This window comes from Polypterus senegalus, chromosome 4, assembly GCF_016835505.1.
Source record: "Polypterus senegalus isolate Bchr_013 chromosome 4, ASM1683550v1, whole genome shotgun sequence".
In the NCBI taxonomy this organism is placed as follows: domain Eukaryota; kingdom Metazoa; phylum Chordata; class Cladistia; order Polypteriformes; family Polypteridae; genus Polypterus; species Polypterus senegalus.
In genome coordinates, this window is record NC_053157.1 from 188,464,472 (window position 1) to 188,536,560 (window position 72,089).

Sequence of the window (72,089 nt, forward strand, 5' to 3'; positions counted from 1 at the left end):
ATTTAGTGCATTCCTTGCATCGCTGGGAGAGCTTGGATTGAATCTTTTGAGACATATTTAACAGCTGTTGGTCTGAGCGAGATAGAAATGCTCATAAAATGGCCATACTTTTACATCGCCTATGTACCAAAGGCCAGCGCATCTTTATAACCCTCGGAACTGCGGCTGGATATCACACTTCAGTAAACCTCCTGGCATCTCATTTCTGTATAGCTCCAAGTGTCATGATCCAATGAATCCTCATCCGTCAGTGCCATCAGCTGTCAGGTAAATCGGTTCATCATTGTATGGCTGACTTGCAGGGTATTTGTGAGTTACATGATGAGTTTATCATGGATCATGCCAGTAACCCTAAAGTTCATGAAAAACTCTTGATGGCACCAGATGATATGACTCTCACAAAAGCAATTGATATGGCATTTCAAATTGAATCAGCTGCCAAACTCAAGGCTTTATCCATCCATCTATTATCCAACCCGCCTTTAATTTCCTTTTTTCTGTTTCAGCACCACCCAGCTGCATGACAAGTGACTGAATACTTCTATTCTGATGGAGGGGATGTACTTTTCATTTCAGAACAGCGCCAATGTTCAGTATATGAGTCATTTGCAAACAGTTTCTAGACAATGCTGTATAAACTGTGGCTCCACTGGTCATTCATTAGTCTAGAGCTCTAAGCTGCCCGGCAGAAGGAAACTACAGGAAGCTTAACCGCCGCGTTAAAGTCTCTTATTCAGTCCCTGATTTATCTGTACAAATGAAACAGTCAGTCATCTTTTATCCAGACTGTATCAACAATCATTCACTCAGTGATCTCCATAGCCCCCATCTTCAAAGCCTTAGAGGTGGATGGTGTGTATCTTGCTGTGCTGTTGGACACTGGGGTAGCAGTGTCCACTGTCTGTCAAACAGTTTTTCTGTCACCTTACTTTCACTGCTCCATCTGCTGTGCTATATGGTTATCGCAGTGCTAAAACTAAAATAGTGGGCATATTCTCCCTGCCTGTACCCTATAACCAAAATTTCTGGCCTGATTTCATATTTCAGGTCACTCACTATGATGCCAACTTGTTAGGCCTGGACTTATTTATAGCTCTGAGATTTACACTCCTAGACACTGATGGGTCAGCTATCTTTATTATCAGCTCACCATGACTAACATCCAGGTCTTTTCATAGGTTCTAGTTGTCTCTCAACTTTCAGCCACCAGCCTCTGATTGATCTTTTCATATGCCCTATTATCCAGCCTCCAGGAGGGTGTAGCCGGTGAACTACGCATCCTGTTGGAGGCAGGTATCATTAAACCAGTTACTGCCTTGCAATGGTTCTCAAACCTAGTGATAGCAAAAAAAAAAAAGAAAGGGGGTTTGAGGCCTGTGCATTGACATCACAGCTGTGAGCAAAGCAGTAATGCCAGGTAAATACCAACTGCCAACTGCTGATGGAGCTCACCACCCAGTTCCATTACTCTAAGGGATTTTCCTAATTAGACCTTCGCCAGATGCACTTGCAGATTCCTCTCCACCAAAAATCAGAGAATGTCCAGTTCCATTGTCTCAAATCTCCGCTCACATCTACAGTTATTCCCAGTTTCAAATAAAAACTAACAACCTCAGATCCCTGGGGTATTATTCTTGTTTTTATACTATGAGGCTAATAACTGTTGAATTAGTTTCTGATGGGGTGTGTACCATTTTTGTTGTTGCAATATAACTAAGTAACTTACATACAGCGTGACCATCAACGAAATAAGACATGAAGATGCCTTTAAGGTATGATAAGAAATGGATGTGCCCTAGTAAATGTGACAGATGAATACATAAATAGTTTAATTTGGATTTTCTTATAAAGATAAATTAATAACTACATTACACAAACATTTCACACTGCTCTCGCTACCATATTCCTTCACTCTGTACATTCCCACCATTCAGTAGCCCATTCAAAATGATAGTTTCATTTAACCCTTACCATCTGTTTGAGCTACAGAACACTGTGGTACTAGGCTGAATTGGATTAAGTGGATTTGAAAATGATGGAAGAATTGACAATCGTAAACTATCAGTTTGAGAATCAGACAATGAAATAAACTTTGGACCTTTACAATGAACAGCATGGTGAGCAAAATTCCTGCCTGCTTCTTTATATTCCCTTAAACATTCAGTTATTGGTAGATTTGTAAGGACTTACCATTTTTTTACTGTCACTAGACAAAATCCCCAGTGATGACAGCCACCTCTGGCACATTGACAATTTACATAAGGGTGATGGAACTTCTCCAAATGATTGTTGAAAACAAGAAAGAACATCGCTGGACAAGAAGATGGCATTTGGCCAGAGATGGGGAATTTAATTGAGAATAAATAAGGAGCTCAAGGGAAGTTGGGTACTCTGTTGTTTCTTTCCTTACAGTTACTTGCTTGGCAGATGATTTTATTCAATGTAACTTAAAGAGGAGGCCAGCATACTCGAGTACCATCAGTCTAGGGACAGTTATGAACAAGTGTAGCAGTACAGGTTGCAAAAGTTGATCACCATAATTGAAGAGCTATAAAGCTAGCATAACAAAAAATGTCCAATTAACAATTTAACAGATATTCACAGAACTGTAGGATTTTCAATCACTTCTTAAACACATTCATGGAGTCAGCCGTTTGTTCCACCAACTAGGAGCTGGAGCTGAAAAGAGTCTGGATTGAGAATTGATACCACGCAGAGATGTCATCACCAGATGCTATTCACAGGCAGACCTGAGTAGCTGTGAAGGAGCATAGGACCTCACTAGTGTCTCCATATGCATTGGTGCTGGCCCATTGACTGCTTTGTAGCCAAGCATCAAGGACTTACACTTAATGCAAGCTGCTATTGGGAATGACCCAGGGCCTCATGCATAACGCCGTGCATAGAATTCACACTAAAACATGGCATAAGGACAAAAGCGGAAATGTTCGTACGCACAAAACAATCCAGATGCATAAATAGCCAACTTCCATGTTTTTCCGCTCCATAAATTCTGGTCAGCTTGAAAAGTAACGTATGTGCACGTGCCTGCTGCCACTCCCCAAATTCCTCCCAGAATTATGCCTCTTTGAATATGAAAATCAATATAAATAGCCCTTAAACTCAGCGTTCTGTGAAAAGGCAATGGCAAAAGCATGGGGGAAAATAGAAGAATTTCAGTGAATACCAAGTAGAGGCAAGGAAAAACATACAATTTTTGCTTTAAACAGTGGTATAAACAACAAAATGAAGTTGATCGAGTGACATAGCGTGTCGGAGAAACTCGAAAGCTCAAGTTCACAAAGTCGCACAGTGCCTGAAATAAAAAAGAAGTCAGATATCAAAGTCACCGTGAAAAGGCGATTCATAGCCCACCATCTGAGTGTCATATGAAAGCTTATTAGGGTACAGAGAAAAAAAATAGGCACATAGTGGGGAAAAAAGCACAAAATGTCAACTTTAATCTCGAAATTTCCACTTTAATCACGTAGTTTACTTTGTCATTAAAGTAGAACATCATAAACTTCATCTTAAAATCATTTCATTTACTAGTTTCTCAAATCCCATTGTAACTAAAAGTAGCACGTTGAGTGCTTTGTTTTGTATTTGATCTTCTAAGTGCTCTATGTGTGTGAATCACTATGTGCTTCTTAAACACGCTTTCTGTTCCTCCGACAGGACACAGAATCCATTATATTCATGATATTACAGCTCTCTGAATAATTAAAATACTGAGATATATACTTGATATCATTTTCATGATGATAGGAGTTAAATCATGTTATTAAACATGGGAACACGGTGGTGCAGTGATTGGTCATGCCTGACACAAGATGCTTGCTGCGCTGTGCGTGACCTTTGATGAAATTATTTATTGCAGCAGTACTATCTCTTTCAAACGTACTAACCTCCAATTCCTGTCCTTACTTTTCTTTCTCCAAATACCCAATCACCACACAATCAGCTCTGTAATAGACATTAAGTCGTCTGTAAGCTTAGAACGCAAATTCTTCAAAATTTTTAAGGAACATTGAAATATCTGCGTAGTACATGTTTAATTATTCTATCCATCAATCCTTCCAGTGTCGCGCCAGCCCCAGCAAGAATACAGTGCGAGGCAGGAACAATCTGTGAACGGAGCACAAGCTCCTTGCTAGCGCTGTGACATCTTATCCTCACATGTTTAATTATTAACGATATAGATTATTTAAATGAAGTTAAAGTTTTATCTGTATAGTATAATAAACATAGTTTTTGCTGCATTTCATCTTAAAAATGATATCGTCGTCATATGTAAATATGTGCTTTGTGGCTCAGGTTGTGCAATATTATAACTGTATTGCAAGTTTACAATGAGGTGATTGTACTTATAAGTACAAAATGTTCTACAAGAAGCACTTGATGGACTGATTGAGGTTGTTTATAGTTCTTGGGATTAAACTGTTTCTGGACCACGAGGTCCGTACAGGAAAGGCTCTGAAGCGTTTTTATCGCATGAGAGCTGTTCAAATAGGCAGCCTGGCTGAGGCAGCGAGTGCTCTATGCTGTATACTGATAATTCTCTTTCCAATCAGCTGCTGTAGAGCTGTGATTCCCCACTCAGATGCAGTGATATAAATACTCCAAGTGGTGCAGTGAGAGTAATATGGAAAAAGATGATCTGCTGTGGCAACCCTTAACGGGAGCAGCTGAAAGAAGAAGAAGAAACTGCAATGAGAGTAATAACCATTAAAGCAGCTATGGCATTTGGAATAGTTTGGCCATTCCGTGGACCATTATATTGTTACAGGTTAATTACAATCGGATGCATTACATTAATAAACAATATAAGGTTAATTTCAGTGTATTTATAAAGCCACGTCAGGAATGTGAATCTAAAAAAGAAAAGGAAACCACACAGGAACAAAAGCACTGCTTTGACGCTGTGTGCTGCCTGTTTGCAAAAGCGAACGGAGAAGTTGCGTACGCCAAGGTTTTAGCTAGCATGAAAATGTGCGTGTTACTTCCACCTACTACCTCAGAGTTTTCAGATTCACCATCCAGCTCTACAAGGTCCCTAAAATGGTTAGACACCTCCGACTCTGAGATTGATGTACATTGACAATGTCCACCACTTAACCCAAACGTCTTTGCCTCTCTGGAATGGAGTCTCCTCATGTGCCACTTCAGAGATGCAAACTATTTCTCTAAAAGAACACCTGGGCAAGGTCTCTAGTACAATGCAGGATGACAACCTCCTTCTCATGTTTAGAGAGACTAAGCTCAAGGTAACAGATGTTTGGCATCCTTCACAGATGTACAGTAGACTTCCTGAAAGTAACACTCTGAAAAGTCCAGAGCCATGAAGGACTGACATTTTCAGCTGAATGTTTAACCACTTTAAAAATTTCACAGAACTACTGTAATTGTTTAATACTTACTGATTCCCTAAGTCTCCATATCTACTCCTAAAGATACTTTTACAAGCCATTTTCCCATTAAAACTCATGAATTTTATCTGCCTACTTTGTGTTTCTTTATCTACAGTGAAGAAAATTACTTGCACTAATGATTTACTTCTGCCTTTGAGCTAACATTCAGGTCATTTATTTTTTTAGTTCCCAAATATTTAACTGCAAAGGACAGAACACTGAATACCGGCAATAATTATATATATTTGCATTTTTATGCCACTTGTTACTACACCTACACTCACACTGAGCCTCTCCATTGTGGTAACTCCAGAGTAGAAAAAAACACCCCAATCAGGAAGTCATATTTTTAATACGCAGTGTCAGTCTTATGCAGAGGTGGGTAGTAATGAGTTACATTTACTCCGTTACATTTACTTGAGTATCTTTTTTAAAAAATTCTACTTTTACGAGTAGTTTTACTGCACCATACATTTTACTTTTACTTACGTACATTTGTGAAGAAAAAACGCTACTCTTACTACTCTACATTGGGCAACACTCAACTCGTTACTTTTTTCCATTTACACATTATATACGTTATATTTTAGTCAGAGAGAAGTCACCAGTGGATCTACTGCATGACTGTTTCACCAATCAGACGTAGCAACAATAATCACATGACTCCTTTTCACCAAACAGACATAGCAACAATAATCACATGACTCCATTTCACTAATCAGACGTAGCCATGCAGTCACATGACCACACACAAACTTCCTGCGTCTGCAGCCTGTGAGAGACTTTTTAGTCATACAGGGCTCCTGATCACTGCTAAACGGTCACAACTTCATTAAAGGAACTTTGATAGCCAACTCCTGCTGAAGCTTAAACATCACTTCACTGAATGAAGAACAAGCATGTTTTAACCAAACATGCACAGACACAGAGAGTCATGGTCAAGTGAGACTCCTTGTACTTCTTGTAAAGTGAAGCTGCCTTGTTCTAATGTTGTTATTTCCTATCAGCTGTGCTATTTGGAGGGCAAGTGAATATGCAGTATTATACTGTCAGTGTACAGATTATCTTGTCACTGTTTGCACTGTTCAAACATGCATGTTACCTACTGTAGGTATCGGCTTCAAAAGCTTTGTTGTGAAAATCTGAGATTTGGAACTTTGTGTTATTTGTGCATCTTTATTTTGTAAAGATGTTATTTATGTTTACTCATTTTTTATTTTGTTATTTGGAAATAGCAGAATTTGCACATTATTTTGGATTTTTGTTTGTTTTATTACATTTCTAAAAAATAAACCATTTATTATGATCAGACAGTTACTCAGTACTTGAGTAGTCTTTTCACCAAATACTTTTTTACTCTTGAGTAATTTTTTGGATGACTACTTTTTACTTCTACTTGAGTAATATTATTTTGAAGCAACGCTACTTTTACTTGAGTACAATTTTTGGCTACTCTACCCACCTCTGGTCTTATGCCATGCCTTGTATGAATAAAACCTGTGTCTGTCGAAATATTAATTTACCATTTCTCAGATCTGGTTGATAAAGGGTTTTAATTATATCATTTTAACCATTGTTTATGAGAAATACAAGAAACCTCCCAGTTCATGAAAAGGTAAAGATTGTCGCTATTCTCCATGCAAGTGGGTCATTATGAACATTCAAAATAAATAATTAAATAGGTCCATCAGATTTCTTCTTTGGTACACATTGTGTTTAATAAAAAAATGTTGGAGATTTTGTCTTTGATCATTTGCTGTTATAGGACCATGACAGAATAGAAGTTTGGAGGTACCGACCATCCACACAATATCTTCGGACAATCACAGAAGACTGCAGGAGCACAATAGGAAGGAGTTCACTAAAAGACCTTGAAGTTGAGGCATGGTCCAAACAGAGTGGGGTGGCGTGCAAATCTTCACACCATGTGAATTACGGCACACTGAAAAAAAAAAAGACAGGTTATGTACATAATAGAATAACAGAATTGTATTTGGACTTTCAGAAATGGAGTGGCACAGTGGTAGCACTGCTGCCTCTCAGTAAGGAGACAAGAGTTCGCCTCTCGGGTCCTCCCTGTGTGGAGTATGCATATTCTCCCCATGCCTGTGTGGGTTTCCTTTGGGTGTTCCAGTTTCCTCCCACAGTCCAAAGACATGCAGGTTAGGTAAATTGGCTCTAGTGTGTGCTTGGTGTGTGTATGCCTTACAATAGATTGGCACCCTGTGCAGGGTATGTTTCTGCCTTGTGTCCTATGCTAGCTGGGATAGGTGCCAGCTGACCTCCGAGGCCATGTCCAGGACTAAGCAGGTTTGAAAATGATTGACTGACTTTCAAAAATACTGACAAAATGTGTACATTTTATTTCATTTCAAACAGTTTTCATTTTTCATCAGATTTCATGACAAATGATGGAAATCTTTTTTTTTGAAAGAGTGATGCAAATTCAAATATAGTTTAAAGTCATATGATGTTATTTTGAGCAGATAATGCACAAGATTATGAATCATAGTTGAGATCGGGAGCATGCACTAATACAGCATGTTGGCACACCCACCACATGACAGACCACTGCAGGATCCCAAATAAATAAAAAACCCAAGCACAGCCGTGCAACGCGTGACACCTCAGCACCACACTAGTTTGAATGGAGTGGAACAGTGTGAGGTTTTTTCATAGTAAAAACATTTGAAAGAAAAGCAGCTTTTTGGAGAAAATAGTTCAACAGCATGACAAAATCGAGACCAGGAAGTCAATTAAACCAAACAACAATGCCAAAACCCTAAGCTTGAAATGTAGTAGAGAAAACAAAGAAAAAATGATCTAAACAGGAACATCTTAAACAAAGAAACACACACAAAAAAATGTTCAGTGGAGTCTGCAATCTGAAATAACCAGCATGTGTATGGTAGTGTCCATTAAACTGTTAAACTGAGGCAACCATCCCAGCAACCGGATACAAAGAATTTAGAAAATAATGGCACCCATGAAAAAATGAAAACTGTGAATACTTTACTACAACTAAATTAAAACAACTGCAAAAAACCAAGACTATTACAAATGGATTCTTACAATACAATGCAATTTATTTTGGTATAGCCCAAAATCACACAAGAAGTGCTGCAATGGGCTATAACAGGCCCTGCCTCTTAACAGCCCCAAGCCTTGACTCTCTAAGAAACGAGGAAAAACTCCCAAGAAAACCCTTGTAGGAAAAAATGGAAGAAACCTTGGGAATGGCAGTCCAAAGAGAGACCCCTTTCCAGGTAGTTTGGGCATGCAGTGGGTGTCAAAGAGAAGGGGGTGAATACAATACGCAGAACAGAACAGAACACCCATCCATCCTCTTTTTTTCAAGTAAGACATAAAACTGAGGTCCTGACACTCTGTGGTCATAGAAGATCCCTGGGCATATTTCAAAAAGAGCAGGGTTTATCTTGATGTCCTGGTTAAATTGCCCACCACAGCCTCATTCATTTTGGCCCCCCAGTCATCCCCCGTTTCTAATTAGCTCCTGCAGCCAGTGGCTCTCTCAAATCTATATGTGATCTTTCAAGTGAGGTGCCAGAGTGGTGTAGAGGTTAAGGCCTTGGGCCTGAATTTGAATAAGAAGAATCTTATGTGTTGAATTTCTATCTAACTAATATTCATTTTGATAGGTTCTTGTAACTAAGGATCTGTCTCTTCTCTTGTGCTGATCAATTTTATATCCTGCCCTGTAACATTTGTTCCCAAACAGACCACCAGGCTGATGTTTACTTGATTATGTTGACCTCTTTTGGAAGTTACTTTTATGTAAACTATCTGCTGTGCAAATAAACATAAACTCAGAAGGCTGCTTCCAAGGGAGTTCTGCTAGAGTTCACTGGGATAAGCTGCTGCTTGCTGAGTCTCAGGCCACAGGTTTTCACCCTGCTGCTCCATGTGAGGACGCGGGGATGAGACCCAACAATTTCCTGCAGGTGATAGTTAAGTCATGACGACCCTACAGTCACCCATAACAAGGAACTATTTACCAATGGAGGACAGAAAGATATGGAAGAAGATTATCCGCTGTGGTGACCCCCAATGGGAGCAGCCGAAAGAAGAAGAAGAAAAAGACTTATCTCTTGAGGGGTACAGCCCGGACACAGACAGGTAGACATGTTGGTTCACCACACACGTTTATTGGCAATACTATTTACAGTGCACAACCCAGTGCCGCAGCACCAATCACCCCTTCAAGTCCTGGCCAACACAATGCCTTGCTCAGTCCTCAGACCACCTCCATTTCTCTCCTTCAAGCTCCGTCCACATCCACCCGACTCTTGCCGTCGACTAGAGGGAGGCGGCCCCTTTTATCCTCACCCGGATATGCTTTAGGTGCTCCCCGGCAATCACCTGTCGACATGCCCCTGTGTGGCGGAAGTGCCGGCTGTACTCCGGGAAGCATTCCAGGTGTCCCTGCTTCTCTTCCCCCCAGCATTTCCTGGTGTGGCGGAAGTGCTGAGGTCCAGGGCTCCCAAGGCACCGGGGTGCCCCCTGGTGGTGACCACGGGCCCCTACAGGGTTGGGCTTCCAAGCCCTCAACCCGTGGCCCCCAAAGCAACCAGGGTGGCAACCCCCACGTGATCTGAGATGGGCGCACGCCCTCTTCCGGTCCTTCACGGCATCCCGGCCGGGTCGTCGCCCCTGGCATCCCTGACATTCTAAACTGAGTGGAGAATGCTCCTAATCACATGCTGAATTTAATCTTAGGATACTAGTATGTCAAGGCATTGTGCCGCCATGCCTGCCTTTGGGTAACACTGGCAGAAATGTTTCTACTTCTGCCAGACCCAGAATGAAAGTGAGCCTTAATGACCCTAATCAAATACTCTAGTGCAGGTTCTCTAGGGACGCAGTGGCAGCACGTTTTCATTCCAGGCACTTTGTGTATTAGTAACCAAATATAAATGCTAATGGAACATTTTAAATTGTCTTGATCTTAATTGACTTTCATTTTAATTGTTTCTTTTTTTTCCTTTAACAATAATGAGATGCAAAGCAAGCTGTTGTGTTGTCCTGTCAAACAAAGTTCAGAAAATGGGAGTGGGCCTTAAAATCCACACCGAAAAGCCAGGCCTACCTTAAACTCAGGTCTGGGCCTCCTGGATTAGGCCTTACCCAAGGCAGCCCAACCTCACCCAAATAGTAGGCTTTGGCCTGCACAGGCCCAGTAATAGAGAGAAAGCTGTTAAACAGAAAGGGTCTCAACATCTCCCAGACTGGAGAAAAGGGTACCATGTATTTCTGGTCTAGGTCAAACCAGAATATTTATTTTTTAAAAAATACAAAAGACAAAGGAGTAAAATATATAGGTTTTGCCTAAAAAGATCAAACTAACAGTAAGAAATCCAATTTAGAAACAATAAGTAAGTCATGATCTAGGGTTTATTTTTAAGTTTTTATAGTTTCACTTTGGCGTCTAAAAATAATTGTAATATTTGTTTTTTTTAGACGTCAAGGTCATCACGTTGTTTTTTTGAATCTGACACATTTATAATGGGCGGCACTAGTGCTGGATTAACCATATAAGCAAAGTAAGCACATGCCTAGGGCATCAAGGGTAAAGGGGGCACCACAAAAATTTTTCTTGGCCGAATTTATCACATAAATGATCAAATTAATTAAATTTATAGCCATTTTCAAAATTTAATGAAAAATGAATTATGCCTCCCTGTACCTCCCTATGCCTTCACTGTTCGTAGATGGCACCTTACACAGTGCATTCTGCATACTGGTGCCATCTACGATGGGGAATTCCTGTTTCATGGTGATTCCCTTAAACGCCATGTTATGTCAAAATATTGTGAAAATAATTAGTTTCAAAACAATATGTTTTGATATTTTTAAATAATAGTTAATAGTTGATTAAAAATTATCACGTAATTGTTGTGTTTCGTCAATTATCTGTTATTTAACTTAAAATAAATTTCTAGTGCGTAGAAAACGTTATTTTCTGTTTAAAGCAAAAACAAAAAATCGACCCAGTTTGAGGAAAAAATATTCTGGTAAGTCTATTTAATTCTATTCTTGGATATTTTTATATTCATTTACATTATGTAAAAGTGAAAATCATACAGCTGATTACTATTGGATAAAACTGCTTATATCTTTTTTACTAATAAAGATTTATTAACAAAATTTTCACAAAATATTCTTCAAATCTTGTACTTAGAATATGTGTAAACAGATTTGCTAAATTGACACAAAAGCCATAAATAAATTAAATAATTAAAATGGTAAATCTATGGTTTTCATTTCAAAGTGTTTTGTTTAATTTTGAATTTTCAATAATAAAATTTTATTTTCTAGTTTGTTATTGTTTTAATATTTTGAATTACTAGTGTAAGGGGGCACCAAAATGACTTAGTGCTTAGGGCATTTAAGGGTCTTAATCCGGCCCTGGGCAGCACGGTGACGCAGTGGTAGCGCTGCTGCCTCGCAGTAAGGTGACCTGGTTTCGCTTCCTGGGTCCTCCCTGCGTGGAGTTTGCATGTTCTCCCCGTGTCTGCATGGGTTTCCTCCGGGTGCTCCTGTTTTCTCTCACAGTCCAAAGACATCCAGGTTAAGTGCATTGGCAATCCTAAGTTGTCCTTATTGTGTGCTTGTGCTCTGCAGTGGGCTGGGATTGGCTCCAGCAGACCCCCGTGACCCTGCGTTAGAATATAGCGGGTTGGATGATCACTGACTGACTGACTGACTGACACATTTATAACGGTGTTTAAAAGTAAGTACATTCTCTTGTGGCACTTTCTTGTTTTCCTTTTTGGCCACTGCTGCCTTGACCACCTGTAGTTAGGGACACATTCACAAGTTGCCAGACTCAAGTGACATCTTTATCACACCAAATCATAAGCCAGCATTCAACGTCAAAGTTTCGGGATACAACATAATACCTAGCATTTTTTTTTTTATCATTTAGAACAATCTCTGGTTTTGAACTCTTTCATGCCCCTCATCTAAGATTTATGTCTGACATTTTGGCTTTGGGGTCTATTTGGAGTCTGAATTTCTCACCATGGTTCTCTAACTCTGTCTCATGTCCTAGGCTGTGTTACTAAATCTTATTAGTTTTGACCTTTACTGGAAATCCATCTTTATTCAAAATGACTGTTGCTCTGTGCTTTCATTACAAACAGTACCTTAGAATGAAAGCATGGATTGATGCCAATAAATCCCAATATAAAAGAAGGAATCAAAAGAAACCCATCAAGGCCGAAAAACTCACTGCCAAACCTCAATACAATCTGAAGCGTCTCTTTTTATAAAGCTGGGGAAGTCCACTAGCTACGTTATCAGTGGCCCTGCCTCCCTGGGCTCCCCATACAGTAGGCAGAGCAGACTACAAGGAACATTAAGACATAGAATCTTAAAATAATACAAAATTCAAAAATAATTAACAAAGCAAAATACATACAGAACAAAAACAAAAACAGAATGAATTTTTTGAACCCTGTTCTCCGAGGCATTTTGGCACTATAACCATATCCTCCACAGCAACCAAAAAATGTGATTTATAGGTTATTATATGACGATAATACAATGATAAGCCATAATATTATTGCAACAGGTTAATACTATATGTCACACACGTGCGATTTGGAGAAAGCTAAACGGCTTGAGTAAGTGTAATACTACATCAGACCAGGGGGTGGTGGAGTGTGCTGACTGTCTCTCTCAGTTCCTTACAGGCTGTCCTGCCAGGTCCCGGCACCTCTGATGATGTCATTTATGGCTCTGGTATAGATGACATCATTTCCTCCACCAGCCCTTAAAACCGCCATCTTACCTCCAAGTTTTCAGTTCTGTTTTGGGCTCAGTATTGTAAACTACTCAATCAATTTTCAACCTTTTGCAGCCAGGATCATAATATACGGGTGGTTGCCCCAAACCTCTCTGACTGTCTGGAGTCTTTTTGTGACATATCGAGCAAGCTGAAATACTTCTCACAGTTTTTATCAATTTGTATTGTTCATTGTACAGACTTCTGGCCAAAAGTGCACTTTTAAGTGATGTGCTTCAAAACAGTGCAGTGCACAAGAACACTTCAAGTGATTTTCACTGTCTTCCAATCAGTTATGTGCTAGCAGGGCTCTCGCCTCTGTGGTCAAGCACTGCAACCCGCTGCAGAGACAGTGGCCGGTGAAGATTTTGACTGAGACTTTAGACCTGCCACACCATAACGCACATGTCCTCAGAAGAGCTCAGGGAAGAAATAAAAATTCTGTGGAGCAGAAGTCGCAAAAGATCTAATTGTCTGCTTGTACTTTTCTGTGTATACTACGCACCTATTGTTTTGAGTTTCTCCCTTGCTAAAGTACAAGTGAAATCCTTTCCATTTTTTTCTTGAAGCCTTCAAGAAAAAAAAAACTGACTGGCAGCTAAAAACAACGTAACTACACAGTGGTATATTATGTGTGTGGCCTTTTCAAAATATGTCCCAGTGGCAGTGAGAAGATTTAGAGAGTAGTGAAGTGTGACAGTAGTGTAGTGTTAAAGACATGCATAGGCCATTATTCAGGCCAGCAGAGTAATGACTGGTGGGCTGTTATACCGACCTTTTGGGTATACAAAACAAGCCTGTTAAGTCTGAAGGGTTAATAGCATAATAATATTTAACAACAAAAAAAAAAAAGATTAAATAATCAAAACACCAAACTTCAGTCAGGGCAACACAAGCTGATGGCCAGGCTAACTTGGATGGATTTGCATCTGTGTCTTTGTCAATAACACATTTGAAAATAAAAAGAGAAGACCTACTGTAGTCTGGAAAGTCTTTGTATGGTGATCTCAGACACAAAGACATCAATTTTAGAAAAGCATGTGTGCTAAAATAAGGATGCAAGCAAGATACAGAATTAAATAATGGGTTCCATCAACAGCTAATTAGTAGAGTGGAGTGAAAATGGTGGCCCTGCTTGGGCTGTTTGAGCCCCTTGTGTTAGCTGGTGATCTGTTCCTATACTTTGCATTTCTTTATTGATAAATAAATAATAAATAATAAAGCAAGTCAGTTAAAATGAAGTTCTTAAGGTAGCAGCAGTAAATGTTTCCTATTAAGTGAATGAATGGAAAGAAAACTTGCAGGCACTCTGGGTCTCCCCTGATGTAGTGCTTATGAGAAGTTGAGATTTCTTCAGAATAACATGAATGTGTTAATGGCTTCACATTTTTTACAGATTACACAAGAACAGTTTATTCAGTAATAAAAAATGTATGACCTCATCTGCTTTATTTATCCTGACCCCAACTCAACTAATCAGTTTTTCCAAACCTTTGTTCAAAGAGCAGCATGACATTGAGACCTCTGGCACTGTCTACCACATACTTCATTTAGGTTGAACACCACACCCCCCATTAAGTACCAGATACTGACTAATTATGCGGCATTGAAAGCTTTTCCACTTTTCTTTCTGGGATAGCCTGATAAAAAATTTAAGTTAAAGCAAAATCTAATAGATCAGGTCACAAAGTGAGCTTTTCTGTAGATTACCAATAAAGAAACCATAAATTATTCAGGTCTTTTTTCACCAAACAGACAAAGCTGAGTGCCCACAGGTAATCCAGTTTAATTACCACTGTAGGAGCTTTCCAAAGTGGAAATGGCATCAAATCCCAGACTTGGAAACTGCTTTTTATTTACATATTCCTGGGTGCTCTCATTACATCTATGCTTCTGTTAGAATTAATTACTAGACCCGGTCAAGTTGCCATCATAGCTTTCGCTTTAACTGTAAACTCTTCAATAGCTCATTCTGCCTGACTGGCTTGTTACTCAATCCTCATGGAGTCAGTGAATGTTTCACCATTGTTATTTTTAAACAGATGACTGATTCACTCTCTGGAACTTGAGGACTACTCTGCCTGGGTTCATTCATCCATTGTGCTCCTTGGAGATTTGGAGTCATTTCAAGAAAGGCTTTCTGGCACCAACTGTACTGTTCTCTCTTTTCAGTTTATTGCATTTTGTGGTGAATGAATTTAGGTGTGTGAGTAAAACCATGTCTAGCTTTTTCTGAATCTTTCAAAACTCTTTGATGATCTTGCTTTCTCAAGTCATATGCTGCATATACTTGAAATCTTATATTCACATAAACAGATTCTGAATGCACAGCTAGCTTACTTATACTCCTGTTACAACATAGGACAGCATGGAAACAAAGCATGTGTGCTGCACTGCAATAGGTTGTTAAAGAACAATTGGTGATGGGGTATACAGCCGTGGCCAAGAGTTTAGAGAATGACACAAATATTAATTTTCACAAAATTTGCTGCTTCTGTGTTTTTAGATCTTTTTGTCAGATGTTTCTATGGTATACTGGTATATGGTAAGTATATTTACAAGCATTTCATAAGTTTCAAAGGTTTTTATTGACAATTACATTAAGTTTATGCAAAGAGTCAATATTTGAAGTGTTGGCCCTTCTTTTTCAATACTTCTACAATTCACCTTGGCATGCTGCCAATCAACTTCTGGGCCAAGTCCTTACCGATAGCTGCCCATTCTTGCATAATCAATGCTTGGAGTTTTTCAGAATTTGTGAGTTTTTGTTTGTCCACCCACCTATTGAGGATTGGCTGCAATTTTTAAATGGCATTAAGGTCTGAGGAGTTTCCTGATCATGGACTCAAAATTTTGATGTTTTGTTCCCTGAGCCACAGTTATCACTTTTGCCTTATTGCATTATGCTTCATCATTCAGGAAAAGGCATTGTTGGTCACCAAACTGTTCTTGGATGTTTTGCTACCATTCTTTATAACCATAAGCCCTCAGCTTGTTTATAAAAGGGAAACCAAATACTATTTATAAAAGGAAATAGAAACAAAAAATACAAGCACAATGCTCGAGAGTATCAAAATAGGCAAAAAGAGCTGCCTTAAAGGCAGTTCTACAGTAAACAAGTCCAAATCCGCAAGCTAGAAGAGAAAATTAGGGGCACAAGAAAGAAAGAAAATATTAATCCTTACAAACTCCTTCACAAATTACATGTTCTCCTGCTGCTGAGCCTGCTCTGCTCTGGTTAAATAGCTGGAATGAGGGCTAAGGAGTGACATTAGTGTGGACCTGTGTACCAGGGGCTTCACCCACAAAGTATAAAAACATCTGGATATTTAAATGAATCTCAGAACATACATGAAATACTTCACAGCAAATATGAATTAATATGACAAATAATGATCAAAAAACAAAAATAAAACACATTAATACATAATAGATACCTTACGTCACTTGTTTTTGGTGTTTAAATTGGTGGCATGCAGGTCCAGGTTTTGGATATGTTAAGTTTAATTTTGCACTGCAAACAATCCTACTCCAGATGGGGATATTAATTTTTAGTCCTGAACAGAACCATTTTTTCATCTGCTATACTTTTACCTCCACAATTTAGATTTTTGGATGGCCTATATTCATTCCAGGCCACAATATTTCTGGATTTTTTGGGACAGGTTGATTTGGACAGTTGAGGCATATATTTTTGTTCAGCCCCATGTGGCGCACAGGTCTAATTCTCATTTGAGGCCTACCGCCACATTGCGTTTCATTAGCCGGCAAGATTTACAACACTCTGATGTCATGGAGTTTGCTACAAGGTGAAATGGTGTCATCTCTCTAAAAGAATCTAATCAAACTAGTCAGGATCTTCACTATCCTGCCAAGAAAAGCATCACCTTAACTCAACAGGGCTCCAAATACTACTTGTGGGCTTCAGCTGGAACAAGCCCAAAAATGAGGAGCTGACAAAATAACTCAATAACAGGCCAAATGGTTAACAAGCAGGAGGATGACCATAAGCCTTTGGCTTTTATGAACAGGCAAACAAAGAATTTTTATAAATCAGCCTCCTGGAACTCCACGCTGCAAAGAACAAGGAACAGAACGACATTAAAAGTGATAGTAGATAATTACAACATTACATATGAACTGAACAGAAAAAAGGAAGTGAAAAATAATAATTGAAAATTAACAAAAAGAATAAGACACAAAATACACATACTGTAATTTCAACCCAGTACATACTGTAACACCTAGACACTGGCTTAAACTATTCTTTGCTCTTATGCTCTTAACAAACAATTGATCTTTAATATGATCTCTTCATGGGTTTTCCCTTTTACATGTGTAGAAAAGCAGGCAGAACTGAAAAGATTAAATAAATATGGATTTTTTTCACAGCATTTCCACATTAACACAGAGCTTGCAGCTAAAAAAACTCTAATAAATTGCATTGAGGAAACTATTAGTTGCTCTGAACCATATGGCTTAGGAAAATATGGTTGTTTCATTATATTTCAGTCCTCTTAATTATACAATTGTAGTGCAAACACAGCCCTAGTCTGTCTACTAAGCTGTACCCAAAGAGTCCCCTTCAAGCAATTAAATGACTATTTAAATATACATTCTATGCTTGATTAGTTTCAGTCAGGTTTTAGAACAAATCATAGTACAAAAACTGCATTGCTTAAAGTAGTAAATGACTTGCGAGTTAATACAGACAAAGGTGACATTCCTGTTCTTGTTCTACTAGACCGGAGTGCAGCATTTGAAACCATAGACCACATTATTCTAATAAATCACCTTAGCTGATTGGTGGTCCTCTTGCACAGTGTCTGAAACTGGTTTCAGTCTTATTTAACAGGTAGGCTTTATTAGGTGTGGTGACTGCAGATCAGAGATCCACTACATTTTATATTGTGTACTACAAGGATCTACTCCTTGCCCACTGTTATTTTCTATTTCTATGGTCCTTGTAAGAGACGGCCAACAGCTCAAGCCAGCCAGGACGCCCCTGAGATGAAAGGACAGGGTAAGGTAGCTTTTGTAGGACACTGCCTCCCCCAAGACACTAGCTTCCCTGGAGTATAGTGGTGCCCTGGATTTCCACAGGGCATCCTGGGACTTGGAGTTCACTATCTCAGCCGTGTTGGGTGCTGTGGGTGCCGCCGGGGGGTGCTGTAGAAGGACTGGTGGATTTGTGCTTCCCTTATAGTACTAGGAAGTCATGAGGATGGGAGCCCCAAAGTACTTCCGGGCTGATTAAAGAACTTTAATTCTTTGTCTGACCCAGAAGAGCTGACAAGTCACGTGGACGGAAGAGCAGTAATTTTTTAACCTTTTAACCTTTTTTTTCATGTTGCACAAAACTGTCAACTACTTTATCAAAACGTACATGTTACATCTGCAGAATCCAACACTGCCATGTTTCATGCTGTCTGCATGTTCTGCATGCATTAGTGAGGCGAGATTTTTTTTTTATGAATAAGGGGGATGTGCAGGACTGTAGTAACTACAGGGGGATAAAGTTGATGAGCCACAGCATGAAGTTATGGGAAAGAGTAGTGGAAGCTAGGTTAAGAAGTGAGGTCATGATTAGTGAGCAGCAGTATGGTTTCATGCCAATAAAGAGCACCACAGATGCAATGTTTGCTCTGAGGGTGTTGATGGAGAAGTTTAGAGAAGGCCAGAAGGAGTTGCATTGCGTCTTTAGGACCTGGAGAGAGCAAATGACAGGGTGCCTCGAGAGGAGTGCTATTGTATGAAGAAGTGGGGAGTGGCGTAATTGTTGTACAGGATATGTATGAGGGAAGTGTGACTGTGGTGAGGTCTGCGGTAGGAGTGACAGGAGCATTCAAGGTGGAGGTGGGATTACATCAGGGATAGGCTCTGAGCCCTTTCTTATTTTCAATGGTGATGGACAGGTTGACAGATGAAATTAGACAGGAGTCTCTGTGGACTATGATGTTTGCTGATGACATTTTGACCTGTAGCGATAGTAGGAAGCAGGTTGAGGAGACCCTGGAGAGGTGGAGATATGCTCTAGAGAGGAGAGGAATGAAGGTCAGTAGGAACAAGACAGAATACATGTGTGTGAGTGAAAGGGAGGTCCGTGGAATGGTGAGGATGCAAGGAGTAGAGGTGGCGAAGGTGGATGAGTTGGAAGAGAGGTGAAAAAGAGAGTGCAGGCAGGGTGGAATGGGTGGAGAAGAGAGTAAAAGGGAAGGTCTACAGGACGGTAGTGAGATCAGTTATGTTATATGGGTTGGAGATGGTGGCACTGACCAGAAAGCAGGAGACCGAGCTGGAGGTGGCAGAGATAAAGATGCTAAGATTTGCATTGGGTGTGACAAGGATGGATAGGATCAGAAATTAGTACATTAGAGGGTCAGCTCGAGTTGGACGGTCGGGAGACAAAGTCAGAGAGGCGCTTGCTCTGCTTTGGACATGTGCAGAGGAGAGGTGCTGAGTATATTGGGAGAAGGATGTTAAGGATAGAGCTGCTAGGCAAGAGAAAAAGAGGAAGGCCTAAGAGGAGGTTCATGGATGTAGTGTGATAGGACATGCAGGTGATGGGTGTGACAGAACAAGATACAGAGGACAAAAAGATATGGAAGAAAATGATCAGCTGTGACGACCCCTAATGGGAGCAGCCAAAAGAAGAAGAAAAAGAAGATACTGTGCCATGTTAAAGGTTGCTGTGTGCGTGCTGTCTGTGGTGCTGTTTTCATTTTAACAATATAACATTGGCTTTCATCGTCACCACTTTCGCCATTCATTCGCTCAATTGAATCTTATTCAACAGCTGTCGGTGTGGACGAGGTGAGCGATGCTCATATAACAGCCATACTTATACTGTACACTGCCTAGGCACCTAATGGCAACGTATCTTTTAAAGTCTAAGAACTGCCACTGTATATTAGGCATTGGTAAACCTCCTGACTTCTCATTTCTCTACGCTTCAACATGTCAGCAGCATCCAATTTATCCTCTTCTGTCAGTATCATGTGTAGCCAGGTGAGCTTATTCATTAGTTTGTGGCTGACTTGTTGGGTTTAGCCAGTTTTTCTAGGTCTGGTGAGTTACATGACAAATTTATCAGAGACCCACTTGCAGAACATGCCAGTAACCCTAAACTTTGTGAAAGACTACTGATAGCACCAGATGATTTTATTCTCGTGAAAGCAATTGATATGGCATTTCAAATTGAATCAGTCACTAAACTCACTGTTAAACTTGCTGTTTCTCTGCTTCAGCAGCACATTGCTTCACAACAAGTGACTGAAGCCACATGCACTGCCAGCGAGGACATGCTTTCATTTCAGGATAGTCCCAATGTTCACTATACAAGGCAGTTGCAGTGCTAGACGGACTATGGTTTCGCTGGTCATAAGTCTAGAGCTCCAAGTTGCCCTGCAAAGGGGTGCAGGAAGCTTAAACACTTTACTTAAGTTGGTTGTTTGGCCCCCACTTCATTGATATCAGGGGAAAACCATTGAAACTGTATCAATAACCATTCTACAGCCCTTTTACCCTCAAAACATGGAGTTAGATGGTTATTTGTCTTCCTCTGCCATTGGACACTGGGACAGTGGTGTCCACTGTCAAACAGTTTTTCTCTTACCTAAATCTCATAGCTCCTACTGCTGTTCTATGTGGAAATGGCAGTGCTAAAACTGAAATAGTGGGTGCACACTCTCTGTACACTGTGGTCAAAAGTACTCACCTGATTTCATATTTCACTTTTCTTCCTATGGTGCAGCTTGTTAGACCTCGTCTTATTTACAGCTTTGGGATTTGCACTCCTAGACACTGATGGGTCAGCTGTCTTCACTGTCACCAAACATGGTCTTCAGGAATGGCCAGCTCTTTTCACAGGTTTAGGTTGTCTTAAAGCTTTTGACCACCAGCCACTGCTTGATCTTTCCATACGCCTTATCATCCAACCTCTCCATTGAGTTCCCCTGTCCCTCCAGGAGGGTGTGAACAACACAACCTGTTTAAGGAGGGCATCATTGAACCAGTTAACAACTCATCATGGGTCTCAAACCTAGTGACAGCCAAACAAATAGAAGGGGTTTGGGTCTATGCATTGACCTCGGGACTGTAAATAAAACAATAATATCAGGTAAATATCCACTGCCAACCACTGAGGAGCTCATCACCCTCACTCACCCTTGACTGCCTTTGTAACCCACGATGGGGGGATGTTGTTATTATACTAGGGTACTGTTTGGCCTCAGCTCTGCCTCAAGCTGTTTTCAGAAGATGATATCAACTATCTTTGCTAGGATTTCTGGGGTGGTCATGGTGTCTGCATGACATTGTCGTGCATAACCCAACCCCAGTTGTCCATGATGTATGTCGCTACAGAGATTTCAAAGTATTAGCTGCTCATCACCTCAAACTGAATGGCAATAAATGTTTTTTTTGTGCCTTCTTTTAAATTTATGGAATTTTTAACCACCAATGGTCTCTCTTCACTCTAGTCTCATGTGGAAACAATCCAGCACATCCACAGGTCTGTAAATGCAGCCCAGGTGGCCTCACTTCTCAGAATGACTGTCTACTATCCTCAGTTTCTGCCACAGTACTAAAAAAATTAAAATAATTCTTCCTGGACACATAGTTCCTTGGAAAGTGTCAAGCAGCAAAACAGCAGCAGATAGAAAGATCAATAAAAGTGTCCAACTTTTTTCCCCAAACAGCAGCTGGGCTGAACTCTTTACAAAAGTGTCAAGAAAGCAGGAACTCAACCAAGATAACTCTTTTTGTAAAATGTCTGCTCTCGCCTCCTTCTTATACACACAAAACACCCGACTTACTTGTTTTCGGCTCTGTTAGCAGAGTCCACCATGTCATTTTACAGCTTCTCAAAATACAGAGAACATATAACTAAATCATTATCACATGCTCAAGGCTATTTTCCCATAGAAGTCAGAAGCTGCACTTCCTAGCTAAGCAAAACACTGACGCCTGAAATCTGTCAGCCAGAAACAATAAAGTATCCCCCGTACAATTAGCAACTAGAATTGGATTACAGTTTTAAAAAATGGTTGGAGCTAAAACGGGTGCCTCTGTAGGAACTGAATCTGAGATTCCTGAGTTGGCTGGTTGTTTGTTGACATGCCCAATCCCACAGGCTAACAACTTGAATTTTGCCCCTTTTACTGCTTACTATACAATGTATACATAGCAATAAACAGGGCTGAGTATTGAAGCAAGCAGAGCAGAGCATTTTTAGAGAAGAAATACAGAAGTGAGGTTCAGTTCAATCATTTACTATCCTTTTCCCCAGCAACTTGCTGAATAAACACCAAATGTACAACTGACCGAACAAGGCATATTTCTCAAAATGTAAATACAGCATTTTGTAACTGAACAATTAAAATATTTCACCTCTTTTGACTCTGTTTCTGTCTAATTGCATGGTTCTGCTTACCATACAGTATGCATTTCAACACATCTAGACCACAAAAAATAAAACAAAGCTAGAGCTCAGAAAGGCTGCTCTGCTGCAGATTTTAAACCTGAATTTGCCAAGTCTTTACTTTTGGACATATTTGTATTATCAGGGTCCTAGCAGTTTTTTTTTTTTTGTTCTATATAAAGGAAAGATAGATAAATTAAAAGAAGAGCTGGGTCCCTAGCTGGGAGACCTATTTCATTTGCAAGTTTGTCCATGTTTTCTCTTGGTAGAGTAATATATTACTCTACTTTCCTCTTTTGTATTATTAATGTGTAGCCTTTGTCAGAATGCCTCAAATCTCCCAGACTCACCACTGTTTATAAGGTATTGTACCATTTAACTTCTCCTTACTTTCCCTTCTACATTTATAACCTCGGGCAATTAGGTGTAGTAAAAGACAAGCAGCAGTTAAATAATGTATTACTGATAATATTCATAAATAATAACAATATGTAAAGTACAAGTGAACACTAGCAAGCATACAACCTGATAAAATGCCGATGTGTTGTTTCAGGCGGCACACAGACTTGTTTGTTACATAAAACGTCTCTAGTTAAGTCCTCATTTTTGGTCAGCTTTCTTCAGAACAGGCCACATACCTGTCTCAGGATGGCTGCCGAGCTGTGCTCTTCATTGTGTTGTCCTTATCAGTTCGTAAGAGAGAGAGAGAGAGAGAGAGAGAGAGAGAGCTAGGGAGGCGTAAAGAAAGCAAATTTATAGATTCTCTGTCCACATGCAACAGCCACTAGCTATACTTCAGACCAATGGGGCACTTCCCACCAAAACCATTTGTTAAGGTGAAGCTTGCCAGGTCAGTAGATTGGCTTTCCTGTGGGGGTTGACTAAGAGAGTCCTGCAGAGTAACACTTGCCAAACTTGATTTAGGCAGTTCCCCCAACCCTGTCGTAAAATTACAAAGAACTGGTTCTTAACTATCGAACCACTGCTGTTCTTATCAGTGATATACATTAGTGTAATAAGTTACAAATAAAGGCATACAAAATATTTATCAACTTATATGAAAACTTTCACTCCACAACAGTCCATAAATAATATGGAGCACATGGACAATAATGTAGTGCACCACAAATGTCACATAAACAAGAAACACAGCCTGTTATGAATTGGCTTAATTTTTTAATTGTTTGAGACACTTCCTGTGATCTTTTACCATTAGTCTGGGCTCTTTTTATGGTTGTCAGAATGTTGCTATACAAGGATATCTGGGAGTGCACGACATCAGTTGTGAGACGGTATAAACACCATGTTGCATATTTCCTCCTTATCCAAGTCTTACCGCTATAAACAAAACCAGCCACTAGTGTGTGCTTTGCTTCTCACTTCTGTTTTTTTGTTAAAGAACATTTTAATAAGATTTCCTAACTACAATCCTAGTTTTGTTAAAACATAGGATTGATTTTTTGCTATTGACTTTTGGTCCATTATTCTGACTTCATTTCATCTTCTAGTCCTTTAAATGTAGTATTCAGACTCCTCTTACAGAGGCATAATACCATTCATTTTAAGTGTGTAAATTGCAAATAAAAATTGAGACCTACTATAAGTCATAAATTTCCATCAAGCTAATAAATGTATCAAAGATGGCACTATTCTAGTTTTTAGTATTCAGTATAATTCCTTCTGATTTATTCATTTAAAATACATTTTCAGACCATACAACAGTAGTTGGCATGACCACCGACAGAGACTACACAGCTAAAGAGAATGAAGTTAAACTTCTCACCAAGTAGTCCAATAACAGCAATCTGTCTCTTAACATCAGCGAAAAAGATGACTGTGGACTTCCCAAGACTTGAGGTGCCATAGAACTATTGAAACCAGAGGAGCTTCAAGTTTTTACATAAGGGTCCACATTACTGAGGATCTGTCATGGCCACCATCAGTCATGTTAATGCTCATCATCGTCCCATATCCCAAGTAACTTCTAAAGATACACAATGCAGAGCAAATTGACTAAATACATCATGGTCTGGTACGACAACTGCAACCTAATCAACTGCAGATTCCTGCAACTGGTGGTTAAAATATCCCATCACTGAAGCCATGTTTTCATTTGCAAAACCATATATAAATGGAAATGCCTGAAAAAAGTACTGTCTGTCATCTCAGACCACACACACCTCCCTGAACTAAACTGCCCACCTGCCATCACTGTTATTAAGCAACACTAGTACCAGCAGATTTGCATCAGGAAATTGTTAACTCTCATGCAGCCGCTGCTTGACCTGCAACCTTGATTCTTTTCTGTATTTATTGTCAGCCTGCAGTGTCAAGTCAATGTAACTGAGAAATAATAATGAACATTTGTAGATGTGTTAACGCCTTCTGATTATTAAATTACACATTCTGTCTGCTATGTGTTCAATGTTTATAACTGATATTGTTATAACTTACATGTTGGTTAGACATGCAAGTAAATATTTTAACTGTACACATAACAACACCACACCTACTGTTACTTCACAGATCCAGATTTTGGTTAGGGCTTCTCACTTCTAGTTATGGTTTGGATATTTGTTTTTATTTCCTTTTGAACTTTTGGATTTTTTTATAAATTTTGGGCTTTTGTAATTGGCTTCTGTTTATTGTCTATTGTCTATTGTAAGGATTGTGTTTTTATGTTCTTTGAATATATTCCTTGCATTCTCCGGGAGGAGCTCCCAAGAGGCTGAGATGCTCTGATGCCACTTCTGATGGGCACCTTCCACCTTTATATTCAGGTTGAGGAACTGATTACTCAGAGTGTCATTACTGTTTGTGCAGTTAAGAGCATTTTTCATGATTTCATGATTTTCATTCATTTTTTCATTTTGTTTGGATTTTTCTGGTTAATGAATTTTTTTGCTCTTGTCTTTGTACCTACTGTTTCTGAATTTCAGACTGCTCTTATTTGCTTTGCATTGCTTATTTGTGCACAACGTTTTGCCTGTTTGTTTTTTTTTTTTTTTTGCTCTTTTTGATCTTTTATTTTTGATTACTCTTTGAAATTAAAGAACTTTGTTTTGTTTTTGTGATTTCGCGCCAGAGGTTTACAGGAATCCTCTCCCATGTAGGACATTTTTTGAGAATTTGAAAATTTCACTTTTTTTTAAGTTGTTGAAGTCTGAGCCCAGCTTTGGGCTTATGCAGACTGGAGATCCTGCCTTTTGCTTTTGGGTCAAGGTTGCCCGGGCTGAGTTCTGGTCTTGCCGGTGTAATTTTGAGGCCTTGTCACCCTTTTCACTATTTTATTTCATGTTTTATACATTATTCCAATCATATTCTTTCTTCACTGGCTGGAATTGCAAAATATGTTTAGTTTTACTGTTAGACTATGAATTATCGATGCCTTGAATTGGATGTAGAAGGAAAATGGGAAGACCCAGAGGAGAACTTCCAAAGAAAAGAAAAAGCATGCAGACATAGACAGTGAAAACCCAGGACCATGGCTCTAAAATGCAGACGTATCAACTGTTCTGTCAGTGGACTAGCAGATAAACATTTTGAGCAAAAACCAGGAGTTGCACATAAAAAACAAAACAAAACAAAAAAAATGTTGCAATTTCACAATTCATACTCATTCAATACAAATGAAAGTGCTGAGTGGTGTACAAAAAAAAACATATTTCATTTTTTACTTTAATTGAAATATTTGGTTGTTTTTAAAAGCTTTTAATTCTGATGCTTTAATCAATTTTAATAACAAGAAAAACAAAAGAATATTTTATTTAAGGACAAAATTTAGTTTCTAATCTTGGATTTTCTTTCTTAGTCTGATCCCATTTTTTATAAAATATTAATGGTCTTACCTTTATTTGTAAATGAAGTCCATGCACCTATCCTTCTCCACAAAAATCCCACTTTCTTGTAAAAGTCTTCAAAGTCTTAATCTTCCATTTTGGCAGTCATTCGGAACAAAAAATGTAAATAAAGGGACTGCTTCAGTGCACTTGATTTTCTGATATCACTAACTTATTGGTGCCCAGAGACTCTGCATAGAAGAACAGCAGCAAAAAGCACCTGTTGGGCTCACATGTGCCCCCTTCGGTGCAGCACGGTACTGTCTGCCTCACCTTGTGCCTTTTCACTGCGGTTTTATGTCCGATCAGCAAGACTAAATATGTCATACACATTCATTAAAGATATTAGCCAGACTGTGGAAAGTCAGGGTGTATAATAAACGTGACTGCAAAAATTATATTGGGGACATACAGAGAGACAGCAACAGGCACATGCCAATTGCAGGCATCAACCCAGCGTGTGAAGGAGAGCGCAGTCTGAGGGGAGGCTTGGCTCATCTCGTCACTGCCGCACTTCCTCACGTTTCTCCCCTGTATTTGAACAAGAAATGCACCACAAAATGATAAAAACTACTGGAATCATACAGAAAACAAATTTATAGCACAGACCAGTGGACACATTTATTTTATGTCCTTATTATTATTATTATTTTTTTTACTTTTCATGAGAGCCTCACCTGACCGCACGTTCCCTGTACTGAAGTGCAGATAAAGTGCCAGAGAAGTGCTAGACTTCCACTAAGTACTGATCCAGCTGGTCCTGCGCTGAAACTCCAAGATTTTTTTCTTCTTCTTGCACGCTACATTTGCTTTTATTATCATCTGCCCTGTAATTAAAGTATTTCCACACGTTACGCTTTTGCTTTTGTGGAAGACGAATGTTCTCTTCGTTCCCTTGTACTAATTCATGTCTGAGAAGTAAGCTTTACAAAACCAAGTAACAGCATGCTTTGTTTTATCAAACGGAAAAATGTTTGTGCAAAGGACTCAAGGTCTGAGCATTCCACACATGAGTCTGCCTTATCACGTTTTCCCTTAGCTTACATCTGAACGCCATAACAAAAGGAGCCAAGAAATCAAGTTTTACAAGGGACATTAAAGAGGCTCAAGGTTTATGTATAATGAATGTGTTGACTGTTGCATTTTATAATGATATTAAATCACGCATTCTAGGGGTATAAAACTGGACCCCACCCAACAGACAGGGTTCAGAAGAGCCCTGACGCTGTCATGTACATTTGATTGTCTGCTTTTCTGAAACTCTTCTCACCGTGACTCTGAAAAATAAAGCTGCTTTGTAACCACACCTGCTGTCTGGTCTGAGTTTTCGGCCACAGTTTTGGCGCCCAACGTGGGGCAGGAGACCGCGGATGGCTCCTCGTGCAGGATCGTCCAGAGGACCGTGGTGGAGCCGATTGCGGCTGGGTCGGGTCCAGCTTTGGTAAATGTAGGATTGGCCTGCCTTGGGCGTTTCCTGCGTGGGGAGTCCCTGACCTCCTCCTAGCCGATACGAGGCATGACTTGACGGGCATTTCCAGGCAGGTGGATGGAGTCACGGTGAGTAGATCGGGGGATTCCTGTTATTTGAGTTTGACTGGTGTACTAGAAGTAATACGAATATAGAAAGAAAAAGAATAAAAGCATATGCAAAATAAAGAATAAGAGAGCATACTGTATCAGACCCATAGGAGGGTTCTATAGTCTCTTGGAAGGTGACTTGGGACCCTACGGAAAACGGCACAGTGTGAATGTTAGCTAGTCATCTCTGTGAAGTGGATTAGAAAGGGGCGAGTGGCACGCTCCTATAATAATTTGAGGAATGGGGGTGAAAGGTATTTAGAGAATGTGTGTCTAAATAAACGGGAGGCCGAGTTTTTCATCCGCTATCTGGTCATACTCTTGTCTCAACGGGTTGCTAAGGTGACGGAGACAATACCCTGGCAGATTGACGCATACAAACCGTCTGGTGAAGGGGTCGGGTAAAACCTCCATATCCTGGACTCCACGGGCGTATTGATGTAGGATTCTGCTGATGCGAATAAACGGACACGAAGTCACCTGAAGCTGTAATCCGGGGATAGGAGCAGACGGCGGGTGGAACGGGGTTTATCGAGGGCTGAGTCATTTTCTGCTGAGATCCTGCCTCCTACTATGGGAAAAAACAATTAGCAAGCCAGTCAAACAGTCCCCCAAGAATTTACGTTAGAAGGATTATTTTCGAGGGATCGCCAGGCTCCTAGTGCGCTGTCGGGATCGAAAGGCGGGTCCCCTAGAAAACTCATTGAAAAGAAGACAGGATTAGATTTTTTTTTTAAAAAAGGCATGTAGAAAGTAGAATAAGGACAGTGCAGGTAGATGGCGTTGTGGAAGGAACCGGAGATATGAATGAGATACAGGACATTAGAAAAATACTGTGCAGAAATACACAGGGTAATGTAATGTTGTAAAATTGTAATGGAGGTCCTTATCGGATGGATATGTATGTTGGATGGGAATTGGTTATTAAAGACCGTACGTTGGAAGTGGCACAGAAACGGAATGAGCTTTAAGTTGCTGAACTTAAGAATAGAAAGGACAAGGAAGAGCTGCTTATAGCTTTACAGAAAGTGCAGGCTGATTCGGGACCCCAGTCTGAAGGAAGAAGGAAGAGGAGTGATAAAAAGACCCTTTATATCCGTGCTCTCTTCCCCAACACTTTACCCACAACCCCTTCCACGCCACATTCACCCCTTGCCCCAACGGCTCCTGTGGTTACCGATGCCCAAGTTACTGATGATTTCTTTGATGAACAATATCAGTGCGACCCCTCCTCACTTACAGATCCAGGTGATGAGACTGACGGCCACTTGTTAGGGGCTACGGAGGCTCTTCTAACTCACACAAAAAGCCCTCCATTTCACAACGTACTAGAAGCAAGACCCTAAGAGATAAGTCCCCTGAAAACCTTACCCCGTTTAAGTCCCCAAAACCTTTAGCATCCACAATTTCATGCCCTTTAATTGAGGTTCCTGACCCCCGACACGATCCCACATTGCCCACAGGAAATGCTAACCCCACTACTGTAATGATACATCGTAACTGGGATATTCAAGAGCTGAAAGACGTAGTGTCTGAATTGCCTGATTCTAAGGTAATCGGTGGGTTGAAGTTTGTGGAACAGGTGCAGCAACTAAATAATATATACAAACCCGGTGCAGCCAAGTGGACCCAGGTGCTATGCCGAAAGATGGGCACTACTTGGGCTAATGTCAATCATGGGCAGCATAATGGAGAACAATAGCAGTGGAATGAGGCATTGCCTCATGGACAAAATAATGAGGGTCCTTTCCTTGCCCAATGGGAACCCGTGAAAACTGCAATAACTGCAAAATATAAAAAGGGCACCGGCTGGTACTTTATTTCAGCTGCCAAACAAAAGAAAGATGAGACGGTAGATGAAAGGGGAAAACCGCATTCAGGACTTGATGACAAGCCATTCTGGCTTAGACAGCCCAGATGACCGTAACAAGGCAGCGGTTCCTCCTTTTGTGTCAGGACTCAGAAGTGATATTCAAAATAAAGTACGCACGTCCTGTATTTGGTTGGGAAAGTGCCACTTTTGATGAAGTTTAAAGACACGCGGAACATGCTGAATGACAGACTAAACAAAAAGAGTCAGACACTCAGACCAAGTTAATCGCGACACAAATGAATTATTATGCAGGTGGAGCTGCCTCAGGCAGGGGTCGAGGACGTGAAGGGCGTGGATTTTTCCGAGGACAGGGGAGAGAGCGCAGATTTTTGCTTCCTAATCCGATTCGTCTGCTCAGCCGCCTCTCCCCTCAGATCAAGCACCTACATTTTGCCTGTTACGATGGGACACTTCTGCCACAATTGCCCACATCAGCTTCCTCCCCCGCCTTCCTTACCTGAACCTGAGGATATTCCTTTCACAGGGACCCCCAGCCATTCTCTTCAGTTGCCTTTGCTCACTCACCATGCAAACACAGATCCTTTATTGACTTTGCTAGTGAATGGCACTGAAACTGCTTTTCTTGTCGATACTGGAGCTACTCGTTCCACTCTTTCGCTGAAGGAGGTCCCTGCCTCGAACGATAAAGTGACTGTTCTTACTGCTTCTGGACAACCACATGTTTTACTGGTGTTTAAACCTCTTCGAGTTCAGCTCCATTCCAGTGGTTCCACTTTGATGCACCGGTTTTTGTTAAATCAGCTCTGCCCTGTTAATCTGTTAGGAAGGGATCTGATGACTAAGCTTTCCTTCTCTATTTCTCTAACTGAACGAGGGTTTTACTGTTCTATTCCTAAACTCCTGTGCCAAACCTCCCCCACTAAGCCCTCTTTCGCAGCCTGGACCCTGAACATCTCCTCACACACCATTCTCCTTAAAGCCCTACACTCTTTTCCTTCATGTCTTTTTCCCCACTTGCAAGTCCCCAACACCCTCCACTGCACTGCCCACTACCCTGCTGAAGTGGACACACCTTGGTTAGAATCTTTTCTCTCTTCAGGTATTAGCCCAGACACCCTCCATATCCCTTGCATTTTTTTCTCATCCAACACAGCTGCTGCTGTCAGTGCACTTCACATATTCACAAAGCGTTTTCTATTTAGGAGATTCAGTTCCCCATGTTTTCTTTAGCCAATTCTAGCACCGTTCACTGAGTTGAAATTGGGGAATGGGCAATGTTTCGATAGGATGGACTGGCTGCACGTTGCTCCGGGTATTTTTGATACCTCAGATCATTTGATAACTAAAGTTGTGCTTCAAAATGATTTTTTAGTACATCGTGCATTGTGCCGTCCTTCCCTTTCTGCTTTTTCATTGCAAACCACCTCTCCCTCTTGGCTTTCCTCACTTCCCGATGCACTGTGGTCCCAGGGGAAAAATGATTATGGAAGGATAGCACACTGTGAGCCGCTGGTGATTTACCCAAAATCGTCCTTCCGCCCACATCGCGCCCAGTGTTCTCTGTCTCCAGCAGCAGAGGCTGGCATATCCGCTGTACATTACGATTTTGTGAAACGTGGAGCAATCATTCAAATTAAATACTCTCCAGTCCACTCCCCTGTTTTACCTGTTTAACAGGCTGACGGTTCATGGCGTTTTTGTTCAAGATCTACGACACGTTAATTTTGCAGTTTTTCCTCCACTATTCTTTCTACGATACCCCCCGTCCGACCGTTATTTCTCTGTTATTGACCTTGCTAACGCTTATTTTTGTATTCCTTTGCACCCCGACTCTCAATTCTGGTTTGCTTTTACTTTCCAAAACCGCTGTTGGACATGGACCATTATGCCTCAGGGATATACTGCAGCCCTTGTGTATTGAATAAGCTCTTGCTCAAAATTTAAAAGGCCAGATAAAGACAGTGTATTGATACAGTATGTAAATGATATAATGTGTAGTACTACAGAAGAAGATTGTGCACGTGATACTCAGAAATTGTTATTATTTTTAGCAGCAAATGGCCATAAAGTTTCTAAAACTAAACTGCAGTTAAATCAAACAACTGTGAAATATTCAGATCATGACATTTCTTGTGAAACGAGCTCTCTCTCTCTAGCGATCGTATAAACACCATTCAAAATCTTCCTAGACCTGTTACAAAGCAACAGGTTGTGTCTGTAATAGGCATTCTAGGATACTGCCGGCAATGGATTTTAAACGTCACTAAAAGAGCACAGCTTTTGCAAACTTTAGTGATCACCCCTGATCTCCCCCTTTCTGGTCAGGTGGCATGTAATGATCAAGCTGAGAAGGCTCTATGTGACTTAAAAAAAAAAAAAGTGCCCTACTGTTTTGCGCATGCGTTGGGATTGTTGACTATCTCGTCCATTCACTCTGTTCGTGGACGAAAAGGGGGGATGTATGAATGCAGTTCTTACACAATTCCATGGAGAAAAAACAAAGGCTTAGCCTATTTTTCGAAAAAAAATTTGGTCCAGTGGCTGCGGGACTTCCAACCTGTCTCAGAGCTGAAGCAGCCACAACAGAGGCCATGCTAGCCAGTACAGATATAGTGCTCATGAGCTCCCTAGTGGTAAAAGTGTCTCACGCCGTACACTCCATTTTAGTACAGGCTAAAACCTCACATCTCACTACTGCCAGGGCAATACACTACCAAAATGTACTCTGTACTTTGTCAAATGTTACCATCAAAAGGTGCTCCACCTTAAATCCAGCTACGCTGCTTCCAACTGAAAAAGGATGGGGAGCCCCACAATTGTCATGATGAAATAACTAAGGTTATAAAACCTAGACCAGACCTACAGGAAACAACTAAATTTCTTCAAGTTTAAGCGCGCAGACAGCTGAGTTGATAGCTCTCACCTGAGCTTGTCTGTTGTCAGAGTGAAAAATTGTAACTATCTATACTGATTCTAGATATGCTTTTGGAGTCTGCCATGATCATGGGGCATTATGGAAACTCGGTAGATTCAAGACCAGTACTGGCAAGCCCATTCAGCATCAAAAACTAAAAGAATCCCTCTTAGAGGCCATAACGAAACCATCAAAGCTAGCGATCGTTAAATGTCAAGCTCACATAGGAAAACAGGATCCTGTCAGCAAAGGAAACGAATTAGCTGATTATTTTGCTAAACGGGCTGCGTATAATAACACACCAATCTCTTTATTCCAACAGAGAAATGACCAGGGGCCTCATGTATAACGCCGTGCGTAGAACTCGCACTATAACATGGCGTAAGCACAAAAGCGAAATGTGCTTACGCACAGAAAAATCAGATGCAGGAATCTGTGCGTACTCCAACTTCCACGTTCTTCGTTACATAAATCCCGATCAGCGTGAAAACTACGCCGCGCGCATTTTGTAACGCCCCAAATCTTCCCAGAATTACGCCTATTTGAATATGCAAATCAATATAAATCGCCCTTAAGCGCAGCCTTCTGTGAAAAGACAATGGGAAAAGCACGGGGAAAATATAAGAATTTTTAGCGAATACCAAGTGGAGGCAATGGAAAAACATACTATTTGTTCAAATAAACCGTGGTATAATCAACAAAATGAAGTTGATCGAGTGACATAGCGTGTTGGAGAAACTTGAAAGCTCACATTCACAAAATGCACAGTGCGGAAATAAAAAGAAGTCACATATCAAGTTGCGTGAAAAGAAGAGTTGTAAGCCCACTGTCTGAGTGTCATATGAAAGCTTATTAGGGTACAGAGAAAAAGGCACACGGTGGGGAAAAGCACGAAATGTCAACTTTAATCTCGAATTTTCCACTTTAATCACGTAGTTTATTTTTTCATTTAGTAGAACATTATAAACTTCATCTTAAAATCGTTTAATTAACCAGTTTCTCAAAATTACATCGTAATTAAAGTAGCACGTTAAATGCTTTGTTTTGTATTTGATCTTCTACTCGTATGTGATCTATGTGTGTGAATCACTACTTGCTTCTTAAACTGGCTCTCTTCCTCCAACTGGACACAGAGTCCATTACATTCGTGATATTACAGCTCTCTGAATAACTAAAATACTGAGATGTATCACGTGATGTCATTTTCATGATGATAGGAGCTAAAGCACGTTATTAAACATGTGTTTCATGAGCCTCGTGCTCATGACAAGCATTTATCTTTTGTCGAAATTTGTCGCTGCGTTTTTAGCTGTGTTGTTATTTTCTCTTTCTGTTTTATATTCAATATATATTGGCGTGGCCGCCCAAGAATCCTTGCTTTTCTTTCCCCAAGTAACCGATCGCCATACAATCAGCTCTGTAATAGACGTTAAGCCATCTGTAAGCTTAGCGCCGATTCTTCGAAACGTTTAAAGAACATTGAAATATCTTACGTAGTACATGTTTAATTATTCTATCCTTCACGACACTCCCAGTGAAGAATATAGATTATTTAAATGAAGTTAAAGTTTTATGTGTATAATTTAACAAACATATTTTGCTGCATTTCACCTTAAAAATGATATCGTCATCATATGTAAATCACGCGCTTTATAAAGTGGCTCAGGTTGTGAGATATTATAACTGTAGTGCAAGTTTACAGTGGGGTGATTGTACTTATAAGTACAAACCGTTCTACAAGGAGCAATTGATTGAGTGCATTTAAAGTTCTTGGGATTAAACTGTTTTGAACCGCGAGGTCCGTACAGGAAAGGCTTTAAAACATTTTGCAGTGGCTGAGACAGCGTTTCCTTAAAGCTGTATACCGATAATTCTCTTTCCGATCAGCTGCTGCTGTGATTCACACTCAGATACAGTGATATAAATACTCCGAGTCGTGCAGTGAGAGTAATATGGAAAAAGATGATCCGCTGTGGCAACTCCTAACGGGAGGAGCTGAAAGAAGAAGAAGAAGAAGAAGTGAGAGTAACAACGCTAAAGCAGTTATGGTATTTGGAATACTATGGCTGTTCCCTGGACCATTATATTCTTACGAGTTAATTACAATCAGATGCATTACACTAATAAATGATATGTGGTTAGTTTCAGTGTATTTATAAAGCCGCGTCAGGAAAATAATGAGTAATCACACAGGAACAGTAGCATTGCTTTGACGCTGGGTGCCGCCAGTCTGCAAAACCGAGCGGAGAACTTGCGTACGACAAGACATGAGGTACCGTGGAAAAGTGCGTGGCTTTACGCCAAGTGTAGGTTTTATACATCGCAATCTGAACGTGGAAAAGTTCTTACGCAACATTTCTTTGCGTACGCACCGTTTATACATGAGGCCCCAGGACACTGATAATCAAATTATTTCTTTACAGAGTGCAGCCACAGACACAGAGAAGAGAAAATGGTCCAAAGAAGGGTCCCTCTCTGATGGAGACTGGACCCATAAGCAAACTAACAAAACCTTTCCTCCCAAAGGCTTCTTTCCCAGGTATGGAAAAATAACCCATGGCCTAGACCATGCTGGAAAAGACACCCTGGTTCAAGATGTTGAAAAACATTGGGAAGCTGTAGGTTTCTCTACATATGCAGAGCAGTTCTGCAGGCGCTGTGCATTATTATGTGCATTAAGTTTAATGTAGGAAAGGGCACCCAGGTAAGTCCCGCCGTTACACCTAACCCAATGGATCCATTAGAACACCTTCAAATTGACTTCATTGAATTAACACCATCAAAGGGGTACCAATACTGTTTAGTAATTGTTGATGTGTTCTCCCAATGGGTGGAAGCTTTCCCTTCCAAACATGCAGATGCCAAACCTGTGGCAAAAGCTTTGATAAAGGAAATCATTCCAAGATGGGGCACACCGCAGAAATTACAAACTGATAATGGCACACACTTTGTAAATTCTGTTATAAATGAATTAACCACCTGGCTCCAGATAAATGTGCATCATTATTGCAAATACCACCCCTAGAGTGGAGGTATTGTGGGACGATGCAATGGTATCTTGCAATCTAAATTGGCTAAAATCTGTGAACAAACAAATTTAACTCGGCCTGATGCTCTGCCTCTGGCCTTGATGGGATTAAGGGGAAGAACACATTGTCAGTTAGGGCTGTCGCCATTCAAAATTCTGACCGGACCGCCCATGCCAGTCGGCATGGTCATAAGTAATGTTACAGTGCATACTGTGGACAATGATCTTCTTTCCAGTCTTACAGGTCTCCGAGCTTCTCTGAAGAAAGTCCACGAGCAGGTGAATCAGGCCTGGAGAACTAGTCCTCCATCAAAGGACTCCCCGATTCCATTAGGATCCTGGATTCTGGTTAGAGATACTTGAAGGAAACATTGGCATCACCCTCGGTGGAGAGGACCGTTTCAAGTTCTGCTGTCGACACCAAACCCTGTTAAAGTTGAGGGACTGCCTGCTTGGATTCATATCTCACATTGCAAAAGATGGCACCCTTGATTGTGGTATCCTTGTTTGCTGCCATATCCTGAAGATGTAAAAACTGGGGTAACTGGATAATTTACTTTTGCCTGGTGTTTCTTATGGACATGTGAACAAGTGTGCCCTGTGATAGGATGGCATCCAGTTCAAGGGTTCCAGTACCCACAACTTTGATAGGTGCCAGATGACCATGAACCTGAACTGAAGCGGGTTAGAAAATGGATGGACTAATAAATTTATGAAAGGCGCTATATAAAGCACGGCTTGAAAGAAAGCTGGCTTTTTGTTCTTCCTACAGATTATTTTCTAGAACATAATAGTAAAAATTGTATGCACTTTCAGCTATATTTGGACATTTTAGAGTGATTTATTTCCAAGTCACCGGGGACTCCTTGTGCTTTGTTCTTGTTTGCAGGTTTCTGGTGGCTCATTTAGCTGAGCTTTAGCCACTGTTGTGGGTCCTGAGTCAGAACACACCTCCACTCAACCTGGTTAAATGGCTTAAGTAAGTTTTCATCTCTCTTACGGTTGCTTTAATCGTTCTCCTACTTGTAGCTTGCTGTATTGTTCCCTTGATAAGATACATTGTATCCAAGTATTTTACTGCCTCTATGGCAAAGGCTTACCTTTTACACAAAGAAAAAATGCTTCAGATCAGCACATCCACCCCACACTCCTCCGCCCACTTCACTCCATCCCCCTCTCCTACCCTTTCCTACTCAACTCTCCCTGATCAAATATTTTTTGTTTGCTAAAAAAGGGGGGAATGTGGAAGATGAATGTTCTCTTTGTTCCCTTGTACTAACTCATGTCTGAGAAGTAAGCTTTACGAAACCAAGTAACAGCATGCTTTGTTTTAGCAAACAGAAAAATGTTTGTGCAAAGGACTCAAGGTCTGAGCATTCCACACATGAGTCTGCCTTATCACGTTTTCCCTTAGCTTACATCCGAACGCCATAACAAAAGGAGCCAAGAAATCAAGTTGCACAAGGGGTGTTGAAGGGGCTCAAGGATTGTGTATAATAAAGTGTTGACTGTTGCATTTTATAATGATATTAAATCACGCATTCTAGGGGTATAAAACTGGACCCCACCCAACAGACGGGGTTCAGAAGAGCCCTGACGCTGTCATGTACATTTGATTGTCTGCTTTTCTGAAACTCTTCTCACCGTGACTCTGAAAATTAAAGCTGCTTTGTAACCACACCTGCTGTCTGGTCTGAGTTTTCGTCCACAGTTTCTACCCGTAAACATCTGTGCAAAACTCGCCATCGTCAATCACAGTTGCTTACTGCTTCAACCTGATGAGCCAAATGTACTCAACAAACAAACAAACAAACAAACGGTCCTTTACGGAAGTTGCACCACGTGACTATAGTAAGCTCAAGTTACAAGATCACCACGTAGTGAACAGTGCAACATAAGTGAATACTCAGGGCAACCTATAAACAACCACTCTGCATGACTGAACTGGACTGAACGAAAATGCTATTGGTGTTTTTTTCGTTTTTACTCCATTTTTGTTCTCGTTTTAGTTTGTTTACATGTCACTAATTTTTATTTTTATTTAGTTTTAGTTTCTCTGTTTGCCTTAATTTCAGTTCTCGTTCTTGTAAAATGAAAAACGATATTTTTAGTTCTAGTTCTCATTTTCGTTATGAAAATATCACTGGTATATAAGACAGCTATTCTGTTATTGGGAGAACGCAGTGCACACTGCGTAATGGCCAGCATGACACACTTAATGAAAGCAGTTGCTAGATCTCATCGCTTTAAAGATGTCAGATTATACAGCAAGAAATTGCAGGGGATGATAAATTACACAAGTCCTTAATGATTTCTCAACACAGCTTGAGTATTGCCAGCTAAATAAAGTGCTGCTTTACAGCACTGGTGTCTATATGAATGCTTTCCATGTGTGGTAGGTTTAGCCGTAGTTTTGGTCTGTCTTTCTCCATTCTGTCCTTTCATTGGACAGACTAACCTCTTGTCCAAAACACCCACTTTCCATTTTTCCTGGTCGCATTTTATGCATCGTTCCTCTGCTGACCCCTTTTTGATTGTCAAATCTTGTGCACACAGGAGATTGATACCATGATTTTGATTTTGCCATGGCTCATTGCAGAGAGCTGAGAATGAGCTGCTGGGGAAGAACGACATTCATGGGAGCTCGCTACTGCTGTCCATTACTCACTACAATTATGTAAAGACTACCACTGTAAACTGCTGAAAAAGTTCTGTAGTGTGTTGCTGGGCAAACACTTTTCACCAGGAGCAGGGATGTTAGGTGTTACAAAAGTATCCCTGTTGTTACCAACAAAGATTAAGAGTACCATCCCTGAAAATGGAAGTTATCCTCTGGCACAGTCAATATAACATTTGGTTAAGAGTTAATAGACAAGTTGACTGGGAGGGAACGCAGACATTGGTGAGAGAAGGAGAGCACTTGATAGAGAAAATAGGAAAGCTACCGGAATATTCTTTAGGGCAGAAATGGGTATAAGTAAGCCCAGGTGTGCAACTCGTCTTAGCTTTATGTTCTACTTATGCTAGTGATACTTTGTGTTCCCTAAGTCATCTAACTCAGCGGTGTCCAACTCCATGCCTGGTGGGCCACAATGGCTGCTGGTTTTCATTTTAACCCTTTCCTAATCAGTAAGCGGTTTTCACTGCTAATTAACTCATTTTCCCTTCATTTTAATAGCCCTGTTTTTAAGGATTCAGTCCACTGAATTGATTTGTTTCTTCATTAAATGGCAGCCAAACAGAAATGAGATGTGAAACGAGCCAACAGATGACCAGCTAAATTGGAACATCAAACTCCAGCCAATTTCACTCCAACCAGTTTCTTAATGAGAAGCCAATTCTTTCTGTTAATTAAAGCCGTTATTGAATATCATGACTTGTTGCTGCTCTCATTCTGCCACAGAAGACTGTTGATTTTCTGTTTTTTTCTAAGTCAAGATGTTTTGGCGACCTGAGCAGACCAACATGACTGAGACTGTCACCTTTCTTTATTTTCGAGTTAACTGGTCATGTGACGGCTTGTTTTGTGTCTCATTATTATTTAACTGCTCATTAAAGAAAAAGAAACAACTAAGGGGTCTGAGTCACGTCAATTAAAACTAAGGCAAAACAAGTTAATCAGCAGCTCACTAATTAAGAAGATGGTTAGAATGAAAACCTGCAGCCACTGTGGCTCACCAGGACCAAAGATGGACAACCCTGATCTACCTTTTGAGGATTTTCTGAAAATAAAGCACCCTTTGCAGTGCTTCATCTAGTTAGGAGCAAATGTTCCTATTTGAACATTTTCTTTCTGCCAAGTTTTATGCAGACATTCCTCTACTGACTAAAACAAATGTTTACTTAGTGAGTCTCCTTATCTCTCAGATAAAGAATCCATAGTTCTGTAAATAAGTCATTGTTAAAGACACCATGAGGAAAGTGACTTGTGGGCGTTGAAGCAGGTGCACTGCTGCTCAGTGAAGGGAGACACAAGGCTCTCCTGACAAGTTCTTTTTTAAATTGCCATTTAATAACACCAGCCAAACTGACATACTTGACAAGCTCAATCTATTATTAAACATTCATGGTTTAGATGTTCTGCTTCTGCATGCTGATGACAGGCACACACTCTTGAAGCCCTTTGTTCCTCAGTTCTCTGGTTAGTGCCTTTCACCTTATCTCACTCCATACACACATTTTAAATGATCTTTTATATAGTACCTATAAAGAAGCACGTTCACATTTTATGGTTACACAAAATTAAATCAGTCGTTTCACTTTGGCTTTGTAACATTGATCAACACATAAAGAGTCAAAGTCAAAGTAAAAACAGAACACTACAAAATGTTCTCTAAATTATTTATAATATAAAATGCAAAATAATTGATCCCAGAAGTATTCACCCCCATTAACATGACACACTTAAATCTTCACTGGTGCAGCCAATTGGTTTTAGAAGTCCCAGGATTAGCTTAATAGTGATCACCTGTCTGGGGTTTCACTTGATTGTACTCTAAATGTATCTTACCTGGAAGGTCCAACTTGTGGTCAGTCAGTATGGTGGCCTAACCTGCACAATGAAGACAACTCCATGAAAGGGCGATTGAAAAGCACAAGTCAGAGGATGGAGCTAATAACATATCAAAGTCACTGAAAGTTCCTTGGAGTCCAGTTATTAAGAAATCAAAGAACCTTGCCCAGCTGTAGAGCAGGCTCTACCACAAAAACTAAATGATCGTGCAAGGAGAGACTAGTGAGGGAGGCTACCAAGAAACCTATGAAAGCTCTGAAGGAGTCACATGCTACATGTGGTTGAGATTAGAGAAGCCGTGAACACATCAACTGTTACTCGGGTGTTTAAACAGTTGCAACATCATGGAAGATTGGCAATGAGAAAGCCACTGTTAAAAAAATTACATGATACCTTGGCTAGAGTTTGCCAGAAGGCACCTGGAAGAGTCAGTTGGAAGAAGATTCTATGGTCTGATGAGACCAAATTGAGCTTTTAGGACATCACACTAAAGCACACTATTTGGATGTGTTCTTTATGTCAGCAGTTCTCAAGTTCATTCCTTAAGGACCCTGAGAATGCAGCTTTATAGCTAATCTCTTATTTTATTAGACTCCTTTGTTAATAAGGAAAGGTGTTATTTCTCAATTTCTGGGTTATTTTTTTGTTTTGTTTTATTTTTGGAACCAATTCAGAATTTACAAACTTTTTTAACTAAAAGAAGTAGGAATTGGTATATTGGGCACGCTGGATATCATCAAGAGTAGTCGCAGTGCACGGCTTAATGGCAACTCTGGTCTGTACCAGGAATGTGAAGGCTCCGAGTACAGATAAGGAGGTGTTTGTCAGAGGAATCTGTGAGCAAGTGACACACCATCTGTGGCCTAGTGACCCACATCCTGCTTACAGAGGAAGCAAATCATTATGCACATCTAAATCTGTTCCTCGGAGAGTTGCAGTCAGGGCGGCTGATGGAATGGTCCTTACAGATGACAACTGCAGTTGTAACTCGATGGGCTGGCTACTTAGAGCAGCTGTTCAAAGCTGATCCTCCAGCTAGGACATTGGATATTTCTGGGTCCATGTTTCTTGAGACTGAAACACCTAATCTTACTGAGATTGAATAGGCGGTGAGCCACTTGAGGGGAGGGAAGGCTGCAGTGATCTGTGGTATTCGTGGTAAACTTCTCCAGACTGGTGGTAAGGCTGCCCTCCTGGCATTGCAAGCAATCTTTGCTTCCATTTGGGAGACTGGCATCATACCAAGTCGTCCCTATCTGGATACGGAAGGCTGATCGCCTGGATTGCAGCAACTATATGGGGATAAGACTGTTCTCGGTGCCAGTAAGGTCCTTGCTAGGGTCATCCTCAATAGGATCCATGATCATTTGCTCACCTACCAGCAACCAGAGCATTCTGGTTTTACGCCTAAGAAGTCTACCATTGACAGCATCCTGGCACTGAGGGTTCTCATGGAGTGCAAATGGAAATATCGCCAGAGTTTCTTTTCAGCCTTTGTCGCTTTTTGTAAAGCGTTCGACTCAGTTGATCGAGCTGCCCTGTGGGATATCCTGAGGGTTTGCGGGATCCTCTCAGGGTTGCTGGATATCATGGCCCTCCTGCACACTGGAACTGTGAGTGATGTGCAGAGTGGAGGCAGAACCTCTGTGTTTTTCCCAGTTGATTCTGAGATTCGCCGGGGATGTGTTCTTGCCCCTATTCTGTTCAATATTTGCATGGATTTGGTGTTCAGCAGGGTCGTGGGGTCCAGCGACTGTGGGGCATCTTTTGGTGAAGAAAGATTCACTGATCTTGACTTTGTTGATGATGCTGTGATCTTCACGGGGTCCATAAAGGCTCTGATTGGGGCTCTTGAGAGACTGAGCGAGGAGTCTGAGTGTCTGGGCTTGTGAGTATCCTGGATAAAAAACAAGATCCAGGCCTTTAATGACCTCTTGGGCACATCAATCAGCAGTGCGTCTGTCTGCGGAGAAAGTTTCGACCTTGTCAAGAGGTTTACTTACCTTGGCAGTGACATTCAGGTCTCTGGTGACTCTTACTATGAAGTCAATAGACGGATTGGGAGAGCATGGGGAGGTCATGAGGTCACTGGAAAGGGGTGTGTGGTGCTTCTATCTATATATTTATGCAAAAGAACGAAGGTCCAAGTCTTTAGAGTCCTGGTGCTTCCTGTCTTGCTATATGGTTGTGAGACATGGACGCTGTTGTGATGTGGGATTTTGCATATAACTTGATAAATGTTTTGTATGCCTTTATTTATAATTTAGGCAAACCAATGTAATTTAGAGGTATTCATGTTTGCCTTCCCCCCACCCCCCTTTTTACAACTGTCTCTTTGTAATTTTATGACAGGATTTGGGGGGATGTCTTAAACCAGTTTTCCCCCACACAAAGCCAGGTTAGCTTAACATATGGTCTTGGGGGGTTGAGGTGTTAAAATGTACTATTTCTCCCATTGGTCTGAGATATGGCTGTTTGGAATTGGCTTGTCTCAGAGGCCTTTAAATACCATGATATCCTATTGGTTCTAGGAATTGGAGAGAACATCTATAAATGTACTTGCTCAACCACATTCTCTCTCTCTGAACCAACATATGATGAAGAAGCATCTCTCTTGCTAACCTGTGATGATGAAGACAACACAATGAAGAGCACAGTTCAGCAGACATATTGAACAGGCATGTGGCTGAAAGCTGAGCACCAATGATGCCTTAACTAGAGACATTTTAAGTAACTGCAAGTCTGTGTGCCACCTGAATTACACATCACCATTTTATCAGGTTGTATGGTTGCCAATATTCAAATGTACTTTGCATTTTGTTATTATTTATGAATATTATCGGTAATACATTATTTTATGTGTGACTTAACTCCTGCTTGTCTTTTTACTACATCTATTTGCCTGAGGTTATAGATATAGAAGGGAAGGTGGGGAGAAGTTATATAGAATAATACCTTATATACAGTGGTAAGTATGTGAGATTAGGTATTCTAAGGCTACATATTAATAATACAATAGGGGAAAGTACAGCAATAAATATATTACTCTACCAAGATAAAACAGACGCTATCCAGTGACATGAGACAAAGACTGGACTCCTTTGGTACTGTGTCACTTCAGATAATCCTTGAATACTGTTGGTTTGACTTTGTGTCGAATGAGCGGTTGCTCATGGAGTCCCGAATGAGGCACATTACCTGTATTGTGAGGGAGTGTCAGGAGATAGAGGGTCATTCCCGGAGGGTGAACCGTGCGTCTGCCTGGGGGGTTGCCAACCAGAATCCCAAGCTATTTCATCATGTGGTGGGTGTGACAACACACTGTACCAGTGCAGGCTCCCTGACCTGACCTGTAGCTTTCTGGTTATTTATGTGATTATTTACAAACCAGGAATGTGACCTGTCAAAGACAGGTAATAGAATAATTAATTTTTTTTTCAGTCTCTTGCCCTTTGTGTGCCTTCAGCGCCTTTTCTTCTGTATTTGTGTGTGTGTGAACATCTCTTAACCTGACTTCCTTCTCTTGTAAAACCTGCTTTCTGTCATTATTTTCAAGGCACTTTTCTTTGTCTCCTGTCCTGTCCTAATTTACACCTGTGTCTCTTAGCATGCCTCCTAACCCTTTACTCCTTCTCCTGTGTCCTGCACATGCACTTGCTCCTTTGATTGCATCACCAAAGCCATACTGACCAATCAGACTGCTCTGATGGACTGGGCACACATACCTTAGTGTTTTAATAGGGAGTAGATAAGCACACAAGTGGGTAACGCTTCAGTAGCTGCTCTTTGGCATATGCACTGGTGTCTGCTCTGCTTGTCATTATTTATCAGTTTTCAGATATAATTAAAAGAACAAACTCACAAAAAAAGTATTGTAAACCACAAAATGAGTTAGGCATCTAATGATGTAGCAAAGGTACAAATAAATCTTAATTTCATACTAATATAAATCTAACATTAATGTATTTTTCTAATTGTCAAATAAGAGAAGAAATAAAAGGACACCTAATTAGACAGTTAGATCAATTAAAAGTAAAAATGAATGCCTGCTTGTAAAACTTGGAACAAAAATCTGCAGTCATAGCAATCCCCCAAGACTAAACCTGAGAACCACTGCTATACAAGATTAAACAGAGGTAAACTGAGGTGAACTCCACGGACTTCATGTTATCAGAACCAAAGATAAGGGCTTGCAACAGCCACACTTGACCCAGATTTGGGAAGCATCAGAAAATAATTCTCATATCTCAAACTGTCAGCCAAAGGTCATCTGGAAATTCAGGACTGTTGTCTTTAGACAGAAAAAACTTTTGATAAGGCTGTGTAATGTTTGACTAGAACTGGAGTCAACAAAGTAAAGAAGCAATGAGCCTGACTAACCCTGATAACGCCACGCAGGTCATAGATAGATAGACAGACAGACAGAAGCTTGTTTAATCCCAAGGGAAATGGCCGAGTTACCACAGCAGACAAAGAAGGCACAAATATACATAACACAAGAATTGGAATAATCTTAAGTACTGTACATTAACAAGATACAAAGAATATTAAGTATATTAACAAAGGGTAGGTATTTACTAAGAGTAAAGTTATTATAATTGCATATACTTATCAGTTATAATTGCACAGTCAAGTGTCATTCATCGTGGACTTTATGATTTATATATTCAGGATAATATGGTGCCAATATAAGGAGATAACTCTTTAGCAAAGAGAAAACATGCCTTGCCCTTTTTTTTCTTTCACGGCACATCATTGGTCTTTATTAGTGAGTCAACATATAGATCGTTCTTTGTTAATATGCCACTAGAACATATGTTGTATATTTTCATTTTTTTCCCTTTAAAATGGAATGCTTTACACTGTGCAAAAACATACAAAAAACAAAAGCAAAATTCTTTGGGAGCAGTGCTCATTTTAACAAATAAGTCAGAAGGGGTCCAGGACACCTTGACTCTGAAACAGGATTATGAGGATCCAGTTAATGGAGATCTCCGGTGGGCTGGCACCCTGCCCGGGATTTCTTCCTGCCTTTTGCCCTGTGCTGGCTGGGATTGGCTCCAGCAGACCCCTGTGACCCTGTTTTAGGTTATGGCAGGTTGGAAAATGACTGACTGACAGTTAATGGAGACGAGTGAATAGAGGTCAATCACAACTGAGGTGGGTGGATAATGCGGCTTTATAATCTATTAATACATCAGATTCAAAATTCGTTGTGATCATGTGAATAGCACAAGCTGACACCTGTCTGAGTGTGGGATTCAAAACAGTAACGAAAAAAAACACGAGCACTCAACAGAGCAGTCACAGCAGATGCAAAATAGAAAATATAAAAGACATTTTTATTATTATCAACCTTGTATTTGTATGATAGTAAGCTCTTAGTATACAACGGTCCAAATAACTAAAATTCAATGCACTCCTGAATGCACCAGATGTTTAGTTTCTCTGTTCCAACAATACAGATTGACAGAAAATAACAACTACTGTATACATTTGTACATTTAGAGTCATGATGTAATTTTAAATCTAATATATAACGCTCAAAATGTGTGTTTGTGTGTGTGTGTGTGTGTGTGCTGTGTGTGTGTTGTCACATGTGTGAAGATAAGGGACAGCTGAAGGGATCAAGTGACTGTAATTCTACTTCCACTCCAGAGGTTGGCGCTGTGTCTTAATTCCCATTCACTTCCCACCACTGCAGACAAGATGATTGACAACTATAACACCTCTGACATCACTCCCAGTGCCCACCTACCTGGACCTGCCCTTTCCCATACATAGGGCTCAAAACCAGAAGCTTCACTTTCTTTGTTAGTTCTCTTTTGAATTCACACCTGAAAAGACGTTTCTGCAACTTATTGCGTGTTTTTGATTTTGTGGTTACCAGTCTGGTATCCCAAATCTTTATCATTGTCTTGTCCTTTCCTTGCAATGTATATGTGTGTGTGTATATTGTGGCGGGACACCTGGAAGGACCAACAGAGAGACCATACCTGCCCTGGGCCACGAGAGGGCAGCCCTGTGGGGGCCCGTGGTCACCACCGGGAGGTGCCTGGAGGATTGTGGAGCCCTGGATGGAAGCACTTCCACCACACTTGGAAGTGCTGCCAGAAGGATTTCCAGAGACACCCGGAGCGCTTCCGGGTGCTCATGCGGCACTTCCACCACACCAGGAAGTACCGCCGGAAGATTGTCACGGAGCACCTGGAGCATGTCCGGGTTGTTATGAAAGAGGCCGCCTCCCTCCAGTAGACGAGCCAGAGTTGGGAGGAAGAAGACAGTGCTTGGGACGAGAGGAGTAAAGGCGGCAGAAGTACGGAGGGACTAAAGGAAAGAAGGGACTGAGTTGGCTGATCAGGGCATTGTAAAGTGCCGTGTAATATTGAAGACCATAATAAACGTGTGTGCTTTGGACATTTGGTGTCGTGTCTGCTGTGTACGGGGGGCTGGCTTACCACTATATATATATATATATATATACTTACATAACCTAACAGCCTTACATTACATAACAGCCTGTATACTGTCCAAGTCCTTCTGTAATGATTCAATAGATTCTACATTATCTCCCAATCCACCTATCTTGGTATCATCTACCAACCCGCTGAATCCGAACACAGGGTCACAGGGGTCTGCTGGAGCCAATCCCAGCCAACATAGGGCACAAGGCAGGAACCAATCCTGGGCAGGGTGCCAAACCACCGCAGGACACACACAAACACACCCACAAACCAAGCACACACTAGGGCCAATTTAGAATCGCCAATCCACCTAACCTGCATGTCTTTGGACTGTGGGAGGAAACCGGAGCGCCCGGAGGAAACCCACGCAGACACAGGGAGAACATGCAAACTCCACGCAGGGAGGACCCGGTAAGCGAACTCAGGTCCCCTAACTGTGAGGCAACAGCGCTACCACTGCGCCACTGTGCCACCCAAAATCATTTATATATTAAAAATAGCAGGGGCCCTAGCACTGAACACCGATGGAGACCACTCTTAACATCAGCCAATTCTGATAAGTGTCCTTGCACCATCACCCTCTGCTTTCTGTGAGCCAATTTTGCATACATCTTCACATAATCCCCACATCGTTTAGTCTGATCTCTAGCTACTCATGCAGGACCTCATTAAAAACCTTCAGAAAATCAATACAAAGAATATCATATGCACCTCCCCAGTTATATTCTTGTGTTACTTAGAATTCCAGATTATTAGTAAAGTACAACCTCTCCCATCTAAACCCATGCTGACTCTTCACTAAAACTCCTGTTCTTGCCGTGTGTTGCTCAACCTTCTCCTTAATAATTCCTTCCATTAATTTGCCTGCGATGCATGTTAAGTTTACTGACCTATAGTTACATCAGCCTGATCATCCTTTTTATATAATAGGAGAATATGTGCTATTTTCCAGACCCTATGAATTTCCCCAGTGTGCAGAAAAATGTACAATATTATATGGATTAACAGATTGACAGAGTTATTAGAGTGAAAAAGTTTCATAAATTATAGTCCCAAATTCTAATTGTGCTAGTTTAGCTGAACACCCAGTCCCATTACAGAAAATACAGCACAGAAAAATCAAACGATAAGAGGTCTAGTGAAATACCCCAAAAGTCTGAGAAGCGGTCCGTTGTAGTCACCACATGTTCCCATTCCAAGAAAATTCAGTGAAAAGTAAGAGAAAGAAAAATGCTCCCAATCAAAATGACTTCTACCATTATTAAAAACAAATCAGAAAAAACCTCAGGTGCGGCTCTGACAAAATAATAAGCCTTGACTTAAAAGCAGGACAGATGGGCCTTCACTAATATCAGTAAGCCTGTCATCTCAGAGCTTGCATGATGTACACCTAAAGTCTACTCTCTATATATCTTTTATTCATCCTCGGAATCTGTGAAGGCCAAGTTTAACTTAACATGTCAAAAGAATATTATTACAATTACTACTAAACTGAACTGGTAGCCAGGGTAGGGATTCAAGACCTGGAGTTACATAATGACATTTTTTATTTCTAGTCATAATCCTTGCTGCTATATTGCAGAGGACCTTAACTGGATCTGAAACTCTCCTTCAATTGCTAAAAAAGTTAAAAAATGACGTTACTGCCTGAGACGGCTGAGGAAAGCAACCTTTCCTTCCTGTTTTACAGGGGTGCCATAGAGGGCATGCTAACTAGCTGTATAACTGTGTGGCCCAGGAACTGCAGCATTACTGACCGTATGATTCTACAGAGGATTGTGAGGACAGCTGAGAGAATCATTGATGTGTCTCTACCTTTCCTCCAAGACATCTTCAATAAATGCTTCCTCTGTAAAGCATCCAGCATTGTGGCCAATTCCACTCACCCCTCACGTAGGTTTTTTTTAAATCCTCCTGCCATCTGGTAAACAGTACTGTAGTATCTGTGCCCACTCAATGGACCCCCAGGTCGTCAGGCTCCTTAATAGCTGATCGGTGAACTTTATAATCTTCCTTTTAATCCTAAACTCTGCAATCGCTCTCATTTTTGTAACTAAATTAGTGAAATAACTTTGTTTAACAACCTAACAACTAAAGAAATAAATTAATAAGTTAAAAATTTCTAATATATATATGTTATTGTATGGTGACCTGTTTTGACTTCTCCTGTTTTCTGTATTTTCTTGTAAAATGTTGTGAACTTTATACAGTCTTACGCTGTTGCACGTTACACTGTAGGCCTGAATGCATGCAATTTCACGTCACCTTGTACTTATATATATCAGTGACAACAATAAAGACTACTTGACATGGCTGGATTCGACTGTAAAGTAGTGAACAAACTGAACAGACTCACCTTACAGAATAACAGTCAATTTTGCTTGAGAAAAGCAAATAATCAAGCTTTTCAGCATACTGAAGCTTTAACAAACAACTGTTTTGCATTATTTCAAAGTTGGAGAAAGCAGGCTACAGGAAATACTGAACTGAAATAAGTATTGTCTGGTAAAATGATCACCTTTTCACATTTAAATATAAATAATAATCATTCATTCATGGTTTTACTTCACTAAAGCTGTTAAATAATAACATTCTCAAACCTGTTCAGTCTAATTTAAGTCTGAAAGGCAGAAACAAACCCTGGAGTGGGTGCTGGTCCTCACAGGCCCCCCTCACACCCACAATGCAGCCAGTTTAGAATCGCCACTAAACTTAAAGGATGAATCTCCAGGGTTAGGGTTAGTGTTAGGGTTAAAAGAAAACAGAAGCAACTGGAGAAAATCCCATGTAAACACGAGGAAACATAAAACTCCACACAGCAAACTGCCGTGCATGGGATTTGAATTCACGTGCACTGCCTGAGCTGGAAGGCTACAAGGGGAAAAATGAAAAAAGTGCATGTGGAGATTAATCTTAATTTGGTAGATTAAAACAAGCGTGGATCAAAAGCCATAAAGTCAACAAAACCAAAAATACCAAAGCCCAATGTTCTGGTTCTAACTGTTTAGCAAACTTTTGTAACCCTAACATAAAAATCCTAAAGCTGCTGCTGCAGTAGGCAGGAAGCCTTGTGGCAGGAAGTAGAAAGTAGGAAGTGAGTGCTGCAGCAGCAGTAAGCAAGGTGTGTTTATTATCTCAAACAATCCTTCGCCATCCTGCTTAGTTAGCCCTTGTGAAGGCATTCCCTGTAAGTTATCGTTTTTTCTAGTTTTATAGCTTTTGTTTAAGTAACTTTTGTTAGGGAATGTCAAAGTAAATGTTATATTTCATCACGTAAATTCACTGAGCTTTCGGCTGTTAAGCTCTTAGTTATAAATGCTGCTGTATTTACTTGATGTTACTTATACAAGTACTTATTAGTGTTTGTTTGTATTTGTATTTACAGTTTCACACCAGTTTTGTAATTAAACATTCTCAACATCGCTTTGTAGTTCTGGGAATTATTGCATGAAGGTGTTTAGCTTGCTGGATAATTGAACAGGAGATTCAGTGAGGCCAGTACACCCAAAGTCAAAAACAAGACACAAAAAATACATTTTCTTACTTCAATAAATTCAACAAACCTACACACACAATATTTTTTCCAGTTTACAAATCGATAACTGTGGACACTGCTTAAATGTCATCAGGTTCATGACGTCAAGAGTTGAAACTCTTATGGCAACAGGGAGCCGATGCTTACAACAATGTAGCTGCAGTCATTCGGTGTCACACAAAATGGTGGCAAATGTGATAAAGTAGGACACAAAATGGCAAATAATGCTCATAAAATAATGAAAAAGAAAGGAAAGCAAAATATTTGTAAATGTACATACCATAACAACAGGTCACTGGATCTAGGAGGCAGCAGTGCCAACAACTATGCAGTTTTGCCACATCATAAATATAAGTAAACACATAAGATGAAGAAGTCTAAGCTGTCCTATTGCTTTATTTCTCCTCTACATTTTTCCTTCAGTGTGTATCTTGTTAAGAATTACTTTTTGTCCTATTTTTACCTTATACAGATTACAAAAGTTACGTAGGGGGTCATCCTCTGTCACTGCACCATCACATTACTCCTTTTGTTCCCCTGAATTTAAGGTGGATGAGTCATGGAGGAGATAGGAAAATGTCACATGAGTCTTTAACTTATCTGTGTATCAGCACATGCTCCTAACCTCCTCCTCCTCCTCCTTTCCAGTCATATGTTTACTTGTCACTATAGTAACCAATTTAACCCTTCAGTTTTAACAATGATGAAACCATGTCTTCTGTATTGGTATCATATACTGTATCGATGCTTATGAAGCATCAGTTCCTGTTTAGCTGGACAGATTTTTCCACTTTTCCTTGTAACTAATTACATGTTGTATGATCGTCCTTCTGTCTTAGTTGGTTCAGTTTTATAACTAAATTACTTTATGACAGTGCTCAATGAAAGCTAAAGTGTAAAATAAAGACTGATTGATTAATCCATGCCAGGCCATTTTGAGATCAGTCAATACTACAATGTTGGTTTTCATTGTGTTAAAGACTCTGCTAGTAGAATAAGGCTTTGTTACCGTATTTGCTCTGTATGGAGCTTATTGTTTTACTAACTGACTCAATGATGTTCAGGCCTTGACAGCTCTTGAAGGTGCTTTCTTCTCTCTAAATGATGCTTTTGTCTCTCTGTAAGAGTGTGGGAGAGAAAACAAAACAGTATTGGCTTTCAGGAGATGATCTTGTGAGAGCCACAAATGCACTTGTAATTGTGACAATCTGATATCTATGAATAATTCATCAATCATTATAGTGTACTTAGTCAAGTCCTTCAATTCAAGGTTTCTTACAAGAGCACGGTTGCTAATTTTTACAACTGGAGCTCAGGCAGATTGAGTGAATGATGGGAACTGAAGCAGCATGTGGCTTGACTGGCAACACCTAACCGCCACAACACCCTGGCAGACACAACTAGTAAGCGCGGTGGACTTGGTGCTCATGTACTTCTTAAAGATCTCAGAAACTCCAAGACACACTTCCCCCTGTACCTAAAACAAACAGGTTAGCTTTCATTGCACAGTGTCAGTGCATTAGCTTCAGCGTTATTAACAGAGGTGCACACGGCCTACCTACCTGAGACAAGGTGAGCCGATGGAGATGGTTCGGCTTTTGCCTAATCTAGCAAATCTTGAGCTGCCTGCATTGCTTTTCAGACATGAAACTATAGTTCACTGCATCTCAGGACACTGCTCATATTTGTTGAGGGTACCATCCATTATTTTTGTCTAAAGTATCCTTATAATGGGACACATTATGAAAAACACAGACTTGGGACACAAAGGAAGATTGATTACAGGGTTGAGCATCATAAAATATATTAGTTATGTGCTGTAAATTCCAGTTTTCTGGATAGTAATAGCTCCAGTTTCTTTTTCGTGTGTTTTATGTAGTTTTAAAGGTTTTTAATCATATAAATAAAGGTTTTTAATCATATAAATACTTTAGAAAAACTGAAGTGTTGCACTCACTTCTCATTTTCAGCTCCATTATTACAATAAATGAGTAACAGCCGTTTATTTTTAGATGTGTAATTTAGGCTTAATAATGGCAAAAAAACCTTTAGTGTAGAAGAGTTTAAGATGGTGGCATGCGGCTACTGGTATCGAACATTTTACATTTCAAACAAAAACAAATCTCTTCTGCATTTGGTAACATTTTGTAAGAGTTTAGTGTAGCAACTTTGGAACAAAGTTACTTTTGACTTCAATTGTTTGTTTAATGCCTTGACTTTGGTGTTTTGGTTTCTTTTTGACTTCCTGACTTTTGACCACTGCCTGTTTTGTTTTTTTAATTCATTTCCCAATAACAATCGCCCACTCTAATTCTCCATTTTGGGTAAAACAGGAAGTTTAATTGCTCAAAATACACCTCAATTTTAGCAGAGTCTGCCAAACATAAAGAGTCTACAGCTGCGCACATACCAGAATGATAACAGCCTCCAGCTGACAGGACTGATTAAATTTTAAATAAGCCGACTGCAGTTTAAATAATTAAGTGATGACAAGTTCCCATGGCAAGGGTCAGAGCGCAGTACGTAACATAAGATGAGGGGAATATTGTTTTGGGAGGTGGAGAGCAGGGGCTAAAAAAATGACAGTGTAATTATACATTTTCTTGAAAGTGCCGGCTAGCGGTGAACTCAATATCTGGCATGCTGTTATGAAAGTGGAGCTCAGTCAGAGAGCTCTGATTAAAAACAAACAGCAAGATATTGAAAGAACTGATTAACCATTAACCTGAGACCCTTCCCTGCCCCAGTACTCTTCTGATATCAAGCAAAGGTTAATTAATAACACCAGGAAGGTGTTCACTTCTCACAAGACCTAACTGGGCTCCAGGCCCCATGGCACGCCACTGTTTATGCCTGAGCGGATGAGAGTCAGCACTTCTGTAACTTTACCTTCAGGTGTGACGCAGGTAGCAAAAAAATAAATAAATAAGCCTGGCTATGCTGTCATATTGTCGCCAGCCAGCATAGCTCACTACCTTATCGTCAGAGTGTCAGAGGAGAGCCTACACTCGCTCCTCCAGGCTGATGCTCTGTCTGACCACTCAGCTGGACAGCCTAACACTCCTATCTGATTGAGTCAAGTAGTGAACAAGGAATGATGCATTCAGGAACTAAGATTATTCTAATCCTGCTTCCTTTCATCTCATGCCCTGCCAAAAGTGGAATATTGTAGGCCAATTGGGTTGAGTAAATAAACCAGGAGATGGCATCTTAAGCCAAAATTAGGATCTGAGTATAGATAGATAGATAGATAGATAGATAGATAGATAGATAGATAGAACTTTATTTGTCCCCAGGGACTGTCACAGTTAGGCATCATGCAGGCATATTAAATCTATCCATCCATCCATTTTCCAACCCGCTGAATCCGAACACAGGGTCACGGGGATATTAAATCTAATTAAACCAAAAAGGCCAAATCCTAATCTTTAGTTGTCTAAAATTGAAGCACTAATTTCAGATCATTAATCAAACAATTCATGAATATACACGTGAGGTTTGTTAAAAAGTATTCACAATCTTGTGATGTCATCACAACTTCTCAGACCACACATCTAGCAACAGGACCTCACATCACAGAAATGGTGCCAGAAAAGAGCAGCAACCACAGAAAACAAAATGCCGACATGGAAGCTTTCAAAATACAATGACAGTAAATGTCAAAAAAAAAAGTTCCATTCAAAAAATGCAAATCAAACAGATCATTTTTGAATTCCTCAGTGTTTAAAATCTCTGTAAAATGTATGTCAAGTGAATAAAAAAGGTATTAAAAATGTATCAAAAGTTTAATGTATTGTGACATCCCATGCCGACCACTCCACAGCTTTAGTGCAAGAATGGAGAAGCACAGTCCAGCTTTGGCATGTCTGGCAAGAGGAGGGATGCCCAGAGGATAGGCAGTGGTAGAACAGAGACTTCTTGAAGAGGTACATGAAGCAACCAAATACTGGAGATACTGAGGAGCAGAACCATTCAGAGAACCATAGGTCAAGACATGAATTTTGAACTGGATCCTTGCAGCAACAGGAAGCAAGTGGAGAGACCAAAGCAGTGGAATAGTAGGAATGAAATGAAGAATAGAGAATACCAGTCAAGCAGTTACACTCTGGAGGAGCCAGAGAGGTCTGATAGCTGTTGAAGGAAGCCCTACCAGAACAGGGTTGCAATAGTCCAGCTTTGAGAGAACCAGTAATCTGAACAAGGAGGCAAAATTAGTGAGAATGGGTTGAATTCTCTGAATATTAAGAAGAACAACAGGACGGGCTTATTGAAGAAATCTATATGTTGACTGAAAGTGAAGTGTGCAGAGTTACGCTAAGATTCCTGACCATAACTGATGATGAAAGGGTGACATCTCCAAGGATAGTAATTAGAGAAAAATCTTTCTTTTATGATGAGATTGCAGACAGACAGCTGGAGATCTGAGCTGAAACTTGTGTTTTGAAAGTGGAAATGAGAGGAAGATCTGAGCATCACCCTCATAATGGTGGTACGGGGGACAAAATGGAAATGGCCAATTTTACTAGGCTTTAATGGTACACAAGGCCTATTTACACAGTAGATTTAACAGGGATGCACATACACCACCACCTGAGTAAATGGCTGAAATGTAGCTCTTACCAACACTGTGGTCAACCCTCTACTTCATCTGATAATAAAGGTGTAAATAAGCATTGAACAGACACCTTTAAAGAGACTCCTTTGGACAAAAAGAAACCCACACAGACATTCATTTTAGGCTTGTATCCATGAACTGAACACTGTCTGTATGTGATGGGATTAGGCACCTATAAGCAGTCACTGGAACTGAAGCTATGAGGGACCTTGATCTAATCACCAGAGATGTGTTTTTCAACCACTGTGTGGTGCACCATGACAGCTACCCAGGTATGCCATGGAAATAATAGTGTAGCACACCTGCGTCTGAACCTGAAAGAGACAAGCTCCACAAGTGGTTGAGATATGTTTGAAGAGGATAGGTCTATCTGGTGAAGCTGGCATAAGAGCAGCTCAACAATTGCTATATTGCAGTCACACAGCACTTAGGGCACTTCAGACATGTCTCCAACCTACCAGAGTCCATCTGCCCTGGGTGTGCGGTCACCAGCGAGTTTCACAGGTCTGGTGGATAGTGGGTATATGAGTGTATGAGGCAGAGAGAGGTGGGGAAAGGGACGAAGCAGCTGAGAGATGCCACCGAAGTGCTCTCTAAGTGCCATGTCTGTGAAAGCTGATCTCAGAGCTGTTGTTTTTAATTGGCTTCTCCAGCAGTCCTGTCCCTTTGGACAGTTGAGCATGTGTATGAGATAGAATATGTTTGCGGTTAGTAACATAGTGGTATGTCTTGGGATGCTTTTGGTTACAAAAAGTGTGCCACCTGTGGAAGACGAATGTTCTCTTCGTTCCCTTGTACTAATTCATGTCTGAGAAGTAAGCTTTACAAAACCATGTAATAGCATGCTTTGTTTTAGCAAACAGAAAAATGTTTGTGCAAAGGACTCAAGGTCTGAGCATTCCACACATGAGTCTGCCTTATCACGTTTTCCCTTAGCTTACATCCGAACGCCATAACAAAAGGAGCCAAGAAATCAAGTTGCACAAGGGGTGTTGAAGGGGCTCAAGGATTGTGTATAATAAAGTGTTGACTGTTGCATTTTATAATGATATTAAATCACGCATTCTAGGGGTATAAAACTGGACCCCACCCAACAGACGGGGTTCAGAAGAGCCCTGACACTGTCATGTATATTTGATTGTCTGCTTTTCTGAAACTCTTCTCACCGTGACTCTGAAAATAAAGCTGCTTTATAACCGCACCTGCTGTCGGGTCTGAGATTTCGTCCACACACCCCAGAAAAAAGGTTGGGAAACACTGGATTACACCTTCCTTCAAAACCCGCTGTATTCATTTCTTCTGCCACTTTTGGGGAACTAAAGTCTGAATATCCACTCTTTGTCACCTAAAGCCTAACAATGTGTCCTCTTTGTGAGCTCAAAGCTAATAAGCTACTCTGTTGGGGGTGAGAAATCAAATCACTCTCTTAGGAGCGAAAAGCTCACAGATGTTCTTTGGCAGAGAAGCTGCTATCCAAAGAGCCTTGGAGTTGGACGCCCTAAACTAGCGCTATGATCCACTGAGTCTTGTCTGAGAAAACTGAGAAGCAGCCATTACTTCAAGAAGGGAATTTTCAGTATCTACACTCTTGTGCCAGCCAGAAAGCACCCATCCTGTACATCTAGAGTCTCCAAAATAACATCAAGTTGAGATATGAATGTTCATAATATCCACACTGCTTGCTAATTTATTCGATGTGTTCATGGCTTTTTGCAAGATGCAAACCTTTCTAACATTTGTGCAAAGTCTGCCCTGAATTATTTTCCTCAAAATAGCAATGGACATGATACTTGAAGATGATATTAAAAACACTTAGCTTGACTTTTAATGCTTTGCATGTACAACCAACTCATCATCATCACCATCTGAAGAAGAGGGAAAGTCTGCAAGACAACAATAACATATTCCCGTTCCTAGGTTTTTGACTCTTTAGCTGTTCCAAGCTAGGTTGGTTCACAGGAAAAATGTTCAAAAGCTAGGTGGAAGTTTCTGAATGGCATTTAAAACAGACAAGATGTAGTAGCAGCAATTTTTATGATCTTGCTCAAAAAGTATTTACAAAAATCTGTCCATTAAACTATTTACTAACCTCCTGACTCCCCTTCTCACCATGCTTTATGTCTGTGACTAGAGTATTCTGACAAGTTCTGACTTGATCATATTAAAGATCTTGTGCTTGGCCCTCAGCTCTGTCTTATTTCGTAGTTTGTGTCTGCATGTCTACATGTCAAAAGGGCCTCGTCTCACAGTTTAAAAATTGATCCAAATAATGAAAGCCTGCACTAGGATGTAAATATGTGGAAAGCACACACATCTGCAAAGATACTTAAAGCAAAAATCACAGTGAGTGTGCACACTTCAGTCCAGTCCTGGGTCAAAATTTACTACACTGGACTCCGGGTATTTAAAAACTGCTAACGATTTGAGAAGACTAAACAAAACCGAGGATTGAGCAGCACATGATGATGTAGTAATAAACAGTGGGGAGTATTTTTTAATGAGAAATACAATTGGCTGTGAAATTCAGAAGGTTTAGGGGAGTAAGCAAAATTTCAAAGATGACTAAACAGGCAGGATCGGTACATGGAAAGGCAAATGATCAAAACGAAAGGAAAGACCCCTATAAAAAGACAAAAGATAACCATGAAATCAACTTGTAACAGATGTGCCCAAAACACAAATGACGACAGTGGGATTGGTACCCATACCCCAATGATAGACTCCAGCTCCCTGCTGTCCTAACAACAATCAAATACTGGGCAAGCCAATTCATTCCTCTCTTCCCTGACATCTTTAACCAACCTCATGCACAGTGTACCCTTCCAGATTGCTTTGAATCTTTTGTTATCGTTGCAGTTCACAAAAAAAAAAAAACAAAATACGCTGCCTCAATGGCTGCAGGTCCATTGCACTTATGTCAATTCTAATGAACATTAGATTAGATATACTTTATTTGTCTCTAAGGAAAGATTAAAACTTTCCAGAAGCCCAACATAATATATATATATATATATATATATATATATATATATATATATATATATATATATATATATATATATATATATATATATATATATAATGGTATGATAAACAAACAACAACCATCCAAACACATATAAGAACTTCTGGCTTAGATACTGAAGAGCTGCTGCAGAAAATAACAAGCTTGAAAGTGGCAGTAAAATGGTGAGACCTCTCCAGATATACCACAGGTTTATATTTAAAGGCATGAACATTTGAATACAGCAGGTCCCGCTCACTGTGTCCACAAAAGGAAGACACCAGTGTTCAGAATGACTCATCTTTACAGTGTTCACAATTCAGTGAGCCATTCTTTAGCTTAAAAAGAGGCATCAACAGGAAGACGCAACCCCCCTGGTAGTCAGTACCATGGATGAATTCAGACAGCATTTCAAAGTCTGGATCACATGTTTAAGCTTTAATTGTAATGTGCTTGCTTTTTTTGTATCACTTATTCACATAGGTCTCCAGAACCTTTTCCACTCCATCTGATTGCATCTGTGGCGCACTCAAAAAAAATGTGGCCACAATAGTTCTTTGTTTATCTAATATATCACAGAAGTGATGGTATGTGGGAAACAATGGGTTCCTGGTCTAGAGTGGAGAGTGAAAACGGACTGTAGAATTGAGCAGTAATCAGTGGGAACGTTTCACGCTGAAGTGTTTCAGTTGGGGATACATAAAGGGGACGAACCTGCCTGCCCCTCAGATGCAACTTGGACAACTGACTGTGTGATATCATTGCTCCTCCACTCTGCCTGTATTCCACAGACAGCAGACTTCAGGGCAAAACACCCAGATTACATCACTGTTGAAGGTCAACGAAGTTTAGTTCCAGATCCGTTTATCGTAGCTCATTCTCTGATGAAGGCAAAGCTTGCATACATTTCACAATTTGCTATTTTGACATTTTTGTTGCTGTGGCCCCCTCATGGGGCCTGTAACTCATCAGATGTCCCTCATCCAGCATTAAATAGCATCTGAAGGTTTAAGATGGTTGTCTGCAATACCCAAAACGCTACAATACCTGAACACTCCATGAGATGTGATAGTTCTTTCAACTTAAAAAGCTGGCCAGCTTTCAGTCGTTTCCACCTTATGTTTATCCGCACTCTGGATCTTTACCCTTGTCATCCTCAGACAAGCTGCTCCTCTACAAGAGTATGAGATAGTTCCCATGGTATTAGTGATTGCAATGCTACCAGCTGAGTACAAGAATATTTAATATATCCCACTCTACGTTCCTCAAAGTCTCTTACATTCACAGATGTTGTGGACGTAAGGTAGCCTTCGGATCCATCTCTTAAATCCACAGCTGATCTGCAAAGCAAACATATTTGAATGACTAGTTCTTACCAATATAAGTCTGCTACTGCTCCTCATCTTGACCCACTTCACTTTGCATACAGGGCAAGTATCTCTTTGGATGACACCATAAACATTGGCCTTCACTTTGTGCTGGAGCATCTGGACTGTAAAGGAACTTATGCCAGAATACTGTTTGTAGACTTCAGTTCAGCATTAAACACCATTGTCTCTGAGCTGTTGTTAACTAAACTTCTACATACTGAACCGAATGCTTCCATCGGTAAAAGGCTTTGGCTTTTTTGACAAACAGGAAACAGTATGTTCAGATGGGCCCCCACTTCTCAGGCTGTCTCTTTATCAGCGCAGGTGCCCCTCAAGGCTGAGCACTTTCCCCCTACTCTTGTACACCAATGACTGTAGGCCCAGTGACTTTACGTTTGCTGATGACACCACTATTACTAATGGCAATGAAACAGCTTACAGAAATGAGGTGACTCATCTTGTGTCTTGGTGCCATACAAATAACCAGGTACTCAATTCCACAGACAGTGGAAATGGAAATCGGCTTTCGCAAACATCAGTTAGAATCCCTCCCCTAGAAATGAATGATTCTGAACTCAATATTGTGAAGTCTGTTGAGAGAATAATTGACGTGTGTGAATTTAGTGTTGCTAATCATTTCAAAAGGATCACCATTGACTCAAGTCACCCAGGGCATCATTTGTTCTAAAAACACTCCTCTGGTAAACGCTTTCAGTCAGTTCAAACTAAGACTGATAGAACAGCTTCTTTCCCAGAGCTATAGCCCTCACAAGCCAGTAATTTAGCCTGTCTTCTCCACTTACTAGTGTGTTCTCTCATATACTGTAAGAAGGTGTGTGTATGTTGTCACACGTGTTTGAATAGGGGACGGTTTAAGGGCTCAGATAATTGTACTATTCCTCCGGAAAGCCAGAGGGCACTGTCAACTAATGCCTTTTCTCTTCCTATCTCTGCAGACCTGAAGATTGACAACCATGACACCTCTGATGTCACTTCTGCATGCCTGAACCCCCCACTTCCTGCCCAGAACCTTTATCTCCGAAAGCAATGCCATCTTGAATCAGTCTGATTGAGACTCGCATTACTGAGACCTTTTTTTTTTCATAGCGCTATACCGCACGTTTTATTTGATACTTGTGGTGCCCCAAAGATCTATAAATCTCTGTCTGTCTCTTTATTCCAATGTGTATTTTCAGTATATATGCAAGAATGTGTGTGTGTGTTCACAGAATTGCATCTGGTTATAATGTATGTTGTTTAGCTTCTGTTATTTTGTATGTGAAGTTGTGTTATGGTGGGCTGGTGCCCTGCCCAGGGTTTGCTTCCTGCCTTGCACCCTGTGTTGGCTGGTATTGGCTCCAACAGATCCCTGTGACCCTGTAGTTAGGATATAGCTGGTTGGATAATGGATGGATGGAAGTTGTGTTATGCTATTAGCAGCTTCAGATCTCTCCAATCAAAATCCTGTACATTAAGTACTGGCGAATAAAAGTGATTTTAACTAAAAAACTGGGTGATTTAGTGTGACCAAGAAATGTAATGATCTGGGGTTTTTTTTGATAGCCTTTTCTTAGCCTTTAAAAATACTTGAGATATAGTATTGGGGGTTTTAATGATAAAGAAAAATAGTTGCTACATTTATTTTGGATTTGAAGTGTTTGCATTACTTTAAACATTAATTACTTTCTCCCATGGTGCAATTTGTTTTTGTTAATGGTTGCTGCCATTTTGTATTCTTTGTTGTGTTAGTTACGAGGCCGTCGCTAGGCAGTGTCAACAGGAGGAGTGTGATACACAACATCACAGGGTCACAGGTATAAAGGTCAGCATCACACACTTTCTAATTGTCCAAGTATGTGGATTAAACCTAAAAAGCCTAGCGTTATTTTCTTTAAATCTTAGTATGAATTCTGGATACAAATTTTTTTCTGCCCCTTTGACCACCATTTCGTTTTACATTCTGGCTTAGTTTTTGTACAAATTCTTGCTTTACACTTTCCCTTTTTCTGAATGTTAACTACACTTTTTTTCCATCATGTTTTGGGGGCATGTAAGTCGATTCTTACTCCCCTGGTTTTGACCTTAGCTAGTTTATTTTACTATGACCATCTCTTGATGCCATTTTATTGAGGTAATGCTAAAACTATAATGCATTGGTAAGGCCTTTCTGGAGTACGGTATGCAGTTTTGTTCTCCAGGTTACAAAAAAGGACACAGCAGCACCAGAAAAAGTCCAGAAAAGAAAGACTAGGCTGATTCCAGGGCTACATGGGATGAATTAGGAAGAAAGATTAAAAGAGTTGAACATTTTCAGTTTAAGCAAAAGAGATGACATGATTGAGGTGTTTGAGAATATGAAGGGAATCAGTACAGTGGATCAAGACTGTTACTTTAATATGAGGTCATCAAGAAAATGGGGACTCAGTTTGAATCTTGTTAAAGGTAAATTTCACACACACATTAGGAGGTTTTTCTTTACACAGAGAACTATAAACACTTGGAATAAGCTACCAAGTAGTGTGGTGGACAGTAGGACTTTAAGAATTTTCAAAACTCGACTTGATGATATTTTGGTAGAATTAACTGGATAGGACTGGCAAGCTCGGTTGGGCTGAATGGCCTGTCCTTGTTCTAATAATGTCTTAATGTTTTCTCTCTATAATGTTGCTGCCCAGTGCAGACCAGACCATAGTAAAATCTTCTTCTTCTTTCGGCTACTCCCATTAGAGGTTGCCACAGCGGATCATCTTCTTCCATATCTTCCTGTCCTCTGCATCCTGCTCTGTTATACCCATCACCTGCATGTCTTCTCTCACCACATCCATAAAACTCCTCTTAGGCCTTCCTCTTTTCCTCTTTCCTGGCAGCTCTATCCTTAGCATCCTTCTCCATATATACTCAGCATCTCTTCTCTGCACATGTCCAAAGCAGCACAAGCGCCTCTCTGACTTTGTCTCCCTACCATCCAACCTGAGCTGACTCTCTAATGTACTCATTTCTAATCCTATCCATCCTCGTCACACCCAATGCAAATCTTAGCATCTTTAACCCTGCCACCTCCAGCTTTGTCTCCTGCTTTCTGGTCAGTGCCGCCGTCTCCAACCCATATAACATAGCTGGTCTCACTAATGTCCTGTAGACCTTCCCTTTCACTCTTGCTGATATTCGTCTGTCACAGATCACTCCTGACATTCTTCTCCACCCATTCCACCCTGCCTGCACTCTCATTTTCTCCTCTCTTACACAATCCCCATTACTCTGTACTGTTGATCCCAAGTATTTAAACTCATCCACCTTCGCCAACTCTACTCCCTACATCCTAACCATTGCACTATAGTAAAATGATTTACAAAAAAATGGAAATTATACTATAGCCTAGGTTTCATCCTTTATAAAAGTGTCTTTTCCATTTACTTTATGCTCTTATTGTTCCTTAAATATTATATTATAAATTCTGTTTTTGAATGTGTTTTGTCTCTGTTTATATCATTTAATTTATTAAAGAATATTGGTTTGTTTATTACGTTGTGAGACAACCTCCCAGCCTTATATAAGGTTTTAAGAAACCTAATGCCAGTGCTGTGCTTACAAGGGAAGATCCATAAACTTTCTGGGGATCAGTCAGTGGCACGGAGAGTAGGGTGTAGTTCTCAAATATGCCGCTAGGTATCATATGTCTACAGTATGGTTAATCAATCCGCTAAGTGCCATTGTGCTGATTTGATCAAGTGTGAATTTCTGACATTTATTCTACAATCATGCATGCGACTTTGACAATTTTTTTCTTCAAGCGTAAAAAAATCAGATCAAGTGATTTCAAACATTAAAGCAACAATGATTGTGTGTTTTCCGTCATTGACAGACTTTTTAATAAAGAGTTTGTTCCCCTGGGCAGACTGTTAGTCGGCAACATTACACTGAACTGCTGAGGCAAATGTGGGAAAGCAGTTTTTATATTTTCTGGTTTTTAGATTGATCTTTTTTGAGTTTTGTGAGCTAGACAAATCATAACAAATGTGAATATGTGCCATATACTGAATGAAATTGCAGACCATTAATTCTAAAAAAAAATGGTCAGGAAAGAGTGAAGTATGAGACAAGTGTGATCAGAGATAGAATGGGATAGAATGATTCAATAGACTAGAGCTTCACTTTTAACCCAGGAAGGTAACAAGCCTGCCCATGCTGTGCCTCACTCTGGCATTCATCTCAAAGGTGAGAGACACCATGAAAGGCCCTTCACAGCGGCCTGGGCCTAAGTCAAAGCACAGTGTATTTATCTTACTCATCGATATGTGAGTACTGAAGGTTTGTTCTGATCCTTTACACACAGACAACGCTTAAAAAACGCATCCAAGGTGTAATCCTACGCTGGCATTTGAAACCAGTCAGTTTATTGTCTGGGAACATAATTACACTCATTCACTGTCTGGCTTCAGAGGTAAAGTTTACATCACATGGTAGCTGGAAAAAAGTAAAGGTTATTCCCACACTGAAAAAAGAGAACATTAGAGACACAAAGTTTTATCTGTGGTTGCTAGTTCAGCTCTTTCACCTGATCCTGTGTAACCCGCCTCTTCTCTAAGTGTCAAACATTTCAGAGCTCTCATATTAGGTACCTGTACTGGAGAAGTACCATGAGGTAATGTTCGCTATAGAAAGGAACTCTATAAAAAAAAGGTAGTTTGTGGGTTGGTCAGCTGTCCTGGCAGTATGGCAGGAACCAAACAGATGGAAGAGAAAAAGAGAACAAAAATAGGAAAGGAACAAGAGATTGACCAAGCCGGGGCATCCCTGGGAAGTGCCCTGGTAAGGGGGACCCGTTGTTCCTACCTCAAAGCTCCAGTAGGTGGCTGCAGGCATTCCCCCAACATACCTGTTTGACCCAGGAGCGGCAAATAAAGAATCTGGTAACCAAAGCCACATCCAAAACGTCTGGAGGGAGTCAAAGCATCACAGATATTAATGTGAGAGGTGGTGCTACTGCACAGCTTACCTGTTCTCCAGTTCTTCTAGCCCTGCTCCTACTTTTTAAGTCAAAGACACTCTGACGTCTGCTAGTCCTACATCCTCTTTTAGTTTGCCCTGCACACTCCTGATATTCAGCTTATCTCAGATTTAACTAAGAATGCTGGTTACTTTTGATTAATCTGAAAATCTGTTTATGCCAGCTAAATCTGCCTGACAGAACACTGGTGAGACCCCCTCAGCCTGTGTTATGTATTTAGGTGTCATTTTGGATCTCGGTATATATTTGACACTCACATTAAGAGTACGTAAACTGCATTTTCTCCATTTTGAGAAACTGCTGATTCTAAGACACTGACCCAGGACAGCATCCCAAGTCACTGCTGGATGCTCATACCAAGTTCGAGTCACCATACTGTTCTCTAGAAGCCATTCTGCAGCAATGATTTTGATTTCTTCTGAATCCTTTAGCTGTTGCTTGACCAAACATAACAATAAGCAATGCCTGACTGTGGTATGATTGTTTGTACCAGAGTTGGTGGATCCACCATCTCAAAAACAGCTGCCCTCTGGGGACTTTCACACACTATGGTCTCTAGAGTTTGTAGAGAGTGCTGCGATAAATAAAAAACATGCAGTGAGTAATAAACAACATCTACTGAGCAGCAGTTCTGTGGGTGAAAATACCTTGTTAATGAGAGTGCTCAGTGGAGAATGGCCAAGTAACATCCAGTTCGCAGCTTTGTGAGAGGAAAACACCTTGTTATTGTGAGAGGTCAGATGAGAATGACTGAACTTATTCAAGAGAAACAGCAAGTGCACAAACACTCAAGTAGCAGACCATTGCAACAGAAGGACATCTCTGAATACACGACACATCGGACCTTGAAGCTGATGGGCTGGAAGAGCAGAGGACCACCCCAACTTCCATTTCTGTCATCTAAGAACAAGAAGACAACACTTTGGTGGGCAGACAATCACCAAAATTGGACAAATTAGGAGCAGAAAAATGTAACTTGATTGAATAGATCTTCATTTCTACTGAAACATACAGACGTCACAATCACACTTTTGCACAAACCTCATGAATCTTAGGAACCATCTTGCTGTGGCACAGGATGCTAGTGGTGGTGTAATGGGGTATGGGAAGTTCTCTAGTCATGCAGTAGCAAATGAGCATTTTTTGAATGTTTCAATGTATCGAAGCATTGCTTCTGACTGTGTCCATCACTTTGTGGCCACAGTCTAGCCTATTTCAAGTGGATTCTTCCATTAGGATAATGCACCTTGTCACAAAGCATGATATCCAGACATTTTGAGGTAAGGCAGGTACACTCGCTAGCTATGGTTCTGGAGAATGTTGACATGTTGTATGTTGATTGGCACGTTGAAGTATGAATTTCATTGATCACTGTACACATGATAGCAATGACACAATAAACCTCTGAACCTTTTCAGTTTCAAGCCAATTTCCTCCTATTTGTTCTCATGACTGATTATAAAGACATCTGTTTTATTCCCTCAGTTCTGACAATCCATCTTCATCTAACCAATTAATTCTCTGCCTCACTCTGGTTATTTACCTTTTAGATCTAGGATTTGACAACACCTCCCATCTCAACCAAGGTCAGAGAATCGGTTTGGACAAAGGAAGTGGTTCAAAGATGTCCTGAATGTGAAATAAACTGGATTAAAATCACCAGCTATGAGACTCTAGCCATGGAAAAGCCTTATAGTGTGATACTGCAGGATTCACTACATGCCACTTCATTTTTGATTTTAAAATGGATTCCTCATCAATCAAAGCGCATGGGAAAGGCGCTATATAAATAAAATGTATTATTATTATTATTATTATTATTATTATTATTATTATTGTTATTATTAAAGACCTACAGAGAGCCCCAAAATGTGTCATACAAAAACAATTATCATTTTTGATGTCTTTTTTCGAACAAACCCATCAGACATTCATTGTGGTGTAAGAACAGTAAGTGAGCCCATGGATTTAATAGCTGGTCCAATCTTGTTTGGATGCAATAACCTTAACCAAGCACTTCCAGTATCTTAACAATGTCCACAAGGAGTTTTGATCTGTTCTACCTTACATAGCTGATTCAGCTCAACCGTAAACTTACAATGTCTGGTATGAAGTGCTCTCGTTCTACAGCATCTCTGCTGAATTAAGGTCTGGGTTTTGACTGGGCCACTCCAAAAGGCAGATTATCTTTTTTGAAGAATTTCTGTAGTAGATTTACTTTGATGGTTAGGGTTGCATCACCCAGCTTCTACTGAACTTTAGCTTGAAGACAGCCACCTATCCTGTAAGCTACCTCACTAAACATGGGCAGTCATTTTTCCCTCAATGATGGTGAGCTGCCCAGGCCCAGAATCAGTAAAGCAGCCCCAAATCACCATCACCATACTTCACCATTGGGATGATATTTTAATGTTAGTTTGCCGTTGCCCTTTTTGCAGCAGTTGTACTGCTGTGTGTTCTTCTCTAGCAATTCAACTGATTCATTTGTCCACAAAACATATTTTGTGGAGTGTAAAGATGGTCTTGGCAAACTTCAGGCATGTAGTGATGTTTTTTATAGAAAGCAGTTGGTTCTTCCTTGATGTCCTACCATGGATACCTTCTTCTTCTTCTTTCAGCATCTCCTGTTAGGGGCTGCTACAGTGGATTATCTTATTCCATCTCTTCTTGTCCTCTGCATCTTGCTCTGTCGCACCCATCATCTGCATGTCCTCTCTCATCACATCCATAAACCTTCTCTTAGGCCTTCCTCTTTTCCTCTTCCCTGGCAGCTCTATCTTTAGCATCCTTTTCCCAATATACCCAGCATCTCTCCTCTGCACATGTACAAACCAACGCAATCTCGTCTCTCTGACTTTGTCTCCAAAGCTCAGATGACACTCTAATGTACTTGTACCTAATCCTGTTCATCCTCGTCACACCCAATGCAAATCTTAGAATTTTTAACTCTGCCTCCTCCAGCTCTGTCTCCTGTTTTTCTGGTCAGTGCCACCGTCTCCAACCCATAAAACATAGCTGGTCTCATTACTGTCCTGTAGACCTTCCCTTTCTCTCTTGCTGATATCCATCTGTCACAAATCACTCCTGACACTCTTCTCCACTCATTCTACCCTGCCTGCACTCTCTTTTTCACCTCTCTTCCACAATCCCCATTACTCTCCAGGGTCTCCTCAACCTGCTCCCTACTCTTGCTACAGATCACAATGTCATCAGCAAACATCATAGTCCACGGGGACTCCTGTCTAATCTCTTCTGTCAACCTATCCATCACCATTGCAAATAAAACAGGGCTCAGAGCTGATCCCTGATGTAATCCCACCTCCACCTTTAATGCTCCTGTCACTCCTATCACAGACCTCACCACTGTCACACTTCCTCTTACATATCCTTTACAACTCTTGCATACTTCTCTGCCACTCCTGAATTCCTCATACAATACCACAGCTCCTCTCAAGGCACCCTGTCATATGCTTTCTCCAGGACCACAAAGACGCAATGCAACTCCTTTTGGCCTTCTTTAAACTTCTCCATCAACATCCTCAGAGCAAAACATTGCATCTGTAGTGCTTTTTCCCTGCATGAAACCATACTGCTGCTCACTAATTATCACCCCACTTCTTAACCTAGCTTCCACTTCTTTTTCCCATAACTTCATGCTGTGGCTCATCAATCTTATCCCTCTGTAGTTACTACAGCTCTGCACATCCCCCTTATTCTTAAAAATCAGGGCCAGTACACTTCTCCACTCCTCAGGCATCCTCTAACTTTCTAAAATGGCACTCTTTTCACCTCCAACACACTCATGACATACAGTTCCTTCAGGATAACTCCTACTCCATTTCTCCTCCCATCCACACCATGATAGAACAATTTGAATCCACCTCAGATCTACCTGGTCTTATTCCCCTTCCATTTAGACTCTTGCATGCTCAATATATCAACCTTCATTCTCTCCATCACGTCCCCTAACTCTCTCCCCCATGTCTGTTAAATATTTTGTGTATGACAAACTCATGAACAGAGACGTTGATCTGTTCCAATGATCTGTTCTAGAATTTAGCGGTTATTGTAGGACTCTTTTTTTACCTCATTCAGCATTCTATGTTGTGTCTTTCGAGTCATCTTGGTTAGGGGCCCACTTATAGGGAGAGCAGCCACAGATATCTCAGTTTGTCTAACTGTGGACTAACCGATATCTAAACTCTTTGAAATGACTTTGTAACCTTTATGCAAATCAACAACTTTTCATCACAGATCTTCTGAGATCTCTTTTCTGCTGCAGATGCTTAATGTGAATAGTAAACTCAGAATGTTTGAGCCTTTTTATAGGTCAAAGTATCTCTGAGCCACACCTCCTATCTTATTTCATTTATTAGACTCCAGGTCTTTTTTGGTTTTTTTTTCTTAAGAATCAGAAGAAGAGACGTGAACCAAACAACAAGAAAGATTTATAATCAGGAAGTCAAACACACACTCATCATTAAATCAAAAACTAAAAACCCTCAATGAATATCAAATTTTGTTTTTAAGAAACACTAAACGAATACACTCTAAACTCTTTGCCTGTTTCTCCGTAAACACAGATGATGAGGAAGTGCTCAGTGCGATCTTTCAATTGTCTTTTTAATGACGTTATTTTCAAGTAATTTACTTAGCAATACGGTAGCAGCCACTCCCAAAGTGGCAGCACTTACAATAAAAAAGAGCACATTAACAAGGACACAAAAATATTTCAACTATTTATACTTCAAATAAGAAGTCATAAGACAATCTAAATGTACATATTCCAAAACTTAAAAATTAAACTTAAACCTAAATAATTATCAAAATACAAAAGGAATGCACAATCAAAATTAAACTGCAAGCATAACATAACATCAGTAATTTATGTTGTGGTTACAAAATGTCAGTGAAGTGGCTAATCGTCTTTAATTTTGCTGTTTGCACTGAATCTTTGTTAGTCATCATAGTTTCAGTACAATCAAAAAGCAAACTGCAGGAAAAAGTGAATGTCATCCTCAGATATGGTAGTAATTTTGTTTTTTTGTGCATTTTTCCCAGTTTTGATTTTGTTGGTATTTACTGTGAGTATTCACTTCTTCTCATTAATTTTATTTATATTTTAATGGCATTTTTTTGTGTTGCCATCACCTCCATTTTGTCATTGGCAGCCATTTTGTGCAGAGTAACATGTGCCCATTCCCATCACATGACTCCAGAAAGTTGCACACCATGACTTCATCACCTGGAAAGTCTTTAAGGCAGTGAAGTACTTCTCCTGCTGTCCAAGATTCCATATTTTTTCTTGAAAATCGTCTTTTTGTGCTGTGGGGAGACTTTTGTGTGTTATTTTAACTTTGTGTTTGGTTTACTTATCACTCTGCTTCCCGACTTTAGCATATTATTTTAAATCAAGATCACCCCCCAGACCATATCCTGGTCCATCCAAAATAACTATTCTCTCTGACTTATCCTGTCTTAGCAAAACACCCAAAGAAGTAATATGCGGAGCAGGCCAAAGCAGACCAGACTTCCCTTTCTCAACAACAACTCAACAAATTCCGTGATATTCCAAGGCCAAATGAAGAATGTGAACCTACCAGCATGCCCTGGGTTACATTCTTCCTAAATACACTTCTTAAATGTGAGGAGCAGTGACTCAAACTGAGGGCCACTTAAATGAGTCCTCATCCTTTCGTGGGAAGTGAGTTTAATAAATTGAGCCTATAAGGTGTTGGTAAGATGACACCTCCACCCCAAACATCTGAGGTGTTGCAGCCACCAACACCTCCTTTTTTTAACCGCAGATTGAAAAATGAATCCAGCTGTGACTTCTGATGTCACTTCTAGGTTTTGTCCAGAGGTCCCACCTCTTCCTCCTCAGGACCAACTATATATAAAGAGGGATGACACTGTAGTCAGAACCCACCTCTGTGAAGGACATATCTCCAACAGGAGAAATTCCTACTTGAGGAAATTAAATTTGAGAAGAGCCAGCAGATATGGCCTACAGACAACAGACACCCACTAATTATTGCTTTCTTCTTAATTTCATCATCATTAAATGGTGTGCCTGGATGGACCCTAACCCTTTAGGATCTCCCAATTTCTTTTTATTTTACAACACAAAGAATCTAATTTTGGCCACTTATACATGCAATACTATTTTTACAGTCGCTATCTAAATCTTTTGACTTAAGTTTGGATTAACTTAATTGTAAGTATGATTTAATCAAAACTTCCATCCAGTACAACACATACATTACTGCTGCTTCTGCAACATTTCATTAGACAACTGTCCCTACTGGGTACTTAGACTACTGCACTTGGTGCAGTGACTACCCTTTTCCTGCAAAAGAGAAGAAAGTAGGGAGACATAGACAAAGGACTGAAAATCCTTTAGAAGGATAGAGCAGAGCTGGCACACATTCTCTCTCTGCAGAAATGAACAAGCACGATTTAACAATCAGCTCATAGCAAACCTGTCACAATTTACTGTATATACTCGCGGATAAATCAGGACTTGATTTTACCGTATAATTTCCAGTATTTTATAATGTCATTTGTATAAGTTGAATGTGGAAAACTCACACTATTGGTCCAAGACAGGGGTCCTCAATCACGGTCCTGGAGAGCCGCAGTGGCTGCAGGTTTTTGCTCCAACCCAGTTGCTTAATAAAAGCACTTATTGCTAAAGTAACACTTCTGCTTCACTTTAGTGATTTTGAGCCCTTATTGCTTAATTTTGTCTTAAACAGCTATTTTAATTGCTCCTTATTATCAATAATATGCAAATGACAAGAGAGAGCAGCATTTCTCCATTTAGCTTATTTACATTTACACCTGTGTGTATTTATCTACACTATTGGATTTAATTAAATACTTGGAAGAAAAATGAAGAGAAAAAAGTGAAGGACTGAGAATTACTCGTCCATTTTAGCCTTCAAATCATTTGCATGATAGAAAGGGAAAGAAAATCTAGGATATGAGAATGACCTGACATAGCAGAGTTAATTTAATTTCATAGCTTGTTAGTGCTTTATTGGCAAGAATTGCTTTCTAATTAAGCAACCAGGTCAGAACAAAAACCTGCAGCCACTGCGGCTCTCCAGGACTGGGATTGAGGACCCCTGGTCCAAGAGATTATGATATGCTAACACCTGCCTGAGAGAGTAACCACGGAGCACACAGCCTTTTGTTCTATTTATTGTGCTTACGTGACCACACAGTAACACCCAAAGTTTTCCAAAGCGATGTTTGCACTGTTTTGTGTTTTTTGTATCTCACCCCCTCATACACCTTTATCGTAAGAGCATCCCTTATCCAAGATGCAGCGTTCGATCAGAAGAGAACATGAAGCTCGTTTTAAATTAAACATTGCTGAAGTAGCGAAAGAAATTGGTAACTGCGCTGCTGCAACAAAATTCAATACATCTGAGAAACTGATGTGAGATTGGAGGAGGCAAGAAGATGTAAAAAAAAAATGTATCGCATTTTTGAACAGGCATATAAATTGGGTATATAAGTTCAATATGGCGGCCGACAGTGGCATCATACCACCGAAATAAGTACGTACATTGGTTTCAGTTAGCGCAGGGAAGCCACCTACCAAATTTCGTGAAGATGGGGCCATAATAAGAAAGTTCAACATGGCGGACGTTGTCGACCGTTATCGACCGTTACACATAGAATTTCGAAATGAAACCTGCTTAACTTTTGTAAGTAAGCTGTAAGGAATAAGCCTGCCA

General features: G+C 40.3%; 2 long non-coding RNA genes across 2 annotated transcripts; one reads left to right on the top strand and one right to left on the bottom strand.

Moving 5' to 3' along the window:
- Positions 1–6,945: 6,945 nt before the first annotated feature.
- Positions 6,946–23,337, bottom strand: LOC120527873. The gene is made up of 3 exons (XR_005633415.1): positions 23,278–23,337; positions 20,936–21,205; positions 6,946–7,353 (listed from the first exon to the last, which is right to left on the bottom strand). It is a non-coding gene; the product is annotated as an uncharacterized LOC120527873 (long non-coding RNA).
- A 26,597-nt stretch (positions 23,338–49,934) lies between these two features.
- LOC120527874 lies at positions 49,935–60,510 on the top strand. Its single transcript, XR_005633416.1, has 2 exons — positions 49,935–49,996; positions 60,290–60,510. It is a non-coding gene; the product is annotated as an uncharacterized LOC120527874 (long non-coding RNA).
- The last annotated feature ends 11,579 nt before the right edge of the window (positions 60,511–72,089 follow it).